The sequence below is a fragment of the Lontra canadensis genome, unplaced genomic scaffold, assembly GCF_010015895.1.
Source record: "Lontra canadensis isolate GAN:19392208 unplaced genomic scaffold, GSC_riverotter_1.0 scaffold156, whole genome shotgun sequence".
Lineage (NCBI taxonomy): Eukaryota > Metazoa > Chordata > Mammalia > Carnivora > Mustelidae > Lontra > Lontra canadensis.
Genome location: NW_022631150.1, coordinates 1,006,960 through 1,079,048, shown reverse-complemented (window position 1 = coordinate 1,079,048; position 72,089 = coordinate 1,006,960). Strand labels below are relative to the sequence as shown.

Sequence of the window (72,089 nt, the reverse complement as noted above, 5' to 3'; positions counted from 1 at the left end):
CTAAATCTGTCTTTACTCAAGCGTTGCTATGAGTTCAAATACATTTGATTTATAAAAGCTTTCTGAAGTTCACTAGAGCTTTTTCTTTTTATTAGAAAATCTTCTCTACAAATGGCATCTCCATGAGTAAATATCATTAAAGGAACAAACATTAGAAAGAATAGAATGTTGCCTCCTTTATAATACTGTATTCCTTTTTTTGGAAAAAGATTGGATTAAGAAATTAAGGAATAAGATTTTATCTATTTATTTGTCAGAGAGACACAGCGAGAGAGGGAACACAAGCAGGGGGAGTGGGAGAGGGAGAAGCAGGCTTCCCACGGAGCAGGGAGCCTGATAAGGACCTCGATCCCAGGACCCTGGGATCATGACCTGAGTGGAAGGCAGATGTTTAACAGCTGAGCCACCCAGGCACCCGAGACTGTACTCCAGTTTAGATCTCAATACCAAGATTCTCTGAAGCTTCAAAGTTATCTGCAGAATTCCAGATGAAAATGTTTCCCTGTCGTTAATATTTGGGGCGTAGCTATAGAAGACAATTCTCTTGTATCCGTCTATCCCATTACTTTGGGAAAGCTCCTTTCCCTAGTTTAATCATGAAGTCTCCACGGTAACAGCCAACATTTATGTTATCCCGTATCCTTAGCCATGGTGACTTTTCAGGAGAGTCCTTGAACCAGCTGAAGGTACATAGAATCCCACGGCACTGACAATAGCACTTGCTCCTGGGAAAGCCTCGTGGAACAGACATTTTTGATTCTTTGTATCTAAGAGCTCTCATTTGTGACTGTCTCCAGCTAGTGGAGATGCTTGGCTTTCCCGTATCACCTGCAAGCAAGTTCAGGGAGGCAGAAGCATCTGGAATTGATGCTTCTCCGGATGACACTGAGTCAGTGACCGGCTGTTGCGACAGTTTGAAAGTGCCGCAAACTTATCATGTGTCTGGACAAACTCCGAACACCCTTTGTGCCCCAGAGCTTCCCGCTGGATCAGGCTGAAACTGAAGCTGTTTCTTGTGCCTTTCTCATCTCGCTTCCTCCACCCCAGTTCCTGTTCTCCAGAGGGCACTTTCATTACAAATGACTTGGACACAGTCTCTTCGCAGGCGCGGCTCCTAGAAAACGGGACCCGTGCGCGCACACAGACTCCTCCTGGGTCAGTGCATGGCTTTCCCGGAGATTTTCATGCGTGGAGCTGGGAAGTAGAAATCCGGCCAGGAAGAGTCTGCGTTGCTGTGGGCTGGAGAAAACGCAGCTGACCCACAGAAAGCCGCTGAGACAACCCGAAGTGGTGCCTTCCTGCCTCCAGCTGTCCCCGGGGGCATCTCAGGATCCCCCCCATTCCTCCGTTAGGTGTGGTCGAGATAAAAATGTGGGTTCCGATCGTTAAATTCAGTCCTGTCATTTGCATCCAAAAAATTTCCAACTAATATTGCAGCCATCAGAGCGCTCTCAAATGCTGAAGACCTCTCCATGGAAAACGGCACAGTGGCCCAAAGCTTTGTACGTGATCTAGAGGTTCACATTCATGGGTTCTTGATGGTCCAGCCCCAGTGTGGCTAACACTGCATGGACACATCTAGTTTTATGGGATCACATGCTCACAGGTTGTCTCTTACTCCTCCTGGCAAGAGCGCTTGTGTTGCTGGGTAATCTCTGGGTAATTCTGGAGAAAATCAGTAACCAGGATCTTTCTTTTGGATTTTTTTCTACCAGGTAAACACAGTTACCTATATAGAAATCACAACTGATCGAGTCAATAAATAAGGAAGTTAAAAAAAAAGTTTATGTGTCAAGCAGAGTACATATTCAAAGCTGTGCAAATGTCCACATGAATAGAAAGTTCATGAAAACAAGGGGACAGTACAGAGAGATGGTATCATTGAACTATGATCTTACTTTGAGAAATACTTGGGTGACTGCAATATTTCCTTGATTGGGGAAAAATGTTTATACTGTTGCAAGATCGATAGAATCATGCCTTTGTTTCCACAACCCAGCTACTTGATTTTTGTATTTTTAGTCAGTTCTCTTCTGACTGTGTGTCCAAATGGAAAAGAAAAAAAAAAAAAACAACTGTTTCTCACAGGACAGCTGGGAGAGCTCCTGTCTTCTTGCTGCCCTGTGCCCCACCTACACACAGTATATAACCTCAGAAAGATTAAGTGACCTCATACCACCAGGTCCATATATACGGGCCCACATTTATTGTTTCCGTCCTAGACCTGTACTCTGATGGCTCACTTTTCTCTGAGTCCTCTGACACCTGCCTCTGCCATCAAGGTACCCCTGCATGTGTATACCTTGGGCCAGCGTGAAGCAGGGCCTGCTGGGAGGCACTGCTGGAACATTGCCTTCCCTTCCCTTTATCTCACAGCAAACTCTCGAGAATTTCCTGGGACTGTTTTACACTGTTCTTGGTCCCCAGTAAGCAGGCAGGGAGGCAGGAAAGGGTGCCAGGAGGGGACAAAGGAGATCTCCCGACTGGCAGAATCTTCACTCCAAGATGGCGGTAGGCTCCACAGTTGTAGCCGGATGTACCTTTAGGGAGTTTTTTGGGGCCTGGGAAGTTTTACCTCCCTCTGACTGTGTTATCCTCTGCTTTATGAAAAGCTGTCTTTATAAAATGTGAACATATTTATATATCCCTTGAATTTATGAAAGAGAGAAAGGAAGAAAGAAAGAAGCCCCTACTTTTAATAATGGTATTTGTCAGCATCTTTCTATTAATCATATCATCTTCTCATTTTGACAGGCACATGTTAAACTTGAATGCTGCTTCCATCTCTGTGCCTTAACTGAAACTTGATTTTGCCTGAAGACAGTTTTCCTTCTAGCCAGTTCTCAAGAAGAGACTGCTCACATCCCCCCAGCTTCTCTAAAACGTCACACCTTCAATCTGCATGTTCTCATTTAGCTGCAGAACTCGTTACCACAGTCAGTGCACTTTCAAACAATGCCCATTGCTTAGCTCACAGTCATGTGGCCAGCACTTCCAAGAGGGCCTGACTGCGTTCTCTACATAGGGCCTGGCAGGCTGAAGTCAATGTGGTGGCTGGACTCAGCTTTGATCTGGAGGGTCTGGAGAAGAATCTGCTTCCAAGCTCACCTCAGCTCTGGGCAGAATCCACATATCCTTATCATTGGTTAGGATGGAGGTCCTCATTTCCTTGCTGGCTGTCAGATGGGGACAATTCTCACCTTCTAGAAGCTTCTCTCTGGTCCTTCTGTGAGGCTCCTCCATGGCTTCAAAGCCAACAATGGGTCTGAATCCCCCTCACATCTTGAATCTCTCTCCTTCCCTCTTCTGCTACATTCTGGAGAAATTTCTCTGCTTTTATATTTATTTATTTACTTGCTTACTTATTTCAAGTAGGCTTTTTGTCCAGCCTGGAGCTCCACGTGGGGCTTGAACTCATGACCCTGAGATTAAGACCCACGCTGAGATCAAGAGTTGGACTCTTAACTGATGGAGCCCCCAGACGCCCCATCTGCTCTTACATAAAGGGTTTACCTACTGGGTCAAGTCCACGGTTGAATATTTATTAAGACTGATTTGAGGGACACCTGGGTGGCTCCGTCAGTTAGGCGTCTGCCTTTGGCTCAGGTCCTAATCCTGGAGTTCCAGGATGGAGTCCCACATTGGGCTCCCTGCTCAGTGGGAGTCTGCTTCTCCCTCTGCTTCTCACACTGCTCGTGCTCCCTCTCTCTCTCACAAATAAATAAATAAAATCTTTTATAAAAAAAAAAAAAAGGACTGGTTTGGGACTTCAGTTACATCCTTTCCTGGCAGCACCTAGATTAGCGATTAATGAATAACCAGCACACAGGAATCTTGGGTGTGGGGGAGGGGCATCTTTAGAGTTCTGCCCACCAGGACTATCAGCTTGGAAGCCCTTTAGACCTCTTTGGGGGTCGTGGATTAATGAAGAAGCCTCCACGTTCCAGCGCTGGTAAGAGTATTTTCTCCTGGGACAATGCAGCTGTCAGAGATGTTTGCTGCTTACTCTTCGGATTTTGTCTGCTGAGCTACTTCATCATGGTCTTCTGTGGCTGGAGCCGGGATCGTGGGGGATTCCTCCTGCTTTTTTTGAGAGGCTAAAAAATTATTTTAAAAGTATGTCTTAAAATATATATGAAATCTAGCTATGTTGTAATGGGAGGCCATTTTAGAGCACATACTCCCCTAGAATAATGAATTCAGTGTCCACTGACTCCTGTGATGTGTGTGTGTCTTTACCAACAACACATGATGGTCACCAAGCAATCCGGATGGACGCCAACCAGGAATGTCCAGTGCAGCTCAATAGCAGCCTGTAATATCTAGGAGGTACTTCATAACGCGCTAAGAGAGACCCAAAGATGAATACAAAATAAGATGTAACCAAAAACAATCTTGTGAGGAAGGCGAGCTACATATATAGCGTAGCATGGAGAAATGTATAGGTGTCAAAAGAGAGATAAAAATAAAATGCTTTGTGAGATCAGAGGAGAGAAATCTGATTTCCCGCTAAGGAATCTAGAAGATTCCAGGGAATACAGCTCATGAGGGGAGGCTGTAGAGACCAAATATTCCGAACTTTTCACAGTTCTACCTAGAGGGAAGCCATTTATCAAGATCCTATTGGAGAGCCCTCTACACACGCCTGTTAATGAGCTCAGAAACTGTAGGAGATGCTTTCCTATCAAATGTAGGAGTACCTGTTCTGAGCTAGATTTAATTGTGATTATTTAAGGATAAACCATAACACCAAGATATCAATATCATGACATTAAGAGACTCACCAAGAGATTATCTATTGCTATTTTATTCTCCACCCAAAATAAAGTTGTAAAATATTCAGGTATCATTGCATTTGTTTTCTGGAGCTCACAGGATATCTTTGTTTCTGGCCTCTCTCCTTTTTTTTTTCCTTTAAGATTTTATTTACTTGAGAGAGAGAGAGCAAGCACAAACAGGAGGAGGGGCAGAAGGAGAGGGAGAGGCAGGCTCCCCGCTGAGCAGGGAGCCTGGTGCCCGTCTTGATCCCAAAACCCTGAGATCACGACCTGAGCCAAAGGCACAGACTTAACTGACTGAGCCACCCAGATGCCCACCTCTCACCTTTTGATGGCCCATCCGGAAGCAGAAGATTTGGCCCACAAATGCACATTGGCCTTAAAAGGGAAGATGTGTGGACCCTTTCAGCAGCCTCTTCCAGAGTGAAAGTGACCCAGGGACTGATCGTTTCAAACATGGCTATAGTGATTCTGCTCCCTTTGTGATGTGACATTGTAATGTGACATTGTAGGTCTTCCCATCAAGAAGTGGGGTCTATTCCCCTTCCCTTGACTCTGAGGTTGAGCTTGTAACCTGCTTTAACTAACAGAATGCAAAAGGGGTGACATCATGCCTGTTCTGAGCGTGGGTCTCCAGAGACAGTGCCCACCTGCCAGCTCCTTGGAACTCTGCTGAGCCACCATGTGAACAAGCCCAGCACCCTGTGGGGCCAAATCTAGAAGCAGATTTCAGAAATCCAGACTGGATTTCAGGTGCTCGAGGAAACCCAGCTGAGATGAGTAGAAGTGTAGGTTCACAAATAACCAGTGGCTGTTATTTTAAGACATTAAGTTTCGTGTTGCTTTGTTGTGCTATCCTATCCCCATTTCTCTTCTGAGGCAGGTTAGAAGGGCAAGTCCCTCTCTGATGTTTAGTAGCAACATCAAACAGTGATCCAGGAAAAGGATTTCTCACAGGAATTTTGCAAGCGTGACATATTTAATTTGTTTCAATAATGTGCAAATTATCTTCCTGTGGTGGCTACATACAGATTTTGTGTAATTTACTTAAGAAGTACTCTCAAAGGTCACAGTATTTTATTTCCATCTTTTTTTCCCAAGACTGAAAAGACAAAACAAAACAAAACAAAACCCAAACCGTTAAACATATGATGAGTTTCAGGTGCTTCAGAAGAAAATGGTGAATTGGATTGAGGGTCTCCTGGACCTCCAACCTTTTCTCTTTTTAAGATTTATTTATTTATTTGAAAGAGAGAGAGAGAGAGAGAGCAGGGGGAGGATTCAGAGGGAGTGGGAGAGAGCAAATGCTCAAGCAGACTCCCCATTGATCACAGAGCCCACTGCAGGGCTCAATCCCAGGACCCCAGGGCCATGATCTGAGCTGAAATCAAGAGTCAGCCACCCACCTGACTGAGCCACCCAGGCACCCCTGACCTCCAACCTTTCAAAATGCTACAGCTGTGCTGTTCACATAGCACCGGCCAACTTTGGAGGGGCTGGTCTGAAACATCAGAATAACATGTTCTTTTTAATTCTTACAGTTGATTTATTCTTGTAAGTAACATTTATAAGGGACCTTATCTTTTATGGAGAAATTAATTCATTTGAACTAGAACTTGAAGATGTGCTAATCCTTATCACTAGCAACACCACAACCAGCCCATTTTATACTTGAGAAAACTAAGGCTCAGAGAGATTAATAACGTGACCTAATGGAAGGTGGGGTATGTTCCTATTATCAACTGAAACCAAAAGCTATGCTTTTATCCATGTGTTAATAAATGATTAGTGGTTTGGAATTTGCTAGTAAGTTACATGTAAGGTGTTCAAAAAGTTAACCTCATTTTTTCTTGTGCGATATCAATGTCTTTAATTTGGAAAATATTAAGGAAATAATTAACTCTCAATAAGTCATTTAGTTTTTTAAAATCTCTATGGTCTTACTTGCATGCTCATCTTTCAAGGGTTTATAATCTGCTACTAACCTCACCGCTGATACTAGTATATACTTTCCACCCAAACATTTTATTTGTGAATATTTAAACATCCATAAAAGTTGAGAGAATTTTAAGGTAATACCCATACACTCACTGCTTGGATTCTATAATTAATACCTTATATTAATTATATTATATTAATTATAAAATTATACTTTATAACACTTGCTCTATAATATCCACCTACCATTCCTATCCAACCACCCATCAATCCCTCTGTATTCACTTTTAGCCAGACAGTTTGGTAGCCCAGAGAAAAACACTGTTGAGAATATTGTGTTGTGAGCAAATTTTGTCACTTCACATTGGCACCAGGGTCTGCAGACAAAACCACTGATGATCTGAAAGTCAACTTCAAAGGAAGGATGCCAATAAAAGCGCCAACTGCAATCAGTTTCAAAATGACTCACATAGTCTGAATGGAGGCAATGGTCGCCTGCTGATAGGAAGGGTTGGCAAGAATGCAACTCCTGCCTGCTGGGCCAGAGAATGTTCCTTTACTGCAGCTCTAATTCTGAGTCATATTTTGGGCTGGTCTTTTTCTCTTTCTCTCTTCTTTCTTTCTTTCTTTCTCTCTTCTTTCTTTCTTTCTTTCTTTCTTTCTTTCTTTCTTTCTTTCTTCTATCCTTCTTTCTTCTTTCTTCCTCTTTCCTCCTCAAACTTCCCACTCAAGAGTGATATAAACAAGAATAGAAGACATGGAAAGGAATCATGGAATCATGGAATGTAGAAGGCACAGGAGACCAGAGCACCCTGTGACTCTGCCCAAGGGCCCAGATGTCCAAGATAAAAGGTAAAGCCCCTTGAGCAGAGAAAACTAAAAAACATGTACAGTGATGGAGAGAAGAGACAAGGCAACTCCAGAAGAGTGATATACCAAGGTACTAGGAGGAAGAGCAGTCAATAGGTTTTTGGGGGGCTGGAACAAGAGGGCCAGGAAATACTCTTCTATTGTGTTAAAACCATAATGTCCACATAGCCCAATAACTGATTTTCTGTCCCGGGAGCATGCTTCTTCATGCCTTATTCCACTTACATGATACAAGTATTGAACCAAAGGAAAATTCCAGTATTGCAAATGGATTCAAAATTTATGGCATTGGGAACCCCACAAATTCCAACGTATGCTACTAGCTTTTTATAAATTGAGTGGGGGAAATTCTATGGCTGCTTGATTGGCTGCTGGGAGTTTCTCCAGTAAGTAAAACCCCAGTGACTCTTCCTCTCATTGCTAAAACCACAACCACTCTGTTTGGGGATGAGCAGATGTTTACACACTGTTTCCACCTACCCAGAAAGCACTCAGAGGGGAACACTTAGAGGAATGGACGAGGGAATTTTGGAGGAATTTAGGCAACTCTCTTGCTGAACGAAGAGTAAGGAAAAATTCTACTCCACCTAAGTCTATTATTGGTGTAGTACATTATTGTTTTTTGTTTTTTTTTAAAGAAAACTCCACCCCCACATGGGGGTCGAACTCACAACCTGAGATTAAGAGTTGCCTGCTCCACTGACTGAGCCAGCAGGATGCCCCGAAGTAGTACATTATACATGGATTTCCTTATGGACAAGATTATTTGGATTTGGGCTTGAAAAATGAGAGTTTCTGATAATAGTCTGTAGAAAAGGATTAAAAAGTGACGTCCAGGATGAAAATCACCATGTCATCCTAACTCATTCTGGAGATAAAATAAGGCTATAACCATTGCAAGAGAGGTGGACAGGAGTTGGAGGGAACACATGTCATGGGAAGCACTGCAGAACCAATGTGGTCCGAGGAGAACAGCAACTGAACCATGGGAATGGAAGACGGCTTGGAGGCACTGGACCTTCACAACTAATGTGATATCTCAGACAGCCATCTTGCTCTCCACAAGGCCTGGGTCTGAATGTTTCATTGGTCTTTGCAGTCTCGAGCAGCTCAGATAACTGAACATGGAGACCTTCTCTCATTCTAAGATGTCCCGGCATTCCAAAAGCCATATGTATGTGAGAGAACCAAAGGAACGAGCTACATCATCTTCAATCACACCTCCATGTCTTTCCTCCTGCTAAGAATTAGGAGCTTAGCTATATTCGAGGCGATGTAATTTTTAGTTGATGAAATAAGCCTATGTTTATATGGTTGCTAAGGACTAAATTGGGTCCCCTCAAATTTCCTATATTGAAGTCCTAACGCTCACTGGACTGTATTTGGAGATAGGGGTTTTAGGAGATAATTAAGGTTAAATGAGGTGGTAAGGATGGGGTCCTAATTTGATGGGATTGGCAGCCTTATTAGAAGAGGAAGAAGAGGATGAGTCAGTCTCTTGCTCTCCTCACATGTGCACACCACACAAAGACCATGTAAGGACACAGTGTGAAGGTGGCCATTTACAAGCTATGAAGAGAATGTTCATCAGAACCTGACCATGGTAGCACCCTGATCTCAGGCCTCTAGTCTCCAGATTGTGAGAAAATAAATTTCTGGTAAGCCAGCCGGTTTGTGGTATTTTGTTATGGCAGCCCAAGCTGACTAATAGGGGTGGTAATAAGACCAAAGCAGGATCACAGTTCTGACTTCTGGTCAAACACATGTTTTGCTCTTCTTTTTATCTATCGACGAGCTTTCTTTCATTCCCATTCTCTCCCTCCCTCCCTCCTTCTCTCTCCCTCTCTCTCTATGTATTTTCCCAAAATTCTGTCCTTAGATTCCAGCTGACCTAGTGATGATAAAACATAGCAACCTAGGATTTAAAAGGGGCTTCTCAGAGGGCCAGGAACCATTAGGTCAGGGGAGTTCTATGTGCTGCAATAGTATTCCATCTTTTCCTTTTGTAATATTTATATTCACCCTTGAAGGTTTTTTCTTTTCTTTTCCTTTCTTCTTTTCCTTTCCTTTCCTTTCCTTTCCTTTTCTTTTTTGAGGTATTTTTTTCACCTATTTCACCCATCCCCGCTCCTACCTCCCTCTGGTAACTATCAGTTTGTTCTCCATAGTTAAGTGTTTGCTTTTCTGTTTGTCTTGTCTTTTCTTTGTTCCTTTTTTTTTTAATTCCACATATGAATGAAATCATATGGTATTTGTCTTTCTCTGACTTATTTTGCCAATAGTGAGATTTCCTTCTTTTCATGACAGGGTAATGTTCCCTTGTATATACACACCACATCTTTAGCCATTCATCAGTCCATGGAAGCTTGAGTTGCTTCCATAATTTGGCTATTGAAATTAATGCTGCAGTAAACATAGGGCGGCATATATCTTTTTGAGTTAGTGTTTTTGTATTTTTTTGGTCAGCCCTGCAATTTTGTGTTTTTCCCTAGAGTATAAATTCTGTGGGGACAGGCTGTTTGTCTTGTTCACTGCCATATCCCTAGTGTCTAGCATCAAAGAAGTCGCTAGCTTTTTCCTTCTGCCACAGTTCTCTCATTTCTGTTCAACAAACATTCATGAAAGCCTCACTCTGAGTGAGGCACTGAGCCCACGGAAGATACTAATAGAACAGTGGTTCTCACAGTGACAATGAGCCAGCATTGTCAACATCACCTGGGACCTTGTTAGAAATGCAAATTCTTGGGCCCTACCCCAGGCCTACAGAATCAGAAACTCTGGGGGTGGGTCCCTCAGTCTGTGATTTCACAAAGCCCTTCAGGTGATGGAGGCAGCCTTAGTTTTGCAGGTTATCCCTTTCATTCATGACAATTGTCCACGTTCTTCTATCTAGGTGAAAGGTGTCCATAACACCCAGAACCTAGGTATTGCCAGAAGCTCTTCATAGCTCAGTGGTACTCAAGCCTGACGGCTCCTTAGAATCACCTGGGGTTCGTCCACCATCCCAGATGGGTCTGCTTCAACTGGCTGTGTGTGTGGCCTAGACATTAGTGTTTTAAAAGCTCTCCAGGTGATTTGAATATGTAGCCAAAGTTGAGAACCACTAAAGCAGTTGGAAGTCTACAAAGGGCATGGGGAATTGAAACCGAGCACACTGAAAGAGCCTGAAGTATTAGGGTTGAGTCACATGAAGTTGTAGGTCAAAATCTGTCAGATGTTGGCTGTTGTATATGGTTTAACCTGCTCGATGTTCTCTGCTCCCAAACAAAAGCAGTCACGGCAAGCAGCCAGCAAAAGGGCCCAGGAAATGGAGAAATCAGAAAGTCAGTCTAACTGAAGCAGAATCCACTATCTTCACTACTCATAATAGAACTGCTATTGTGATCTTTTTTTTTCCCTTAAGATTTATTTATTATTTTGGGGCACCTGGGTGGCTCAGATGGTTGGGCATCTGCCTTCGGCTCGGGTCATGCTCCCATGGTCCTGGGATAGAGCCCCGCATCTGGCTCCCTGCTCGGGCGGGGAGTCTGCTTCTCCCTCTCTCTCCCCATTGTCCCCCCTGCTAGTGCTCTCTCGATCTGTCAGATAAATAAATAAAATCTTTAAAAAAAAAAGATTTATTTATTATTTTAGAGAGAGAGAATGAGTGAGGGGGTGGGAGGCGGCAGGAGAGGGACAGGGAGAATCTCAAGCAGACTCTCAGCTGAGCCTGGAGCCAAATATGGGGCTCAACCTCACAGCCATGAGATCATGACCTGAGTTGAAATCAAGAGCTAGACACTTAGTTGACTGAGCTGCCCAGGTGCCCTTTTACTGTGATTTCCCATTACTTTTCCTCAAGGACTAGGGTCATAAACTTTTCCCATAAAGGACCCGATAATAAATAGTTTAGACTTTGAAGACCATGTGGTCTCTCTTGCAACTCCTCAGCTCAGCTACTGTAGTGGAAAACCAGCCACAGACAATGTGTTAATGAAAGGGTGTGGCTGTGTTCCAATAAAGTGTATTTCCTAAAACAGGCAGTAGGCCAGATTTGGCCATGGGTCATAATTTGTATAACTCTTGTTCTATGATAATGGATTTTTTAGACAAGTGCTAGAGTAGATTTAAGATTTTTGCATGATGAAACAGCTGGTTAGCTGATTCTAGTAAAGTTATACAAATTAGCTGTAAAACACACATACACAGAGCTTCCATATATCAAGTAGATTTTCGGTGACACAACAGAGTATTGTTGAGTTCTTTGGAATAGAAAGACTCCCATTTAAGCAGCAATTTTGAGGCTTGGGAATGGAGATGGGAGGAACCCCAAAGTATAGAAACTCCTTTTCTCTTTTTATACAATGTTGATAAGTAAATGTTATCATATTGTTTGCTAAAGCTACCATATCAAAGTGCCAAAGAGTGGTGTCTTAACCACCAGCAATTTATTTTCTTATAATTCTGGAGTCTGGAAGCCTGAGATCCAGGTGTTGGCAAGGTTGATTTCTTCAAAGACCTTTCTTCTTGATCTGTAGGTGGCTGTCTTCTTCTGTGTTTTCACATGGTCATTCTGTGTGTGTCTGTATCCTAATCTCTTCTTATGAGGACATAGATTATATATATGACCTCCTTTTACTTTAATTAGCCCTACTTAAAGGTCCTTATTCTATATACAGTCACATGGTGAAGTGCCGAGGGTTAGAACTTCAACTTGGGAATACAGGGGGAGGCATATTTCAGCCAGCAGTTATCAACTGCATTACTCTCATGCACAATATACCTGTCAAATAAATCCTCTAAAACCACTGTAATTTCTCCCGTGCAGCATCTTAACAACTTCGCTTACTCAGAGATGGCTAGAGCGGGAAGGGGTCTGTAGCTGAGCTATTCATGTTTGTTTTATAGCTAAGCAAACACAGACCCAGAGTGATGAAGGGTTTGATCATTTTTACGGGTAGGTCATGAGACCATGCAGGGATGCTAACTCACATTTTTTCATGGATTTTCCAAATATGTAGTAAGCACCTTTTACACGTCGGGCATTGGGTTAGACGCTGAAGATAAAAGGGGATTCCCACCCTGCAGTGGTTTAGACGTGCTTTAACCCATGAGCCACAGTTTAGCATGTGGCTCGGATATGCTTGCGAAAAGTGAACAAAATTGGTGGGGGCTGAACACCTGTGGATTTCATTACTAAAAATTCATAACTAAGAAGTTAGGGAATTTTTTTTTTAAATAAGCTCTATGCCCAACATGGGGTTTGAACTCACCATCCACGAGATCCAGAGTCACATGCTCCCCTGACTGAGGCAGCCAGGTACCCCTAAAAAGTTAGGGAGTCTTGCAGAGATTTCTGCTTCTAAGTTCTAAGCTCCTCTTTTATTTTATGGGGCACCAAGTATAAGGCCCTATGGGCTTCATAACAATTTTCAAAATAAGAAAAATCAGGCTATGTTAAAGACTTACCTGATGTCAGAGAGGATAAAATGTGAAAATGGACATTTAGTCTTAAAGAAATATGGCTAGTAAAACAGCAAATCTGAAACAGACCATTTTCTTAGTACTTTTGAGGGGTAATGAAGACAATATTGCTCTGTCAGTAATTTGAAAATTATATATATATCAGATTTATAGAATTTTGGAATTCTGCATTGCATCAAAAGTACTCAATATTTGTAGAATAAATAAATAATTTAGATTCTTGGCCAAAAATCTCTTACCTGTTGTTTTCTATTTTCTTTGACTCATATATCTGTGTTCCTTACTGCCCCATTCATTGTCATTTGGTGGAATTTCCTGATGGAGTGGCATTAATTTTTGCCTTCCATTCACTATGTCTAATCAGTATACAGGTTTCTAATGTCTTCTCATTTTGGCAGACTTGCAGTTGGGGAGGGAAATGTATTTGCTATGATCCAAGTCCAGCCATGTGAATGCTGAGTACCACCCCACTGCTTCAGGCTGTCCACTGGGTCACTGCTGGCACTGACTTGGAAACCAACCACGAAAGGGAAGGCAGGGAGCCTGTCCATTATTAGGTATTTGGGATCACTACGTTATAGGCAGATGGATCTGCATTCTTTAGAAAAGTGAGTGAATGAAAACAAATCCTAGCTCTGTCTCTAACATCTGCCCCTGAACACAGGCTAATTTGTTAACTTGTGAGTTCATTTCAGGGGATACTTCCCAGCATGAAAATCTCATAATTCTATCCTCTGTATTCCAGTGTCTTTGGGCTACTGTCACTTTCTTTGAATTATCTTTGTCTTTGATCTGACAACCTTTGTGTGCTTTGTAACTATATACAGGATTAAATACTTCCTCCATTTAATATAGAAAACCCAAAGAATAGAGGTGTAAAGTGACTTGAACAAGCATTCGGCAAGTTGATTAGAGACTGGTTTAGAACAAGGGACTTTTGGATGGAAATGCTGTTTTTGTATTTTGTTTATGACCTGAACTTCTTGAGCTATAAATTCCCTTTTGATAGATCATGTGCAATAAAGCCAAATTATTAAAGAGATTCGGACATACTATAAAATTATCCTTCACCACATATTGTAAAAAATCAAACAAAAGATTGGTCTGATAGCCACGTTTACCCTTAATGACCAATATCTGTAATATGATGATTCTCTGGATTTAAGAAACCCTATTTTTAGTTGTGGGCTTAATATTTTTCTAATGTTCTATAGATCAATGTACATTTTAATGAAGAATTGTACGCTCCACAGGAATTGAAATCTATGGGGACTGTAAAAAGGAAAGCCCACGAGGTTTGTGAGAATCAACGGTTTTTCCTAAGGCAGCTTTTCTAGTGTGGTCCCCTCAGATCACCTGCATTAGCATCACCTGGAAGCTTGTGAAAACATTCCTAGGTCAACACCTGACTTATGAATTGGAATCCCTGACAGTGAGGCCAAAAATCTTCATTTTAAACAAGTTCCTTGTATATTTCTGATGCCCAAAAAAGTCTGAAAATCACTGGACTATGTAAATGTATTCTAGATTAAAGAGTAAAATAAAATAAATGTAAAAGTAAGCTGTCTTGGGGCGCCTGGGTGGCTCAGTGGGTTTAAGCCTTTGCCTTCGGCTCAGGTCATGATCTCAGGGTCCTGGGATGGAGCCCCACATCTGTCGGGCTCTCTGCTCAGCAGGGAGCCTGCTTCCCCCTCTCTGCCTTCTCTCTGCCTACTTGTGATCTCTGCCTGTCAAATAAATAAAATCTTAAAAAAAAAAAAAAAGTAAGCTGTCTTTAACAAACATAGTCAGGATTCTTTAATGGGCAAGAATTCTACCATATTTTTAAAAATTCAATGGAAGATTTGGCTTTTGAAAATGACAAGGAAAGCTTTAGATAAATTATTGGTTATTGGTTGAAAATATACTGCTCTTAAAGGTGAAAAGTGTTTCATGCAAATAAATCTTCCTATATTAATTACTTTATATACTATAAAATGTAAAAATAGCCTTTATGAACTTCAGAGCAAAAAGTATCTTTCAATAAGATTTTTCTGGGATTAAAGCACATTCCTTTGAAATTAAGACACAGTAGGAAATGTACTGTGTAAAACCCAATTAACTAAGTATAAAATTCAGTTCCTGTGGTCATTTGGCTCTGCTAACCTGAGCTTTCATTTTATGCTATCTGTAAAAAAGGGATTTGAACAGAATTATTTATGTAAGCCAGATATAAATCATTTTATTCCCCTGCCTAACGCAGGTGAATTCAACATTCAGTGACTCCCCATATCTCTAAGGACACAGTTCAAACTCTTTGAGGGTGGCTATAGGTTTTTCGTGCTGGCCTCATGTCTTTCCTGGGCCCCTAGGTTTCCCTTTCATTTCCCCTCATTCTGACCACTCAGGCATCACCATTCTTCTTCCCTCTGCCAGGACCTCTCCCCTCCTCTCCCTTCTTCCCTAGCATATCACAGCTCTTAACACACAATGGTTCACTACTACTAATATCCTTACTGACTGTGGAGAAGTGTGGCATGTTTAAGGTGGTATATTCTCGAGGTAGAGTGCTCAGGTGCCTCTGAGAAGTAGGGTGTAAGGAAGATTGCAAGGTAAAGGGAGAAACCAAGGATGACACTTAAATTTTTGGCTTGAGAAATGAAGGAAGGAGGCCTAATTGCTACAAGTGAGACTGATTACAAATGAGAAGAATAGAAACATTGAGTGATTATGAGCTTCCTTTCATTCATGGTAAATTTAAAACATTTATGTGGGGAAGATGTTAACATGGAAGAGCGTATAGAAGTCTGAAGTTCTGGAAGGGGGGTCAGGGCTAAAGATAGAGATGATACTTAAAGAAGGAGCAGTAATAAAGTCCCTTGGGAGGGATGATGGAGAGGAAGGAAGAAAGAGCCACTTGGAGGCCAAGAGGTGGAGAGTATCAAACTGTGTTAAAAAGAAACGACAGGTCCAAAATGGAGCCACTTATGTTAAGTCCCACCAAGACTTAATAGTTAACCTCATTGCAGTGTCCACCTGCCCCCAGAGTAGAATTTTAAACCACTCAGTCTGGCATTTCTCGATCAGCACCAGTGAGGTCATCTGTATCATGTGCATGAGGAGACCTCCCGCCCGTCCCCCTAAAGGAAGATGACCTTGTCTGAAACAATTTTTGGTGATAACTTCCTTGTCCTGGCACCACTCAGTCCCCGCCCATTTCTGCCTAGAAAAGCTTCCTATTTGGCATAATTCCTGGGAGCTCCCTTCTATTTGTTTGAAAAAAGTCAATTAGTACTTTAAATGTACTCAGTTGAGTATTTGGTCTTTATCTGGGGAAACCTGGGAGGAAGCAGGGAAACCAGGAGAATGGTGCCCTAAAGCCTAGAGGAGAAAGTGGTTCAAGAAAGAGGGAGCATCAGTTCCGTTGAAGCTGCCAGTAGCCCAAGTAACATGAGGCCTGTAAGCGAGAGCAGGATTTGGCAACATGGAGGCCGTCGGTGACATTGACAAGGGCAAGCCTGGTGGAGTGGGGGCAATGAAAGTTCATGCAATGTGGACTGCTGGAGAAGGCAACATGAGGAAGTGGTGGCCGTGACTATAGCAGATCCCGTAAGTACTTTTGCTGAGAAGGGCAGATAAATGGGCCTGTATGATGATGATATTACTGCTGGGAGATGTAGACCATATTAATATGATAAGAATGATTCAGGAGAGAGGAAGACTTTATGATATAGGAGAAAGATTCTATCTGCAGGATGAGGCCCTGGAGGGTATAAGGATACAAGCTTGCAGAGGCCCAAGAGAAGGGCTGGCCCCAAATTGCCACTGGGAGTGCTTGTCCACTTTAAGAGGAAATGCAAAAAGCTTTGCCATGTGGGTCGGTCTACAGATGGTTTGGGCGTGGGGAAGTGGATGCTTCTATTTTCTCACTGATGTCCTGAGCGAGGACAAAGAATATACTAGAGAAAATACTCAAGTGGAATTGCCTCTGAGTGCCCTTTTGCAGTATGTCATCATGAATTTGAAGTAAGACAAGTCATTATATTTGGGTGTTTTTTTCCAGGAAATTTCAGAGGTTTCCCTCCTCCCGAGGTCCCCTCCAACTCCGATCCTGCCCTAGCTCGGCTTTATCTGTTGGTCTGGCTAGATGCCAGTTCTGTGGGAAAGCTGTGCTGCTCCTCTAAGTGTAAATCTGGTGCTCTCTTGTCTCTCTTACTGCACATATGACTCTACCGTAATTATCCACTGACTGATATCTCTCCCTCCGGAATGTAAGCTCCCATCCAGCAGGGGTTTTCAGCTCTAATGTTCTGAGCTCTAACCTCAACTTCAAATGCAACACTTAGCACTACAATAGGTGCTCATTGAATAAACACGGTCCCATAAGGCAAATATCAACCTCTCCAATTTCCATATTAATATCAAGAATGTTTGCACTGTCAATTAAAAAGATTTATTGCCTATTCATTACCAAAACACTAAGTTTCCTTAAGATTTATAGTTTAGCTTCATCTTACTGTAGTTCCCAAAGTTACTATATATAATTATATACAGGGTAATTTTATATTTAAAAAGGGGTTTGCACTTTATTTTTTATTATTTTTTTAAAGATTTCATTTTTAAGTAATCCCTACACCCAACATAGGGCTTGAACTCAACCCCAAGATCAAGAATCTCATGCTCTACCGACTGAGCCAGCCAGGTGCTCCTAAAAAGAGGTTTGCATTTTAGCTGACTTCCTTTTCACTCTGCTTTCTAAAAATGGCAACTAAAGGGAAAAAAATGTATAATAGTGAAGGTTAGAGAAGAAAAGCAAGCAACAAGCTTGTAAGTATTTTAAGTGCGGTGTAAGAGACCTGTACGTCATATTTTATCTACCCGTTTTCTTTTTCAGATTAGAAACCAACAAGCTTGAGGGCAAATATGCCTCATTTTTCGCACAAACATTTGTACAAGAAGGGGAAACATATATTAAAGAATGAGATCTTAGAATGGTTAGGAAAATTTTGAGAGGATATCATTTAGACTTAAAGTCAGTTGCCATACAAAGGATAGGTTCAACACAATCAGGGACATGGGTCTCAGTGGTATTCACTTCTCCATTGTTGGTAATAGACATTTTTTTTTTCTTTCTCTGATTGATCAAAAGTCATACGGCCACTTACCGGATCAGTAGGCACTACAACATTTTACAGAGATGCAAGAATTAATTTAGTTTGTCACATCATCTTCAAAATATCCAACGACCTTGAGATAGACCTTATGTCCAATATAAGTAAATATACTATAAATAGAGCGAAGCTTGGACAGATTCAGTAAAACTTATATAAAGGCATAGAGCTGGTAAAGGGAAGAGTCTGAATTCAATTCAGACCTGTTGTTTGAGCTCTAAGAGCGACAAAACAGGGGCAGCCTCTTATGATGTCTAAAGTCCCTTCCAGTTCTAACATTTTGTAATTTCTAAAGAAACAAAGAAATTTTCTCCCTGCACTTCTTTCTCGTCTTGAATTATTAATCCCATGATCAGCTGGGAGACAAATCAGAATCTTCTCGACATCTCTCCTGTTTTCCCAGTGTGCACATGTGGACTAAAGCTTTATGCACAGGAACTCAAAAGGACAACGTTTCCTTGGTGTAGTAAGACAGCCATTTCCATTTTACTGCCTAAAGCTCTGCTATAGAGAGGAGGATGGTTAAAAACAAAAGACCAGGACAAATTAAATATCTTAGAGTTGCTTAGGAAATGGGTGTTATATTAGGTCACATACTTGTTGGAAAAGTAAATATTTATTTTGATTCTGTATAATGCTGAATTCACTCTTGCCATTAATTTATTCCAAGAGTTATAATCTGACCTCTATGTTTAACTCTGGAATCAACAAGGCACGTCAGTCAGATGAACATTTGGCACATGACATGGCGTGCGTTACTTACATGGAAAGCATATGTAATAGTGACCATTTGTCTAGTGGGATACATCACAAGATTTCATTGTGGGAATGAATTCATTGCAGAGATGAAGAAAAAGGTCTCAGAAAGGCCCGTGACTTGTCTAAGTTTGGACTGCTAGTAAGGGGCAGAGTCAGCACCTAGAATATGCTCTGAGAGTTCATGAATATAACACTGTCTTTGGGATGACGCATTATTACCTCTCAGAAAGGCAACTGCAGAATACTAAACACTTTTTATTCTTTCCTTATTTCCCTAGACAGTCCTAAAGACTCATGATTGGGGTCATAAATCCTTGGCTCTCGGACCACCACGTGCATCACACCAAGTGAGAATGCCAAGTTGGAGCTGGACAACAGTGACGAGAGCAAATTGTAATGAAGTTGTGGGAAAGGTCTATGGTAGCACAGGAGAAAGAACAGGGAGCCGAGAGATGGAGAGCAGTGGAGACCCATCTGCAATACTGGGCGGTGAACTTCATGTGTGACTTAGCTGGGATGCCCTATTCTTGTCCCAACAGATAAAAGTCCTCTGGCTCTGCCCTCGAAGGCTGACTGGCCTTACATCTAGGGGCTCCCTTGCCCTCTAGCTTTTGGTTGCTTCTGCGAATGAGGGCCCCTGACAGAGATGGGAAGGATGGAAGTAAAGTCAGGCATTACCCTTGTCTGTCTCCCTGTGAGGTCCCCAAAGGTCACGGCTCCTCTCTAGGGCTCCTGCTTTCTATGACTCTCCCTCTCTGGGCACCAACCTTGTGGTCCTCCTCTCCCTGCCCACATCTGTGGTATCAGTACACGTTATCCCAGCTCAAATGCTGCTGGAACCCTAACACATTCTGCAGGATTCCTCCCAGCTGTCCCTCTGCTTATAATTATGTTGTCAACTACTGTACTTGGTTTCCTTGTCCTTCTTTCTCTAAAGTAAGGATTCTTGGCTTCTTCACATGAAGTTCAGGTGGTGCACAAATTATTCACACCAGAAAATGTTTTGAATTCACTCCATTTTCTTAAAAGCATGACTATTGTCCACAATCACAAGAGACATGCCAAAAGTAAGTAAAATAAGGACACAGCTTTATTTTTCTACAAGGCAGTAAGTACACTGTCATCTCCAAGTTCAGTGACAGACATCTGGCACCAAATATTCTTAAGGCAGCCACTGGCTTTCATCCCTAGTTTCCTGACTAGTTTCCGAGCCCATATGCTCAGAAACCATAGGGGACGCCAATCAAACATATAACTCCTGAATTAAAGAACAGTGAGGGCAAACTCATAACAAAACACAGGACATCAACAACACAGATCTCCCAAAAAAAGAAGTGCAATGCATGCTCTTAGAAACCATCAATAACAAAGAAAAAAACCCAAAAAACAAAAAACAAAACAAAACAAAACAAAAACAAAAAACCAAACCAGTAACAACAACAAATGCAAAATCTCCCAAACAAGTTTTCCAATGTATTACAATGGGGGGGGGAGGTATATATATATATATATATATATATATATATATATATATATATATAAAATAAAAAAGTTTGAAATACTAGTGCATAGTCAATTACCTAACACCAAGTTTCTTTTCTTTCCATCCAAAGCTCTACTGCCCCTCTGATACTAGCAGCATGTCTACAGGCTAAAACCATAGCAGCAAAACACATTTTTTCATTTGGCATTTACAAAATTAAATTACTGAATAAAAATATAATTTTTTATAAAACTATTTCATACAGTAATAATTTTTAAAGCAAGCTAACAAAAAAACTCATAAAATGGTTTAGTACAATAAATGTACCTCCAATGTTATTAACCATAAATGAGCATTTACAATCTTGATTAAAGATCCCATGGTATTAAGCCAACATTTACAGTAATGCATTGTGTTTAGTGATTGAGAAAAGTGATATATTGGAATACCTTTTTTGTGTGTGTGCGTAAAATTTCAAAAACCTCATCACAGGAAAAAAAAATACTGGTCCATTGGTCCTCTAAAAAACAGATAAATCACTTTATGTTTTAAAAAAATCTGCATTAAGATATTAAACTGACTACAATTCATTACCTAAAAATTTAGGTAAGACTGTTATTTATTTATTTATTTTTAAAAAATCCTTTTTGTGGGGTGAAATCCCAGAAGATTTCATCCACCTAAATGCACTTGGTGCTGCTCTCAACTGTTGTACCACAACAAAAATAGGCTCTTCTCCCATTCATGAAAAGTCTCATGTAAAGGAATGACATATCCCAAGTCAACTTGAAGTGTTCTGAAAACCATAATGCTTGTCTAGAAACATCTCACATGACCAGAGTCCGGGTTGAGAAGGCGTTCACATACTTCCGAGCCTGACCAGAAGCCGTCACCTGATCTTCCGTCTTTCCACAGGAGGCAGCTTCCCAGGCACCACCACAAGGCTAATGGGGGGAAAGAGGCCAATGGCAAGGTTAGACAGGAGACCCATACTTCAGCCCCAGAGGATTCCCAGTCCCAGCAAGGCCAGCTAATGGAATTCTGACCCTCAGACAGCAAGAGGGGATACCAGGGAGCCTTTGTCAGATAAAATCTGACTTACGGGACTCCAGTGTTCTGAAGGGATATTAATGATCAGAAATCATTTATTGCTAAGAGAGAGGAAACCCCACTTCAGACAAGATCATAAGCTACAGTTGCTTCTTGGCCCTTGAGCGCCTTTTGTCAATTAGGGTGATTTTTGCAAAGTTGGAGACAGGAATGGGCCTAATCCTCCCAGATACCTAAGATGTCTCTCTGGGCATTTACTCATTATGCAAACTGGTGAGGGCTTCAGTTCTCTGAGATAAAAAGCTCCCACAGGTCCTGGAATCGACTCACTACTAAACATAGTATGTATTTTGTATTATCAGTGAAATATCAATTAATTTAGAAATCTCTGTTCACCAGGCTAGACACGCTGAAAGATTTACTAGGCAGCATCAACATCCAGGTCTGGTGTTCAACACATCACAGATCTCACTGACCAGCACAAGCACCCTGAGGGGGAGGTTCTTTCTCTCTTCAAACTGGCAGGAAATGGAGACTCAGAGAGTGGACATAACCTGCCCAAAGCCGCTCCGAGAGTGAGGAGCGGAGTGGCTTTGGGCCCAGGTTTGTTTCCTGCACAGTCTGAGACCTTGCCTTCCCTCCATATTGCTTCCAACTGAAATACATACTGTTTTGCTCTACTTTGTTCCTGAAAGGATTTATGATGCTCACAAAATAAATATAAGATAACAGGGATTAAACAGTAGCCGAGGCAGGGTCATGGGGAAATATGGAAAAAATAAATAACACGACGATGGGGTGATATTTGTACATAAAACGTTTGTCATGAAATACAGTATGCCAGCTAGGTGTCAGCCTCAAGCCTGTGCCTGAGCTCTCTAGCCATCACCGCAAAGGGGGACCCAGAAACACAAGCAGATTTGGGGTCTGTGGCTCAAAACTAAACCAGTGGTTTCGGAAAAGCCCAACTCTTCCCACTATGGACACCCAAGAGGGATTTTTCCATGGGACAAAAGAAGCAGCCAAAAAAACGCCTCTGCTTTTTAGAGCCTCCAAGGTCCTGTAGAGGACAAAGTGAATGCATGGGAACCAGGTGGGGTAAGAGGCACCATGTGAGGTTTGTGGGGCCAGGTGAAGGGGGGATGGTGCACTGAGACACTGCCAGGGAAAGGACAAGATGGGCAGGAGAGAAAAAAGGAACGTACCCTGGGTAGAGAAATAGCTCAAAAGAACCAGGAAGCTGCAGTTTGTACACTGCTTATGGGAGGGACTGCAAGAGAGGAAGATCAGACAGATTTGGTGACAACATTTAGCAAGGGTCACCATGAGCCAGCCATGCTTCCAAGCGTTTTCCGTCTTTCATCTCACGCACGTCATCCTCACACAGGTTGCCAGAGGCACAGGGGCGGATCGGTGGCCCTGTTTTGCAGACCGGCCAACGGTATAGGAAGAAAGAATGTGGGCAACATCCCCAAGGTTAACCAGCTAAGAAGTAGTGAAGCTGGGCTGAGTCTAGGCCCTTGAGAGTGTAGGACGCCCCTGCCATTAGCGTCCTTAACAGTGGAAAATTGCGGGTTCAGTCCAGTGAGGTCTTGGACTGCAGGAAGAAGTGTTTAGATGGTGGGGTGGAGGGCAGAGTGAAGGTCAAAATCATCAGGCTTTGTAGCAAAGAGGAAACATTCTGAATGAACGTGGCATTTGTACAGTGATGGGGTTTCCTAGCCTCGTGGCTGGAACAAAGTGTCAGTGACAGAAGGCTTACGGTGCCATGTTTCTAACTTGGGAGCTTGCACAGGACACAAAACTGGTTTCCTGGCTTCTGCCCCACCTGCCACTCAGTCTCACCACTAATGCAAAGGGCATCGTCCAAGTTTACACACGTTTGCTCTGAAGGCTCAGAAGCTCAGCACCTACCCTGAAATACTATATAGCGAGATAGATTATCATAATATTTTCCTGGAGTTCTGTATCACAAGGATGACAAGTGTTTGTTTGGAGCTGACTTCTGCCTTGGGTCACATTTAATCTTTTCCTAAACAAAATCACCAGAGTAGTTACAGTATTCCTTTGAAATAGTTCTGAATAAATGATGGTTCTCCAGGTTCAAATAAGCAGATTAAATACACATGTTTCTCTGGTGTGTATCTGTCCATACAAATTCCATATTTCAATTAAGTCAGCTGTTTACATGTTGTTGCTAAATTGTTCAGTGCCATGCTGAAACACCAAATTGAGGCATGAAGCCCAATTAAGAAAAGTTGATGTTACTGTTTCAGTGACTGAGTTAGCATCGCTTGTCATTGCCATTGTGTGACCTGTCACTACTCCAGACCGAAGAGGGAAATATGGCGGACGTCTACATGAAGGATTGCGCAATGCTCAGAACCAAGGGCATGGGTCTTAAAAACAAGTGAGTGAAGAGGCTACAGAAGGAAATACCTTCATATGCCAATATCTTCTATGTAAATCCCAAATCACATAAGACACACACAAAACCCCAAAATACCTATTTTGAGAGAATCCATACAAACAGATGGAGGGGAAGGGGGAATAAAGGTGAGGTTGGAGAGAAAAGTGAGAAACAGGGACAAATGTTTCTATTTTTCTCTGGTGAAGAATTTTTCTACTTAATACTACTCAGCCATCCGAAAAAAAAAAAAATCTTGCCATTTCAAACGATGTGGATGGAACAGGAGGGTATTATACTAAGCAAAATGAGTCAATCAGAGAAAGATAATTATCATAAGATCTCACTCATAGGTGGAATTTAAAAAACAAAACAGAGGATTGTCTGGGAAGAGAGGAAAAAATAAAAGATGAAAGCAGAGAGGGAAACAAACCCTAAAATCCTCTTAATCATAGGAAATAAACTGAGGGTTGCTGGAGGGCAGGGGTCTGTCAGAGATGGGGTAACTGGGTGATGAACATTAAAGAGGACACGTGATGGGTAGTATACAAGACTGAATAATCATTGACCTCCATCTCTGAAATTAATAATCCATTATATGTTAATTAATTGAATTTAAATTAAAAAAAATTTTTAAAGAATTTTTCTTAGCTGTGCTTCAGTAAATATAGACTTAATTTTTCTAAACATGTAAATTATGTATCTTCTTGAAATTTGACTGTGTTCTTATTGGCTCCCCTACATGGCTCACCACTTTATCCATGTTTGGCTCTTTCTCCAGGATTAGATATTTAAAACAAAATCAATAATAAAAAGGTACCCTATATTTTTAATTAGTGTTTTAAGGAAATTTTTCAGTCAGCTTTTCCTAAGTCAAAACAGAATTTTCCAAGAAACAAATCGAATTCCAGAAAATGGAGCATCTCAAGGGCGTATAAGCCCTGTAGCTCAAAGCCCGGGGAGGGCAAGATGGTTGGAACACATGACTTTCCTGGTGCAGACAAACACCAGGACCCAGTAGCCACTGTGTGTAGAAAAGCCAATGGGCACCATGAGCGGGCATCTCCTTTTCTGTGGGTGTGAGTACTTCTTACAACAATGAATGAAAAAACTGGTTAGAGCAGACACAGACCGACAGGGTGAGAGTTACGGAAGAGCAGAGGGACCGGTACTCAGGTAAGAGAAGAGGTGCTCAGGTCCAACAGCTGAAATTACAGTGGCCTCCTCTTTTGCTTCGTCTCTCTCCTTACCTCATCCTTCCCTCTCCCTACCTTGAAGCCCTGTGGCCCTTGGCCAACTTTTCAAGCAAACAGAAGAGTTTTGACAAAGGGGGATTAAATGTCTTCATGCTAGAAGAATATTTTTTACTGCTGTCATATATACCTTTGTGCCTCCTTTATTCCGTCTTGAATTTTAGCTTCCTTTACACTAAAGGATTGATTAGAATTATGGATTTCTGCACAAGAATTCTCGTGTTAATGCAGACCTGTCATTCAATGCTAATTCATTTCAACATTAATAATCCTACTACACATCCTCCTCCTCCTGCCTGAGAGTCACCTTGTTTATCCTGTGATGGGCCTTTAATTGTCCTCGGGGCAGAAGTGAACTGTAAACAGACTGTCAAAGCTTTAACTGGGATATCCTGCTAAGGCACTTGAAATAAATACTTGGATCCTTTGTGGAAAACAGAAGAAATAAAATGAGATAAGACCATGTCCACAGGTGGTTTTCTGTCAGAATTAGATTGTCTTCTTGTTTTCCTTTAGAATATAGGTTTTTTCATCATGTTGAACATTATTATATTCACACTGCAACTTCACACAATAGCTGATGTTTAAAAACCTTGGCAAGCTACTTGCTTTCCAATTCAGAGCCCTAATAAAAAATTTGCACCAGTCATAAAAAAATGATTTTGTAAAACCAAAGCAACTCATGAGGCAGTACTGTTTTTTCTTTCATCTTGTTTTTAAATAATAAACAGGTGTCCTAACAAGTAAGAACAAGAATTATCCGATTATTCTATTTAACCCATCTGAAGAAAAGACTTGCTCTGGACTAAAATTCTAAAAGTCAAAAATTCCTTCCCCAAAGGGCATCATTTAAAGATGTATCGATTATAAATTACATTATTTACATAATGTAAAAATCTTGAAAACTGTTGAATCTTGAAAGTCAGGGATGGACCAGAGATGAAATGTCACTAAGGTAAGGTCAGTGGTCAACTTCTCCCACACATGAACGCCTCCCAGTGTCTGCACAAAACAGTGAAATGACCCCAACTTCAGGGTTTTTAACTTCTCATAGAAAAAAAGCCTTAAAAGTTAGGGAATTAAAAATCCAGGCAGTGATTGGAAGTTGCCCCATCCACCTGTGCCTCCACTGCCCACCCAAACCCAAGTTAACTGTTGCTAATGTAACTATAATTTTTCCCAGTTTGGAGTTTTTCCTGCATGTCTTAGGGGTATCGTTCCATCTTACATGTTTATAGACTTTGCAAACATTTATAGGCTAGGGTGTCACATATTAGTTCAGACTATTAAGATTAAGACAAGTGACAAATTTCTCCAAAGCAATTCTATCTTTGCTGGCCCGAGGAAGAGTTAGCATCATAGTGTTTACTAAGGTGAACAAAAACAAACAAACAAACAAATCCATGTCTTGTAATGACTGGGGCAGAGCATTCTGAATTTGAGCTTGATATCCTTTTCCCTCCTTATTCAGCCTTTTCTAGTTCAACCCAAAAGCTGTATAATGGCCAACTTGCTTAATTTAAAACCTATATAGAAAGCAGGTCACTGAAGTACTACCAACGACTATGTGAATACTTGCTGGGGCAAGTGGAAAAAAGTGACCCAAAGGAGAACCAAATGAGTACAGAGGTATCCAAAGGAGCAGGTCAACAACACCACAGTACATTAAGAAATACCCAGAAAGACCTATGTCGTGTGTAGACAGATTGTTTTCCATGTCTGTTGACATGCCAACACAAGAAGCAGAAAAATAGAGAAAACCAATTAAACAGTTGTTTCATCTCCATCATACCAAAGGTAGCTCTGACTACTTTTATTTCAGGAATCAGTTGAGTCAGCTCTCTCTTTGGGTGACCCACTGACATAGTTCTCTGCAAGAGTGGAACTAGGAATGAGAAAGAATGTGCTAGAGGAAATAGTACACCACAGGGCAAGAAGCCCTGGCCATAGGGAGGCCTCCTTGCCTCTTTCTGACAGAGACTGTGTACAGCCTTTGCCTAATAATAGATAACACCAATGTCCATGGGCAGTTGTGCTGTCATTTTGAAAGCAAAGTTATCTCCATTTCATCGTCCTACCAACCTTGTATGATGAGTGGAGGACATACTATAGTCCTCAAGTTATAGACAAGAGCATTTTGGTCTGAAGAGGTTAATGAATTAGGATCACATAATCAGAAAATGGTGGAGTCTAGACCAGACCCCAGGTTCCTGTTGTCTGCATGCTAGTTTATCGTGCTCTTCAGCAATGCCGATCATACAAAAAGGATTTGCCCTGTTTTTAAAAAAAATTCATTAACAATTCATATAAAGATAGGAGCAATCAAAAATACATGGAACTGAAAAAGTGAGTCTCATCTACTTGCAATAATATTTTAAGATTCCTCAATGCTGTGTAAATGTGTTTAAATAATAATGGCCCGAGAAAGTCACTTAAACTAAATTCACTGTTTTACAAAAGTAAGGCCATGACAAGCCAAGTCAGGAAATTAAAATTTAAAGCTGTCATTCTGTGGTTAGAAAAAAAGCGGAAAGTGAGTGAGTAAAACAGCATATGAACATATCTTTTACACTTGGGTTTTAAATAGGAATAAAGGGAAATTATAATTTAAGAGAAAAATACAGAAGTTCAGAAGGCTTATAACTTAAGTACAGTTTCAGATCTGCCAATGAAAATGTCTACCTCAAGAAATGTTTATTAGCATAATATATTTATTTCAAAATGTAAAGCTAATTAAAAGCATTTTGAAGAAAACAGGTAGCTCTTTTCTCCTTGTTGATGAGGGAGCTTTGCGTTCATGCGTGTGTGTCCCAAACTGCAAGCTTTCTAAGCCAAATTTTATTTCCCCAAATTAGATAGTTTTATAACCTTCTAGACTCCATCCTCTACCCCCATACAATGAGGGAAAAACATGGTATAATTGTCTAACATGAAGATCTCACATATTCTGGGCTACAGGAAAGAGACACAAATATCAAAAATGTCTCAGAACATTTTTATTATGAGTCCCTGTTCACTGGTACAATGTAAAATTAAAGTACCTTTAAAAAGAAAAAAAATTCAACAATTATAATATTGTGCAGCTGCCACAAATTCCTTTTGGAAGAAGGCTGAGCATAAATAACTTTAAAAACAAAAAGAACATTATTTGTGCCTAATGGATAATATAGCCTCTATGTAAGCATTATAGTTTATGGATCGTAACTCGGAGTTCTGAGTTGTTAAAATTCATTGCTTCTCAATGACAACCCACATAACACATGGACATACTTAGCACCCTGATTTTGGTCTCTATACACCTTTTTCCACTGAAAGGATCAGAGCTCTTGGGGGGAATGGTTAATTCCAGGAAGAGAGCAAAAAAATATGACTATTAAGTTATAGCAGTATAAATTAAATGAAATAAAAAATTCTATTCCTCAGTGGCATTAGCCACATTTCAAGTGCTCTAGCCACATAAGACTAGTGGTTATCATACTGGACAACAGCATATTGGGCATTTCCATCACTGTAGGAGTTCTACTGGACAACATTGGTCTAGAGATTAAAAGAGATTAAAAGACTTAACAACAAAATGCACTGTGTGAAACTGTTTCATTTCTGATTAGAAAAATAAAAAGAGTCTTTTTTGGATTAATGGGGGAAATTTAAATACAGCCTCAGAATTAGAATATTAAGGAATTATCATAAATAACAATGTGTGATGACGGTATTAGGTCATATGAAAAAACATTTTTAGAGATACATCTGGAAGTACATAAATGAATAAATGTTGTACTGTCTGGAATTTTAACACATGATAAAAAATAGATGCAGTAAATATGGCAAAATGTTAATAATTGTCAAATATAAATCAATATTTTCTATAATTCTATGTATGTTTGAAACTTGACATAATAAAATGTCTAACTCACAGCTTCTTGCATTTCTAGTTTTAGAATATCAAATGTAACTTATACAAAATTATGTATAAACATGTGCATTTCTATGTACATTAGAAGCTAGAACCACAAAGGTCCAGTATTTTGGCCTCAAAAATAGTAATTGCTCTGCCTAAAGTGTTATTGCCATAATTAAGCCAGGGATGATTAAAACTGAAATGAGAGAACATAGAATTACTGTAGTCTTCAATAAACTGTTCTTGTGTCTAAGTTACCTAGACTACTGGGTGGATAGACAATCAATTGCCCTATATAAGTGGCAGATATTTTATATTTTAAAAGTACCAAATTTTCAACTTTTTTAGGAATCATATCTAGTTGTTTTAATTAAAAACACTACAATAAAAATATCAAGACTATTTGGCTAAAATCCCATTCAATATGTGATTTATTTTAAGTACAAAAGCTTTAGGTTATATAAAGTACTCTTAAGCTGAAAAGCCAGAGCATGTAAGAAATGCATTTGTTCAGTAATGCTATTCCCGAGCAATCTGCCTAATTAAGTCAAATTGAATTATCAATGGACATATATGATAAAGTATTATGTCCTAAACAAACAAAATTACCAAATTGCATAAGAACCTATGCAAATATTGTTGAATTGGGACTACACGAAATAGAAACAATATATGCTTAAATATTGAGATTCATTTGATGAATTTCCCAATATTATCACAGAAGTTTAAAACATTTTAGAAATCGCCTATTTCTATGGTATCAGAAGCTGGAGCTCCAAGACACAAAACAATGGAAATTCTTGGTGTGTACTATTCATTCATTTAATGAGTATTTCTTAAAATGAATTAGTTATCTATTACAGCAGGTTATTAAGATATATTAAGCAATATGAATCAGTAAACCATACAGTGCAGATAGAAACACTGACTCTAAAATTAACTTCCAGATCTCAATTATTTCATTTAGCGGAATTGACAAATACTGCCTTCACTACATGATCTATATGAATGGCTTAATCCCATTATACAGATATTAGAATCTGTAGAGTGCCAAATATGACTCCTTTATATGGCAGAAAATATAGATTAATGAAACAGGGCTCTACTTAATTTTGAGTCTCAAAGATAACTACTATTTCCATTAAATAATATATAACTACATTAACGATAAAGTTCCATACTGATCATTTTTTAAAAAATACAATAGCATATAAGATTAAAAAATATGACAACTTACTTTTTTATAATACTGACAACTTGCCAATTTTATATAACATATCTTTTATATCAGTTCCATGTTCAGCCCTAATGGTTTTGGCCAAACACTATTCAGTTAGGCCCAAGAGCTTTTAGGATTCAATTTTAGTAAAGTAACCTGGGGTTTTCAACTTACCCAATGATAGTTACTCACATCATCATAACTGTCCTCAAATATACTTACATGTTCACTCTCTGAAATTCAGAATGCCTTTTTTCTGTACTACTGTAAATATAGGTTGAATCCCAGACTAGGTTATAAAATATATATAAGATTTACTCTAGCTTACTGTACTAACAACAATGGTCAAATTCTAGGCTCTGGAAACCTAGGGCCAAGTATTTTGGAAGGAAGATGGAAATAAAAACAAAGAATGTATTGCCTTTCTGGAGCCAGGATCAGTCTAGGTAAAATTTTGAAAGAGCTGACCTTCGCCTTGACATTCTTCTAACCTGCTTTCTGGGCCCCCTTCGGCCTCAATGGAGTTTGTTCTCTTCTTCCTGTCCCAGTTCTTGGTGACACACAGGCCTGACTGACTCAGGAACACTCCAGAAGCCCCCCACACCCTGGCTTTCCCTCTTCTATGTCCTATATTCCAGTCAACCGTCAGTCTCTCACCAAAGCAGCTGGATCAGATAGAGGCCACAGGAAAACAATCTGATTACGAAGCAAAATGTGCCTACAGCCCTTCTAGCTGTATTGTATTACTTAAAAAATAATATCAAATATCACCAATCCTTGAAAAGGGGAAGTTTTAAGATTCTCACAATTTGGGGGGAGAAAACCTACCACAATGATGGGGAAACCCTTAAGAGGGAAAAAAAAAAAAAAAAGACAAGTTCTCAAAGCACACCAACCTATTCTGGTGCCATTAACTCACAGTACAAATAGCACTTTCCACTTCTGACTCTAGGTTTTCTATACACCTTAGGGTTTGTGAAGTTTCCCTCAGGGTAGATCAGAGGGATGGAGGGGAGGGCTCTGCAGGTGGCTGGATGCTGGGCTACTTAATGTTGGGAACTGCTTTAAATACTTTAGGGGAGTAAATTTGCATTATTTTTTACATTTGGCTCAGGATTAATTTGGCATTTGCTGTATTTCATCAACATACACCTACTTCAGGGTTATAAGGGAAATCTCTTTTGATATTAAAACCCAGGAGCACGGCTTAGCCACATAACACTGGCAGCTAACTTTCTTATTCTGGTAGTCAAATAGATGGTAATCATTTTCCAACTAGTTAATATCAAACTTAATTTTAAACCCAAATAGTGCCTGAGTTTTGATGGCTTACTAATTAAGCATAAAAGGAAAAAATTTTGAAATAAAAAAAGAACTATACCCATAAACTTTTTATGACATGTTTAAGAGCAGAAGAGGAAGATATTGACACGTGTAAGCACTGATCTTGCCCTCAGTTACAGTAAGAAATGTTTCACTTCATCACGCTTTGAAAACCTGTTCTAATAAAAGCTTGTGCTGTGTCTTGTGTGAGTGGCAATAAGGAATGTTAGATTTTTAGACATCAAGAGTTAAAAAGCATCACTCCTCTATAACTAACGTCTTAAAATAACCCCCCCCGCCAAAACCCTCCAGATGACAGTGTTTTGGTGAATGGCTTTTAAGACACCAGTGTTGGAAAAGTAATTACCTGCAAGGGACTCGCCAGGGACCTGTTTTTAGGTACTGTAAATGCTTTGAGAACATTGTCTTCATCTTCTGATACTGGCGTCATTAAAACGGAACTTGTGAGAATATTCTAAAGGGAAAGAACAATTTGGAATTTAAATGAGCCTGGAAAATATGAGAGCTGACACAATTTTGACACTCTAGAGAGGAGATTCTATGAAGTGATACACATGAGCAGGAACAAGTGCAGGAACCTGCCAGAAATTATCTTCTTGCTGAGATTAGAGAAGACCTTAGCTATGCCCCAACACTAATCCCACTGTGGCAAACACTTCTAAAACAAAAAGCTTTGGGGTCTGACACAGTTCTAGGCAGGAGGTGGGCACTCAAAAAAAAATTAAAAATCTGCTAAAGGAATTGGTAAATCCATGCTTTTAAATTAAAACGAAAGACTGGGGCACTTGGGGGGCTCAGTTGTTTAAGCAACTCCCTTCAACTCAGATCATGATCCTGGAGTCCCAGAATCAAGTCCCATATCGGGCTCCCTGCTCCGTGGGGAGTCTGCTCTCCCTCTGACCTCTCCACTCTCACACTCGCTCTCTCTCTCTCTCAAATTGAAAAAAAAAAAAAAGTGAAAGACTGGGACACCTGGGTGGCTCAGTTTGTTAAGCAACTGACTCTTGATTTCAGCTCAAGTCATGATCTCAGGGTTGTGAGATCAAGCCCTGATTTGGGCTCTGAAATCATTGGGGAGTCTGCTTGGGATTCTCTCTGCCTCTCCCTCTGCCCCTCCTCCTGCTCTTGCTCTTCTAAAATAAAGAAATAAATATTTTCTAAAAATAAAAATGAAAGATTTACTTAGCGCTAGTTAGAGAACTCTTTATTTTGTATATTGGTACCAAAATATTTTAGAGCTACAAATTAATGGCAACGTAGTATAATGGTTAAAGGCATGGAATTTAGAACAAGACTTTCTGAGTTCTAATCCCGAACCACCACTTATTGGCTATAAAATCTTAAGCAAGTCTCCTTGTGCCTGTTTCCCAGTTGGTATAATGGCAAAGATGATGTTACCAACTCTGCAAGGCTGTTGTGAGGCTTCAATGAGGTGATGCATCTGAAGCTCTTAGAATGGCACTTACCCCTTAGTACATACTGAATAAAGATTAACAATTGTTATTAGCTCTGATTCTCCATAAAGGACAACCATTTGCAAACTCCAAACTTTAAAGATGGTGGTAACTGAGGGCTAAAAAGAAAGGAGCCATCAAGCCATGACAGGAAACGGAGGAAACAAAGTACATATCACTAAATGAAAGAAGCCTGTCTGAAAAGGCTACACAATGTATGATTTTAATGATACAAAATCTTGGGAAAAGCAAAACTATAGAGACAGTCAAAAGATCAGCAGTTGCCAGGGGTTCGCAGGGGCAGGGGTTGTTGGTGGAGGGACGAATAGGTAGAGAATTTCTAGGACAGTGAAACTACTGTGTATCGATCCTATTCTAATCATGGATACGTGTCATAGATTTGCCCAAACCCATCGAATTATAGCACCAACAGTGAACCCTAAGATAAACCCTAATACAGACTTTGGGGGAGGAAGGGCCAATGATGTTGGTTCATCAGTAGTAATAAAGGTACCACTCTAGTGGGGGATGTCGGCAATGGGGAGGGCTATGCAGGTACGGGGGCAGGGGTGTGAGGAAAATCTTGGTAGCTTCACAGCTTTGCTGTGAACCCAAAACCGCTCTAAAAAATAAAGTTTATTTTAAAAAAATGGTGGCAAGCAAAGTCATGCAGGATTAAGAACAATAAAGGGCGTCTGCTATAGACACGGACTGACCTCATGCTAGATGCTACCTAAAACCAAACAGGAGGCAATGCAACAAGGAGGAAAAAAAAAAAAAACTACCTTAGAAGACAAACGCTTGAAAAGAAAATGTAAAATTAATGTTCTGCTTTCATGGAAATATGTATTTTGGTGCAGAAGATTTTTTAAGTGGCAGGGACTCTCAAATCATAAGAATACAAGTAATGAAAAAATCTGCATGGAAAAGAATCCATTTCCAATACATATACAAAAATTTCTATATTCAACATTAATAATCATGAGAAAATAGTCATACAACAGAGAACATTTAGAAATAGGATGCATTAAATAGTGCTAAAACCACAGGAGCCTCATGAACCACGCAGAGAATTCTGTGGGGCACCAACATCTGCTAAATGGGCAAGTACTTACTGGCACGTCTGTCACAGGCGATGTCTGTGTGAACAGCTGGGTGTTCAGGCTCTCCCCTTCCCAGTGGTTGGAGCAGAAGAAGTTTCCTGCTTTATCCGTTGGGGATTCCACCTAAAAGCAAACAGGAAGTGCTTCATTGTTTCTAGAACTTCCCACAGAACGCTGACACTTGAGAGTAAATTTCTATAAAATGAGTAATATCTGAGGATCTATATCTGAGGATTTAATATATATCATGTTGACTGTAGTCGGTAGCTATATAATTGAAATGGGCTAAGAGAGCAGAACTTAAACGTTCTCACAAAAAAAATCTAACAAAAGGTCAACATGTGAGGTGTTGGATGTGCCCATTAACTCAGTGAGGGAGAATCCTTCCACAATGTATGTGTATATCATATCATCCTGTTGTACACTTTAAATCTCTTATAATTTTGTCAATCTTATCTCAATGAGTCAATCTCTGGTCAGTCTCTCGAACATTTATCCTTATATGAAAAAAAATTCCAGAGGCACTATATCCACCTGTTGGAAATGCTTCTTGCCACCCAAGACAAAATTTTTTCTTTTTTAAAAAGGTTTTATTTATTCATTTGAGAGAGAGAGAGAGAGTACAAGCAGGGGGAGAGGGAGAGAGAGAGGGAGATGCAGACTCCCTGCTGAGCTGGGAGCCTAACTCAGGGCTTGATCCTGGGACCTGGAGACTATGACCTGAGCTGAAGGCAGATGCTTAACGATCTGAGCCACCCAGCTCCCCCCATACTAAAACTTTGATCCTTGCGAGTTAGTGTCTTTTTCTTTTATACTAGACACTATTAGATACTATTATTTTAATTTAAATTTCAACTCTCCATGACATCTGAAAATTAAAATTCATTTGTATTAATTATCTATGTGTTTGTGTATCAGTGATAAAAATGTACAGAAAAGAAGTGCCTGCATGGCTCAGTTGACTGAGCATCATCCCTTGATCTCAAGGTCGTGAGTTCAAGCCCTGCTTTGGGCCCCATGCTAGGCATGAAGCCCTTAAAAAACAAACTGACAAAGTCCAGTAAAACGTCTTCCTCTCTTTTTTTTATCCTCCGTAACACATTTTCTGTTCAAACTCGAAGTAGATAGAGGTGGCTTGGCCTCCCAGATGAGAGGTCCCATGCCTACTACAGTCTGGCAGTACCTCTTAGCTGCATCTTGTAGGAAAATCTTGTACAAAAAGTGCTGTTGATCCCCAGTCCTGACGCCAGACATATAAGGCTGCCACAAGGAGCAGAGGCAGCAGGATTCCCATCTTACTCCCTCCAAAGGATCTCACACTTACCTCTTGTTTGATCTTTTTCAGCAAAGGGGGTCCATTTTCTTGAAACTCGGCAACAATGCCAGGTTCATCCGATTCCTGCTTGATCACATCCTGTAGGTCTTCTACTAGGTGAGATGGTGTCTGAGGCTGAAAGGAAGAGTGGGTATGTGTGCATCAGAGGACAATTTCTGTCTGTACTAATCAACTGGCTAACCTTGGGAACTTGGCCCGGACTTACTAGCATCTTCAGAGGACCATATTTAATTTCTTGAGCTGCCAGGGCGTGTTTGAATGGTGTAGGAGTTCTTGGAGAGCTTTCTAGGATTGACCTTTTGATAGCTGGAGTTCTAAAACTTTAAAAAGAAAACAAGTGTTGGTTAAGTTATAGAAGAACATTTGTCCTTTCCATCACTCTACCTATTAAATGCAGTATTTTTGTACTGAATAAACTCTGTTATTGATATACAACTGGGTATGTGAATTAATCATATATGTGTTGTTAAGAAAAAGATTTTATATATATATATACACATATATATACATATATATGTGTATATATATATATATATATATATATCTCACATATTACCAAATAGTTCAAATTATGATACTCTTAAGAGGATTAAACTATTTTTCATCTTTCTTTCATCATTCTGGAGACACAGTGATCCTAGGTTTTCATAATGACTAAAAACTTTATAAAGATCTGTTGTCATTTACAAATCAATTTGATCTATTCATTAACACAGGCCCACAACAGAAAACATACGTTAACCTTTTAAAATGTACTTATTGTAAGTGGAAATTGTAAGATAACATTTTTTAAAGGTTTCTTATAATTCATATTGATGTTCTCTGCCATTTCTTTGAATTGGGGAAGGGTTTTTTTTAAATATAAACATTGCTTAATCACTCCTTGGCTTCTGATCATATGATATTGCTGGGGATTTTAGAAGTCCTATCTATAGATAAATTTCAAAAAGGAAACATAAGATTAAAGAATATGAACTAAGTAAAGAACCATACCATTGTTATTCTGAATTTTATAATCAGAGAGGAAAGGAGGTTGAAAATCTTGTCCTCAGTGAAGAAGAAAAAGCCTTACTTAGCAAATGGAACAACTGAATGGAAAAGTTATATAAGTATGATCTCACCTCTGCATGTGGTCCTACACAGTCCTTCTGAATAGGACTTTTTTCTTTTTTTAAAGATTTTATTTATTTATTTGACAGAGGGAGAGAGATCACAAGTAGGCAGAGAGGCAGGCAGAGAGAGAGAGAGGAGGAAGCAGGCTCCCTGCTGAGCAGAGAGCCCGATAGGGGGCTCGATCCAAAGACCCTGGGATCATGACCCAAGCCGAAGGCAGAGGCTTTAACCCACTGAGCCACCCAGGCATCCCCGAATAGGACATTCTGAAGTGAGTTACAAAACATAATCTAATTTACCTATTGACTAGGTAACCCCCAGGTAGTTGTAATGTGCCTAGGACAGATATAGTCAACGTGGGAATATCCATGATTAGATACATACATATGGGTCAGATATTTGGAGGCTATATTCCATTAATTAAATAAAAGTAAATAATTTTATTCTTGAACCAAGCACTTACATAGTATTTTCCTTTTGAGTTTTCACAGTCTGGTCTCTATGACATGGTGTTGTAACAGTCAATTTGTGACCATTGAGAGGTGTGGATGTTAAAGAAGGCATTTCCAAGTCTAAGTTTTCATGGTTACCAGAAGTGTTTAAGAACTAAATGTGGGAAGAAAGAAAAAAAATTACGTAAGCAGTGATTCTTTATTCAGCCCGACTTAAATATCACACCATGATAACAAGCAAGTATGTTTTACTGACCCATTATGTAAAATAATAACGATATTAATAAGCACATAGTGTTGGACAGGGTATCGTTTTATTTCAGTTGGAGTGCAATTTGGAGTGTAATTTCCAAGCAATAAAACCTAGGGTCATGACTGAAAAACTTGCAAAATCCTATGAAAATATTCTTAATAAATACTATTTGTCATTAAAGAGAATGAGCTGCATACTTTATTAAGATTATAAGCCTTAAAGTGATTTTTTGGAAAGTAATTATTGTTTTTCTTTCATTCTGTTTTTTTTTTCTCTTTAATGACCTACGAATTATTATGATGGAAGTTTTGCATTATATGGAAAATTCTTGAATAATAATATATGTTTCTCAGAATGCCATTGTTCTGGGGCAATCATAGGTGTTCCTCAAAAAGTTCTAAGGTAAAATAAGTTTGGGAAACAAACATATCATAATCTCCTCCTGGATATTCACAAAGTGCATCAGTGTCTTTAAAAACTCTGAGAGGTCCTGTAGTAAAGAAACCAATTTTAACTGTGACATAGTGTTTCCCAAGCTTATATTCTTATATATTTAGATTTTTTCTGGAACATCTACTAAAGCCTTGCAGAACTAATATTCTCCAGAACACAATTTGGAAGATACAAACAAATAACAGATAATTTGGGGGGTGGGTGCTTCATTTGCTCATACTTAAAGCTCTCCTTAAAATAAACTCAACAGACATACTTGGGAAAATGTGTTAAAGTGCCAAATTATCTAATAACTTCAATCAGTTTAGCAATTAAGGACTACAAGTCTCTGATAAGAATTATAATTTCCATGCCTTGAAAAAACTCTATGCAATGAGAATATTCATGGCAAAAACCATGTTGATAAAATAGTATGGCATAACCTAAAAAAGCCTATGTTGAGAAATTAAAATTAAAACATAAGTTGTTTTCCTTAAGCATTTGTTCCTTATGCTTTCCCAAAACTTTCCCACTGAAGTATGGATCAGAACCTCTCAAGCTTCTGGTTGCAACCCAAATGATCTCCAAACCCAGCTTGGGTCCCTCCCACCTCCCTGGGTCAGTGAATCACAAAATAATAAGTGAACAAACAGGCAGAAAATCTGCTAAAGTTTTTAAGGAGGGGGAAGGGATGGGAGAAAAGGAAGGGATAGAAATGTTAAACTCTAATGTTGGAGGAAATAAAAGCACATCCCATGCAACTAACAGTGTTTCAAATCACCCAAAAGAAAGAGAGCATTATGACAAAATCAGCAGTCAGCGTACAGACGCTCCAGCTATGGGAGGCAGTATGACGTGGCAACAGCCAGAGTCAATGATGGAACAGAATCAGTGAGGGCAATAGTAATTAGTCATTTGTTCCAAAGGATTAGTTTCCAGATTATTAAGGCTTGAGTGGCTGTTGAAAATTAGTAAAAGCCGTGCAGAAACCATGCTCTACCTGTGAAGGGGAGAAGGGTAGGCTTTTGACAGGGGAACGCTGGGGAGTTGAGCTGCTGACGTCAGCAAATACGAAGGAGCTAGAGCCTCCAGTGGCCAAGGAGCTAGCCTGGCCCCGCTTTTTTCGTAGGATGACCAGTGGAAGTGTGCTGTGCCTCGAAGGAGGTGAGGGCTTGAGCGGGTCAAGGGAACCCTTGTTCAACTTGAGTCTGTGCGCCCTCGTGCTAGGCTCTCCTGCAGGGCTAGTCACTCTGCCCTCTCTTTGCTGAAGCTGTAGGGCTTTGCCTGCATGCTGTTGGCTAGGTGAAAACTCTGGTTCTTCACAGAATTCAAAACTGCTGAGATCACACCGTGATGAAGAATCCTGAAACAATGTGGGAGGTGCAGAACTTTGAGACGGTGTGTGCCTGCTTCGTGCCACCACCTGAAACAGCACTGAGGAAGAGATGCTGACAGCGGACAAAACACCTGGCCCTCTTGAGAAATGGCTTCAGGATTCATGATTGTTCTGGGACGCTGCACGGCGGGTCTCCCATGGTGTCCGCAGGCTAGTCCCTGCGGACATGCCATAGGGAACCCCCCCAAACTCTCTCACTTCATGCAATCCAAAGCAAAAAGGAAACCTGTTCTAGATGGCGCATTTTGGCAAGGGTGGATTGTGGATATGATGGATATGGATAAGTGGACATGCCATAAGTATGTTTTTTAGTGAAAAAGGAAATGAACTGAGTGTCTACATTTTGGGTGCTGCACTCACATGTATTTCACTAAAGATAGTCTGTCTTAGTGAACCAGCTGGGACTGGGAATCAATAATCAATGTTTTGTGGTGAGAGCCATGTACCACCAGTGAACTCCTTCCTGCTTCAGATACATAGAAAGGCTGCTTTTAAGTTCTGAGTAAACACAATTCTTAATGTGCTATCCAAAAGCAAAGCACAATTCTGGAGAAACACAAAGAAGTAACAAAGTAAAATAAGTTACAAATAACTCAAACTTCATTTCATAAGCCAGGATCTACTTATAGGTCATTAACTTTACGATTGTAAAAAAATATGAGTTTTGAAGGAAATGCATGAAAAGCTACCTTTTATCTGGGTAGTCTATGAGTTCAGATCTCTGAAAAACCATAGATGCAAAGGCCGAAATCATACTTCTACATTAATATATGCTAATAACATGATCTTTGCAACAGAAAGTGGCAATCACCTGCAAAATGGGTTTCCTAATCCATCTGCAAAAACATAAACTTGTCTTAACAGTTCTACTTACAGAATCTATAAATTGAAGTGTTTCTGCAAATTCTAAGAGGTTCTTGACGTTATCCAGGATGGTCCCTTGGTGAACGATCATGCACCTTGCTGGGGAGGCACTTTCTTCAGGTAGGGAGCCGGGGTCCGCAGGCAGAGATGGAGTGGAGTGGTGTTCTTCCAAACAGGAAACAGGTGCACTGTCCCCATGAGGTCTGGTGTGGTCAGCGATGGTGGTGCTGTGCCACCCGGGATAGCTGCATGTGTGGTTCTGGGTCTAAGGCGGGGTTGGGGGGGGGGCAAAGAAAGAGCGGGGAGAAGAAAGGGAGAAGGAACTTAGCAATGAAGTTGCACAAGGTATCAGATGCTGTTGGAGGAAAGATAAAAGTAGTTGCATCACCCAAAACTTGCGCCTATGAAACAGTTGTCAAGATGTTTCCTTTTATCGATGCAAGACCCTGCTTTTTAATAGCGTTAAGGTCTGTCGCCTCCATGAGCACCCTCACTGTCATCATTTTGCTAAAACTGTAAACAGAGGGACTGTGTCACAAAGTACAAGTCTCACACAGGCCACCTTCAAGATCTACTTTAACATAACTTCCAAAAGGGCACATATAGTAGCTGCGAACTAAGAATTGTCCTGCTAACCTACAAAAAGGCCAGGAGACTCAAGAGTTAGAGTTCCTTTTATCTGCATAACTCTTGTTGCTTCTCTCCCTTCTGAATGTTACCAATTGCACTGAGGCCCTGAAGGGCTGCCAGATCAACGTGGTTAGGAAAGCAGAAGAGCACACTAACAGAAGTCGCCTTTCAGCATGACCACGCAACAAGAGACATTGCAAAACGCGAACTAAAGTTAAAAAGTGGTTGAACTAACATATGCACATAATCGTCTTACTATTTAACCCCAAAGGAATCCACTCCTATGAATTCCTGCTGGGTATCACATCTCTTTTATTCTCTTTGTTGTTTAACTACATAGGTTACAAAGTACATGTCACATTCTCATTTCACAGCCCACCCACCAAAAAAATCAGTAGTGGCCCACACAGCTCTCATGCGTGCAAAAAAGAGAGCAGTCCTGTTATTTATGGAGCGCTTATCCATATCTTCTTCCCATGGATATATGGAACAGGCATCAGATCATATGTGAAATGATAAAGTAAGAAAATCTAGGTTAAGAAAAATGATAGAAAAAGAAAAATGTCAAATGAATAGATACCAGAGATAGAGCTTTGTAAAAAATGGCAGATTTTCATTCATTTATATCTGTTAGTTAGTCTTTAAATGGATAACAGTCCTGAAAAAACAAGAGAATCGATGGTGGCCCCGACAAGTGGACTTTGCCACACAAAAGGGCCACCTTCAATTTGGTCAACATACATTGGGATCCCAACTGCATTTTAGCACAAGCAACTTCTCTTCAAACCTATCAATGGATCTATAGTCGTGGTTAATGTAGTAGTTAGAAGAGAAGGGAAAAGAGACAGAGGGCACGGGGGTGACGCTGCTGTCTGTCCCCCATTGAAGCACATGGTTCTGTTCTTACCGGTAGCGCCTGCTGTCCTTTGAGCTCATTCTCAGTTGACATGAGGAGCAATTCTAATTCCTTTATTCGCTTTTCTTTCTCAGGGTCTTCATCATTATAGTGTCTCTGAAATTAAAAGTTAAGAGAGAATAAAATTCAAGGGCCTGACTGGAAGCTGTAGATACAGTGGTTGTGGCCCACAGTCGTGAGGGACCATTGGGCTCTGTGAGCCTCAGCGTGAGACCAACGCCAGCTGAATCCAGCCACTGTACAAAGCTTTGGGAAGGTTCTTCCAGATGTAAGGGAGCGATGCGAGATCTGAGTCTCGAGTGGGCACTTGCTGATGTGCTGGTTCAGCTGAACAATGTCAGAGAACCAGAGAATTCTTGAGCAGGTTTCCTCTAGAAGTGAAGATTGGTAGCTTGCTGGCCAGAACTCCACCCCCCTCTCCACTATGCCCTCTTTTTTTCTCTCTCTCTTTCACTTCAGTTGGTCAAGTGAAAATAAGTGTTTAGATGAAAGAAATAAAGCACGTCTTTAAAAGTTTGTTTTGAACAGCCCATGAGTTTCTTGAGGAAAAGGTCTTCAAATGATCTTACCTGAATGGCTGCAGCCGCTGGCTGAGGGACGTTGACTATATTTACATGTAACGCTACAGGATACGGGACATGACTGGAGACCTAGATCAAAAAGGCAGACAAACAAAGGCTGAGTCATTCATGATCACATAGGCATTAGGGGACTTGGCTTCCTGAGGTTTTGCTCTAGGACTGAGGAAAAACAAAACAAAACAAAACTCTACTGATAAAATTCAGGCACAGAGGAAAAAAAGGAAAAAAAAAACAACCCTCTAATTTGAAAATTTAGTCAAGCCTTTAAAAATGGCTAAATAAGTAGTTGAAGGAACATAAAGAGATTTAAAGTTCTCATTGATCTTGATGAGTATTCCTTACTTAGAGTAAAGCACAATGAAACACAATGAAAACATAACCTAAAAATTATTCATGAATGTATGAAAGAAGTCATAATGGGAAAAAACTGATGGCTCTAGCTGTTTATAATAGAAATATTTTTCTTGGAATAATTATGAGTTTTAGTAAAGAGCACAGAACTGCCTATGATAGTTCATTCATCTGAGACTTTTCTGGTAAGTCTGTAGTCAAATGTATGGAATAGAGAAGAGTGAAAACTCTTTAGGAATATATTTTGAATATAATTTGCATATGAGCTCCATATTCTTGGCTAAGTTTCACCATCTGTTACTGTTAGTTGTAAGATTAATTTTAAGATTAATTACTATTAGTTGTAAAATTAATTTTGATCTTATTATCTTCTTTCTCCTTATTTTTCTTTTCCCAACCATTATGGAAATTTCCTTCCCTGAATAGAAATACCTGGCAATTAGGAAGGAATCACACTGATCCAAAGGAGAATGAAAGGAGAAATCAGAAAATGGTGTCACAAACCTGCTCCTGACTCAGAGTAAGAAGGTAAACATGCTGGGAAGGAATAAATTAAGACATTTCTGCTAGATCACTACCAGAATCAAACTTACAGAATCAAACTTGCTGAATTTTAGTGTCGAACAATCTCCTCTTTAATATGACATGCACTTTTCATTTTGGAAGAGGGAAATACATTTTCATTTCCCCCCTCTGCTTCAGCAAGAGCTTGTTAAGTAAATTTACATGCAAAAGCTAATTTGATCTGAAACATTTAAGTTAAAATCCAACAACCTGGACTCCTCCAGTCTTGCCCTGTGAGCTGGGTGACTCTTTGTGGATCACTGAACACCCTGGCTTCAGGGGATGTGCCCCCAGATAATAACATCTCCCCACATCTACCTCAAAGGCTGTAGGTGGGGATCGAAGGGGGTCATGTTTGTGGAAGTTCTCTGAAAAGTATAAAAGTGTGAGGTATTCCTTCTACCTGGAGCTAAAATCACTGATCATCCCTCTCAGGAAACTAAATTCTCAGAAATGGCTTACATTTTGTGCTTCAGAAATGTGGTAATAGGAATAGTCATTGTTCACCGAGGGCTGGCCAGCCGGTGGGAGATGAGCTGATGGTGGAGGATGAGCAAAACCCATCAGATGGCTGTTCTTCTGGAAACTGGGGGCCACTGTTGGTGGGCTGGCTTTAGAAGACTCCTGCAGATAACCTTCCTGCTCGACCTTCCGACGCATTGTAGAATTCCAGTGGTTCTTGATAGCATTATCAGTTCTGCACAGAAATAGATCACATAAGGATTTAAAAAAAAAAAAAATTTCAATTCAGATTAGAGTTAATTGACAGAAAACTGTTTCAAACAGAGACCTTTTCTTCTGGTCTTTTGGGGTTGCTGCTGTTTTAACTGTTTCAGTCTTCTGGACCTCTGAAAAGTCATGCTTCCCCTATTACCTAATTGAAAATCCACAGATTTATCTCATTATCCCGTATGGAACATAAGTGGACCTCTAGAAATCTTTAAACTCTTTAACCACTTTGTTTCCTTGATAAAAGAATATTTTAAGTACAACCACCCTTCGTGTTTATTCTGACTGTTCATGGTACGAGGCAATAACACACAACTTAGAGATACAGCTGTTATAGAAAATTTCTCCTTTGAGTGTGGCTTAGCAGGGCCTACCCACCACAACGGGCACACAGTAAAGTTTGGTGAATGATAACGATGTCGCCATCACTGTCTGCTTTTTATCTCAGAGAGCACTAGGCCGAAATTTTGAGTAAAAAAAGGAAAAAAGAAAAAAAAGAAACTCCCACCTTTTGCAGTCCACCTCAAACTGTTCCCTAACCAGAGGTGAGAATGGAAAATGGGATCCAGAAGGGAAAGATGCTAAGTCCCAATGTATTTTCCAACTGCAAAGCATTTTTACTAAAGTCTTTCAATTCTCAGGAAAACAGTTTCTCAATTCAAAAAAGACAAAAACAAAAACAAAAACCGTTTTAAGCCTCCCTTTTACTCTCTTGAAGGGGGTGGAGAAATGTATGCTAAAGAAAGAGGAAGTTCAATTGCCCCTTAAATTTTTACAAGAATCAACAGCATATCCTCTCAGGCCAAATGGGACAAAAGCCCTCCTTTCTTCAGCCTCTTGGATTTTCTAAGCTGATCCTGAACCCTCCATGAGGGAGGAACAGCTCTGGAAGGTCACACAAGAATACTACCTAAACCATCAGAGCCATGGCCTTCTTTGAAAGGACCCTTTCTCCAATCCTGAAGCTCAAGGATAAAATCTATTAAATTTTTTCTATCTTACATTATTTACATTAGATTTATAATGAAAGGTATCTTCCAAATTAAAGAAAATGTGTTTATAAAGTGTTCCAGTGGGGTAAGTGGAACAAAAATGAGCTTCTATAGATATCCCTCATAATGAGGTCATTTTTGTGCCTTGTCCATTTAAAGAATGCATAACACTGGCATTATTTAAAAACCTGGAAGCAGTATGATAATTCTAGAAATGCTCTGCTTCTTCAAAGGAAGAAAAATGAAGCCATGTGGTATAATGAAACGAACGCTAATAACAGGAAAATGACAGCTGAGCTCCTTCTGGTCACTTCACCAGCTGCACGAACTCAGACCAGAGACAAGATGTCGATTCTCAGTTTCCTTCTATGTGTTTAGAGGTTTTATAGTTTACAGAATGCTTTGACATCCATTTTATTTGATACGAACATTGGCCCTGTGGAGGAGGCTATTATTCATTTTGCCAGTGGGGCGATCGAAGCTGAGGAAGGTTCAGTGACTTGGCCCAGAGCGCACTGCTGGGTGGATTCTGGAAGTACTTGACCAGAGAAACGCTAAGAGCTCCTCCAATTTAAAAACCTATGGATCTGGCATATCTCATGAAACATGATCATTGGAATGTAATTCACTCACCATACATTTAAAACAAAATGTTCAATACCCACTCCCTCATTCTTCCCAATCAATATATTTTTTGACATATTATTACCGTCCAGGCAGTAGCTTTGCGATTTCTGCCCATCTGTTCCCCAGTCTCTTGTGTGCCTGGTAAATAATTCTGTCTTCCTCTTCTGTCCAGGAGGTTTTCTTAACTTCTGGATTCAAGTGGTTATGCCACCTCTCCCTACATTGTTTTCCAATTCTCCCCTTTAAGTGCTTGGCAATAACAGACCAACGTTTCGGACCGTATTTCTGTACAAGCTCTATCACCTTCAGATAAACACACAAAAATAACCTATGTTTTAATGTTATGTATTGACTCAGTGTAATCATTCTTCAGTGTTACAAGATCTTTAGAAAATGTCTAAGAATCTGCTTTCATTCATTGGAAATATGGGAATAGAGTCCTCAGCTTCCTGACATTTTACCTGTTTCCTCAAGTTGGGAAACATTCAATAAAGATGTCTGGGGAATAGTCAGAATTGTGATTCACACACCAATGAGGGAAGAACTTACTCTCTGATCTTCTTCTTTGGTCCAAGGACCCTTGATGAGTTCAGGATTTAGAACTTTCTGCCATCGGTGCTGGCACTGCACATCTGTTCGATTCTAGACAAATAAAGTATGTGCTGTCATATAGGTATGATGTGATAAGCACATGAAGGCTTTTTCATGGTATGAGTCATACATAGACAATACACACATTCAGGAACATTTTAGGGCATGTTTGGAAAGCCTACCGATCGCTCATTACTTATAGCTAATGAACATACAAAGAATATATCAAAATTGTATCTAAAATTAGAAGCTCTGCCTCCTTTGTGAAACAGTCCTGCCACATGAACTGAAGAACCATCATTTTGTACAGATGTCAGTTTAACTTACCTTATCCTCAGCCTGTAGAAGTACCTCTGTGGACTAAGACTAAGACTTGTTAGTGATTTCACGTGACAGTCAGGTTTTCATGGAAACCCACTCCAAATAACTAAAGTTTGCTTCCCATTCAAACTAAGAGATGTGCTTCAATTTAGGGCCTCGAGTCTTAATATTACAGCACAAAGATAAATAGAGGCTCTGTATTATAAGAGAGGGTGATCTTATAAGGAAAAAAAAAAGACAAATATATAATCAACTAATAGAAGGCAGAATTTGATTCACAGGTAAGAAGAAACCAAAGCAAAAGGATATTGGACTGAGAAGAGAAGCTTCTCCTTAAGAGGAGAAATTATGTTTCCTAAGGAAGAGTCTGGAAAAGCTTTTGATAGGGACTTGGAAGGATGGCTGCAACATTCTAGGAGGAGACATCACCAGAGACAAAAGCCCAAAGGAGGGAAAGCAGAAATGAATTCAGTGAAACTTGCTCACATAGAGGAAGTAGGAAACAGAACCCAAGCTGTATGTCGGGGCCACGTGGAAGGTCACGGGACCTGTGTGGAAGGGGCCCGGGTGCCAGGTCGAGGCACCCGGGCTCCTTAATTTGTGAGATTCTATGTCACTGCTGTGGATTTTGAAAAGTTCAGGGAAAGCTGCATTCGAGGAAGCTCGAATGAGCTAACAATGTTTGGGATGGATGGAAGAGTGGAAGGCTACAGGTAGGGAAGCCAGTTAGAAAGCCCCTGTAATTGTCCAGAGAAGAGGGAAGGGGGCCAAACCTGTGGAACAGCAAGAAGGCTGGAAAGAAGGGGCTGACCGACAAAGGAATTCCAGATTCCACAGTCACTGCCTGGAAGTAGGAGGTGAGAAGTGGGATAAGTCAAAAAGGATAAACCAAAATTTTCAGCCAGGGTACCAAAAATATGGCTATCTAAATAAATAGGAAATTTAAAGAAGCTAACTAGAAAATATCAGGAATTTTGTCATCCTACCATAAGAATGCTAATTTATATTATTCTAATAAATAAAAAGATAAAACAAGAGGCAAAGTTTTAAAAAAAATTTTACGATCTCTCTAGAAACCCCAGTTATATGCATTACAATAGAAACTATAAACTATAAGTTATGGATGAGGCCGTTCTCCTCCTACTTCTTATATATGAGCAAATGTGTAATATCTTAATGTCTTTTCCCAGGACATAAATGTTGGGAGAAGATTTCCTTTTACAGAAAGAAAAAAATTACAGACTTACCGGGAGATAATTGGCAATAACTTTCCAGTCATCTGTCCCATTCTGTTCCACCAGCTTCTTTAGCTTTTCATCCTAAGACATTTAAAGTTAATCTAGGATATCACTCATTTACAGTATAACTTCATTCAATTAAGAGTAAAAGGGAACCAAACCAATAATCCAATCCAGAAAAAAACCCTCAAAAATATCCAAATACAACAGATATTAATGTAATATACTGGTTAGAGCATAGATTTATTTAGAGTCTGACACACCAGAGTTTGAAACCTGACTCAGCTATTGAATAGTTAGACGAGCTTGGGTATATCATTTTATTTTTCTGGGCCTTAATATCATCTTCTATGCAGTGGGAATGCTGATGTCAATGTGGGTTTTGGGAGATTACATGAAATAGCGATGGAAGACATTTAGTGTAATGCCTGGCTCACTGAATGTTTAGTATATGAAAACTATTAAAAGTTCGCTTGATGGGAAAAAAAATGAACTCCAATGTTAGAGTCAACAGACATTTAATCATGACAGTAAACAGCATCTTGAGTAAGAAATAGTTCAAGTTTTATTTTAACATTTAGCTAGTTCAACCTCTTTCATGCAAAAAATGGAAGATAACTTTTTAGATTAAATTTGAAGTCACGGATAATATAAGAAAATAATTTTATTTTTGCATCAATATAGTCACAATTTAAACGAGGCCAAACTTATCAGAACACCGAAGATACTAAACCTCAGGAAGAAATCTTTCAGGTCTCAAGTGTCTTTCTAAACCATCCCTTCAAGTGAAAAAAAAACTGCCACATTTCTGCAAAGATAACTTTCACACACAGCATGGGTCCTTGTAGGACACAGACACAGGAATTAGGAAACCAGTGTTAACAACAAAACTTCTGTACCTCCCAGGATCTTCTAAGATCACTCCATAGATAAACTTAAGCATTTCCTATGGACCTCACTGCCAATCCCACTTGCCTATCAACAGGGGTTCTGGTTTAAGTGAAGTAGGGTGGAATGAAACTGAAGAAGAGTCAATATCATTTATTCTAACATAAAATCCTCTAAAATCAGTTGCAATTGATTTGGAAAACTTTAAAGAAATCAATTTTCCCCATACGTGAATAATTTTTGCCCCTTAAGTATTAGTTCCTTAAGTACAAAGATCAAGCTTTTGCTAAGCTAGCAGAAAAAGGAAGGTGGGAAGAAGACATATATCCATCCATCACTGAAAGCTGAACAGACATTCATGTATATGGCTCTGTGAAATAGTACATATCACAACTGTTTAATCAATCCATTATGACAAGATGATTTCTGTGAGTATTTTGTTTCAAACTTGTGTTTTGTTTTGGGAAATAGCAATTCATTCACTTGTACAGAGAACACTTGTTAATATCTTCCTTTGTGTCAAGTGATTCTGGGCTCAGGGAACACAAAAAGGAACAGACACTTAGCCCTGCTCTCAGCAGATCTGTTGTCAGTCTACTGGGAGAGGCATGCATGTTCCAGCACTAATAAGTAAGAATGTGTATCCAGTGCTTGAAGGATACAGCCCACCTGCCGGGGGAATGCAGGGATGGCCTCAAAGAAAAGGCGATGTCTTCACAAGTGATAAAGAAGTAGTAAGAAGCAGTGCAGCAGAAGGACAAGAACAGAATAGGCACAGAGAAAACCACAGATTAAATCTAAAGTGAGAAGGAGGGAACATTCAAAGAACTATGAAGAGTCTGGAAGTGGATGGTAGAGTATACCCGTGGGGAAGTGGTGAGAGGAGAGCATTCTGCACAGGCAGGCTAGGCTAAGACTTCAAAGAGCCTGCTAATGAGTTTGAGCACCTGTCGTTTAGCCGAAACATTTTTTTTTCATAAATTGATACACTTCCATGTTTTGATAACACAATTAGTTACCTCTTCCCTGGTCCACCTAGTTTTCCCCAAGTGGCGCTTTCCAGACTTAGGCAGCAGCCCATCATAGTCATGATCACACATCTCAATGTCTTCATCGTCCTCGTCACTACTGTATATGCTGCAGGAATAAAAAATGGGCAGACATGGACTGAAACCGGAAGACTTAAACTACTGGGTTACAAAATTTACACGAAGACTCAGTCTTTTCAAAGGTTACAGAGATAAAATTTGGAAAACCTGCACGACAAGATTGTTTTCTGCATTCTGTTGCTCTAGCATTGTACACTGGTTCTGCTGGTAGTGGTATCCACAGATACGGCCAAGGACCTTGCACGTGCTTATTGCTCTGCATGTTTGAACCTGCTGAAACTCCTAGGCCAGTGACAAGTTACACATTTCGCAACCTTCCAACCAATGAAGGTTTAAGTTGAAAACTTAATGTTGAGGACAATAAAAGAAACAGGAGTGCTCGAAATCTTTGGCTTACATCACAGCATTGGAATAAAATTTCTCCAAGACAAGCAACTCAATTATGTTACTCCAACGGGGCTGGTGTTTTATTGACAGAGAAAGAATTCAAGAAGCGATACACCCGACAATACAATCATAGTTATCCCTTACAGAATGAGAAGATTAAGACAATGTAAAAGGAGAGGATTTTAAAAACCCAAGGAAGGATAAGGCCATCGAGTGATCAGACTGCTTTGTACACAACATTAATATCCAATAGCTCAAAACTGCAGGCCAGTTGGTCCAACTTGTGGCTGCGATGACAATACTCAGTTTCCTAAGTAACTAAATGAATAATTAGGCCACTTGGTAGTCACACTCTTACTTACCTTTTTTTTTTTTTTTTCCTGACTGAATGGTATTTCACAACTCTTAAGATGCACCTAATTCAAAACTGAGGGATTCCCCCAGGTGGGTTTAAAAAAAATGCATTAGTATTTTGAAGAGAGCCTTTTCTTTTACCTAGTAGACCAAATTCTGAATTCTGATGACTTTTGAAGTAACTCTACACTAAGTGTTTATTAATCATATACTAAATAGATGACAGTAATGTTACAGCCGTGTATAAGATATGCTATCTTAAATTCTATCATATTAATATAAATTCACCTTAACTATCTGAAATTATGCTATCTTAGAAACTTCACTAAAATTTTTCATTGTAATATTGAGAAATCCAGCAAACTGAGTACAGTAAAAAATCATGACAGAAAGCAACATCATAGTGCCAATCATGATTTTCAAAAAGAAAATTTATATTTATATCAGGTTTTGTCTTCCCAAACTAAACTAACAAGCATATATTACTCACCCCTTACAAGTCAAGCAGAAGTATTTCCCAAAAATCCTGAATTTGATGTTCTTATAATTTAAAACTATTATTTTGGGCACAATATGAAGGTCCAGGTTGCATGGTGACAAGTAGCATGTGATCCAAACTTCAAATGCCACCACAAAAGAGATCACTAAGCTGTACTTATAAGCTACAATGATTTTTCATTTAGTGTCTATTCTTCAAACAAGAGTCTCATCCTGTTCCCCACTGTCAACAAGAGGTTCTAAACAACATCCGATTAATAAATAGAATCGATTCCTGTAAATACATCTATACATATACACATATGTATATGTATGTATGTGTATATATATACATATATATGTGTATATATATATATATGTATATTTCTGTAGGTCAGCATCTTTGGAAGGTTCACAGGGAGCTTCTTGGAAAGCCTCCTTATGAAATATCAGGAATACCAAAAAGAGAAGAATAATCTGAAAAAGGAGTCACAGATTCAATTTACTTTAAGGTTTTAGGTTTGGCTGGATCTGGAGATTTTCAGAAGTGAGAAACTACATTTTCCAAACTAGTAATTGGGCACCTTCCTCCTGGAAACAGCTCACCTCACAGAACAAGCAACAAATGCGGCCGCCCATAGGGGGCAGTCAACCTCAGGTGAGAAAGGATAGGCATCAAACAGATCTACAAGTTCTGGAGGCAAAGGTGCAAGTCCTAATTTTGCCTCCACTTCCCTGCATGACTTGGACAAATCACTTCCTCTCTCTCAGGACCTTAGTTCCTCGCCTATACCTAAGGGCTTGGATTTTATTAGTAAGGTACTTTCCAGAGCTAATAAATGATGGTTTCACGTCTTCAAGTCTTTTTCAAATTTCAGCACGGAAGCAGAGATGTGCAAAACCAGAGTCTTGGGGAAAAACGTGGCGTGGGACTTCTGCAGGTCCTGAAGAGACCATAAGGGGAGCAGGGCGAGCCCAGGGCTGCTCCCAGTCTCCTCCCGGGGACATCAACAGGTTTGGCACCCGCACCAACTTTTGAGCTTTGCAGGCGATGCCCTGGCTCCAAGTTGTCCCGGTAGCCTAAAGAGCACGACTAATTTCTACCAAGGACCTGAAATAACTTTTCCTTCATCTGTTCGGCCAAGCTCTCAGACTCAACAGTTAGAGGACTTTCAAAGGTTGATTTCAAGCTTGATGCACTCGACTCCCCACCTGCTAGACCTGGTGTGGTTACAAAAGTACAACTATGAATATTACATTCTGTCAAGGAAACAAACCGTGCAAAGAAACGAAAAAGAAAAGAGGTGTTGGGGGTTGGGAAGAGGGAGGGGAGCGGGAGGAAGTGCCTTGTAGCTGCTACTGTGATTCTAGAAAAGGGGTTCAGACTCATTTCGCTGACCTGGTTAATAATCCCTGTGACGCTCGCCCAGCAAGAAACGGCTTTGAGCCCGCAGCGGGGTTTCTCTTCCCCCTGAGGCAGGTTCAAGGCTCCCGCCCCTCCCGGCCGCCACCCTTCCCCGCTACCTGGGAGCTGCAAGGAAACTGCGCGGCCCCGCCCCACCCGGCCCGCAGAGATCTCCGCGCGCGAAGCCTGCACCGCGCCTCCTCCCAAAACCCCTTCCCAGCTTCCTTCTCCTCCTCCTCCCAGTTTCTCCTCTCAGAAAAAAAAAAAAAGAAAAAAAAAGGGTGCCCTCGGCTGCTCTGCTGTTAAGTCCCAAAGGCGAAGGTGAAACCACTTCAGGGGCAGCACCCCCGTGCCGCGTGGCCCGGCCCAGGGCAGGCGTTGGTTGCCCAGGCCATCCCCCAGGTCGCCTCCCTTTTTCTCGGGCGCTCAGCCCGGCCTAGGCGCTGCTCCCCGCCTGGCCAGGCCCGGCCCGAGGGTGCTGCTGCACTGCCCAAGCCCACACCCACGCTCCTTGCAACTTCCCAGCGCGGCGCGGGCACAAGCGACAGCCGGTTCAAAACCAAATAAGTACATGAAAAACAAACAACCAGAAGGAAAAGAGGTTGGCTTTGCTTTGCCTCCAGAAGCTTATACCAAGAACCTCTGAGCGAGGGTCGGCCCGTCAACCCTTCCTCTGCCGGGACCACCTAAGGCGGCTGGAGCAGGGCGTGGGGAGGAGCCGCAACTCTGCCGCGTCCACGTGCGCGCGCCGCGCTGGGACCTCTTGCCCCAGCGCCACGGGGATTGCGTCCTGGTTGCGCGGCAGCGGCCTTGGGTGCTGCCCGCCTCTGTCCTTTTCCGTTGAGTGGCAACCGCGACGGCCGCTGGGCTTGTCCAGGCATCCGGCGGCTCGCAGGGAACTCCGGCGCGTCCAGTCCGGGAAGGGCAGAGACCAGGGGAAAGCGGGAGTGCCCACGACTGACAGTTCGGACGAATCTTTCCCTCGTCCTCTTCCCTCTTCCCCTCCGTGCGGCCACAACGTGAGGGGATTTCGCCCATCATCCCGGCGAGCCTCCCCAAGTGCAGGGACATGTGCGGCGCGGACGCGTGTTGAGTGCGTGTTAAGTGCTTGCATAAGAAATAAAAGCCTCCCAGAGTACTATGATGAGAGCTTTCAAAACCTGGGCTTAAACCAATTTGCAAATGTAGAGACCCTTTTTCTCCCTAAAATCTTCCTGGCAGCCTCCTGTCAGCTGCCGCTCTTCTTCGCCTCGGTAAGGAATGAATGAAATTTAAGGGAACTACCTGCAGCTACTAAACAATCCGGCATTTTCCCTATATCTGCCATATGTTCTGCGCTTCCAAGTCCAAACATATCGCAGAGCATCCACCAATTACGCTGCGACTCCCTCGCCGACGCCCGCGGCATCAAGCCGGGGGGGACCTAGTGGGCTTCCCGGGGCTGGCGGGCGCCTCTCAGCCCCGGCTGGAAGGTGCTGCTTTTTTGCCCCCTAGGGAGAAACGTCTCCCCGTGCAACTTGCAAAATGAACCCCAGGGCATGCTTCCTGACGTCCTGCTATATTTCCCGCATAGGCTCTTCCATTCATCAGTTCCACTCGCGGCTTCTGCTGCAGAGGCAGAGGCTCTAGGTCCTCGCAGGATCTGACAGCCCCGCAGAAGATCCGGGAATGCATGCCCACCTGCTCCCCGAGCGCCTGGTACCCCGCGCGCCCCCGCCCGCGGCCGCCCGTCCAGGCTCCCCGTTACCTGTGTCGGGGTCTCCGGGCCATGGCGCGGCGGGCGCGGGGCTCAGCTGGGAGCCGCGGAAACCGCACGGGGCTACCGCCTCCCGCTGCCCGCCGCCTGCCGGCGTCCCTCCCCCGCTGCGCAGCGGCGTTCCGCACCGCCTGGGCGAAGTTTCTCGGGAGAAAGAAGAGGAGGAGGAGGAGGAGGTCGAGGAGGAGGAGGAGGTCGCGGAGGAGGAGGAGAAGGAGGAGGAGGAAACAGGTTGATATTAAAATGTAAACTCTGTAAACAGAGATGCCATCAAACAAAGAGCTTTGGACACTCCCCCTCCCGCCAAATCTGGCGCCCCTGCAGTGCGCACGCGCCCTGCCCGCCGCCTCCGCGGTCGCCTTGGCTGCCGCCCGCCGGCCCCGCCGCCGCTCCCCTTCGCCTCTCGCGCCGCCGGGCTGCGCCCCGCGCGCCGCGAGCCCCGAACAGCGCGCGGGCGGGGAGCCCGGGGCCGGGGAGGGGCGGCCGGGGGCCGCAGCGGCGCCTTTTCTTGCGCAAATCCCGCTCCCGAGCAGCGGCCGCGCGGGCTCGCGCTACGTCCCGCTGCGGCCGCGTCCCCTTCTCTGCGGCCGCGCCACCGTCGCCCGGCTCGGCGTGCCCCAGGCACCAGCGCCCCGAGCTCGCCGGGCTCTGACTCACTGTCCTGGGGGCGGCAAGGGCCGGAGGGGTGGGGGGAAGTACTGCACTGGGGACTGGATTTTAGGCAGGGTGTAAGATTCAGCTCTCTGGAGATGAAGTGGAGGGTGGGGAAGAGTAGTAAGGGACGGGAGCCTGTGTTTTCACTGGGCTGTTTTTTTGTTTTTTAAATCTCTCCAATTGAACTTGTTAGTGACAAAGGACACTTAAATGCAAGTGGGGCTGCAGTTCTCACCGCTCCTTATGGGGCATCCGGGAGGAGCTTTCACTCTGCGAGATCCTGGAGCCAACACAGCCCACGCGCCGCCGCCGTTTGGTCACTAGCACTTGACTCTCACCCGGGCACACGCCCGGCCCCACCCACCCTGCCCGGCCCGGGCGGCGCCCACCGCACACCTCTGCCCCCGCACCACCCCTACAGCGCGCGCCCTGGATCGCACACCTGCAAAATCCACGGGGTTCCAAACTGAACTAAGGAAACCCCACGTGTGCTGGCAGGGTTTTGAAAGTTAAGAGGTTTGTGATCCGGAGGTCGGTATCCAGGCTTAGCGTAGTTTGGGGACTCTGTTTTACGAGATAAAAATCATCGAAGACTTTTTGTGTTCATTTAACTAGGGACTCTTGAAGAAATAAAGGGAGAAGATAAGTGCTGAATTTATAAGGATTGATGATTGGGGGATTTTAGGGGAGTTTTAGTTTTACTTCCGTTTATAGACTTGTACCATTGGGGATTTTTTTTTTTCATTCTCTGTACACACTTAATTTATTTTTCCTTTAATCTTATAAGTTGAGACTTCTGCTGACTGGGTTTGTGGGTGTCCCATGTGCTCCGGCAGTTTAAACTTAGCTCAGAAAGCATTTTTCTTACTAAAAAAGCATTTTCTTACAGAAATGAGTCATAATTTTATTAAATGGTGAAGCATGCTAGGTTTCAAGACTTTATCTGGTGTTTTAAACTTTGTTTCTTAAAAATTGTAATATAGTTTAAGTCCTTATCAAAAAATGTTAGTTGCTAGCAAGGTTTTAACATTACTTTCTTCCTGAGGAAAAAACAACCCTGAAACAAAAATTATTGTAAGGTATTTCAGTTTGCAATTCTGAGAGATAAATCACTTGCAAGTCAATATATTTTTAAAGCCAATATTTATTTGTAGATTCTATAATAAGGTTTCTCCACATCAAAAATAAAATAAATAATAATAAAGAACAAACATGTAGAAATTACTCCAAAAGGAATTACATTCCGTCTTTGGGATTACTTTATGAATCTAACTGGTGATTCCCAAACTGAACCTCTCTGGCACAGAGTATAAGAACCCTTCCGAAAATGAATTCATCTTCTCAAGATAATTAGGAGGCTCTATGATTCTTAAACTCCTTTTAGGTAGAAAGATATCAAAATCAGTTTTATTCCCTTTATTCACTTTGTAAATCATTTTATGTGTTTTGGGGATTTATTTTATTTTCATTCCCCAGGCAGACATTTTGGAATATAGTTTTGTATTTTTCCTTGTATGTGTAACATAAGCATAATCCAATAAAGAGTATATGTGCCATGATTCTTACTAGGTTAATGTGGGATATATTGCCACCTGATAACCATATGGCAGGATAGAATCAAATGGAGTTACCATAAATTCTTGTATAGATGAAAATATGTTTTCAAAGCTGTTACAGAATGTTTATTACAACTATACATTTTCCCTTCCACTTATAACTATTACAACTGTATTTTTAGATGAAAACTTTATATAGTTCATCACTCTTCTTTTTTTTTTTTTTTTTTTAAAGATCTGCCTCATCAGTTATTTTAGCTGGGGCTGGGTTGGGAAAGGGCTAAATTCACATACAGACTTTTATTTGCATTGCATCAGACAGAGGTCAGCAACTTTTCTGTAAAGGGCCAGATAGTAAATGCTTTAGACTTTGTGGGCTATATTGTGTGTTCTTTTTTTTCCTCCTCCTCCTTTTTTTTTTAAATAATTTTTTGAAAATGTAAGAAAACGTGTTTAGCTCGAGGGCCGTATCCAGCCTACAGGCCAGAGTCTACCAACACTAGAACAGTGGTCTTCAGTCTTCAGTGTGTGTCACAAACACTGAGTGTTCCTGTGGAAAGTATACAGTCCCAGGCAGTGCCCCTAGAGACCATGATTAAGTAGGTCTGAGGTAGGGCCTAGGAATCTGCATTTTAAATAAGTACCCAAGTGGTTTTCATGGACGTGGTTTCTAGACAACACATTGACAATCTCATTATGAGAGAGACAACAAGAGGGTTCAATACACTTTCACCTTTGCGAATTGTTGCTCACCACCTTCCCCCCACCACCTCATTCTCTTGCACCTCTCCTTCACTAAAGATTCAGTCTCTCCAATCCAAAATAATTAAATTCTGTGAGAAGGTTGACACCAGTGACCACAGGACTATGGCAGCCGACTCTTTCTTCCTGTACTGCTAAACTTCAGCCTCAGATTAGAATTTGAAAGGAACCACTCATCACTCGCTGATGATCGTTAGGATTCTCCTCCGTGAGAAAGCAAGCATTTAAAGCATTTTGTTTTATTGCTAACCATCAGAGAATGGCTGAGAGGAAGAGACATGCCTAAAAGGTACAAATGTCATCTTTTTTTTGCTTCTGACTGTTGAAAATCCCAAGCATGGGGTGGACCTTTAGTATCTGTGGTCAGTGTCCCAAAGACAAGAGAGGCTTGTCAGTGTTGGGAACAGACCGGCCCCCTGGGGCTCCCTGTCTCTACAATCCACCTCTCCTCACCTTTTCAACACATTTTAGTTCAGATCATTCTTTAAAGGGAAATAATCACAGTAAACACCAAATGGTTACTCCGCATGATTCTTTTTTTTTTTTTTTAAGATTTTATTTATTTCTTTGACAGAGACAGATCACAAGTAGGCAGAGAGGAAAGCAGAGAGAGGAGGAAGCAGGCTCCCTGCTGAGCAGAGAGCCCGATGTGGGACTCGATCCCAGGACCCTGAGATCATGACCTGAGCTGAAGGCAGAGGCTTTAACCCACTGAGCCACCCAGGCGCCCTCTTCTTTTTTTTTTTTTTTTTTTAAATGGGACAGCTACTTTTTTTTTTTTTAAGATTTTTATTTATTTATTTGACAGACAGATCACAGGTAGGCAGAGAGGCAGGCGGAGAGAGAGAGAGAGGAGGAAGCAGGCTCCCCACTGAGCAGAGAGCCCGATGAGGGGCTCGATCCCGGGACCCTGGGATCATGACCTGAGCCGAAGGCAGAGGCCCTAACCCACTGAGCCACCCAGGCGCCCCACTCCGCATGATTCTTGATCATTTCAGTTAATGAACGACTGCTGTAGCATATAGAATTGAATCCGTATGTTTGAGATAAACCTCATGTCAGCTCACAGCAAGCTTTTTAGTAATAACAGTGGGGGAACTGCCACTTTAGTGCAATATATTTCATAGAGCCTCTATATTAGATACTGACCAAATACATTTTTATCTTTAAATGATTTCTCTGTTTGGCACCTCATTTGGGATTTCCACCCACCAGATTATATGTTTCTTGGACAAACAACCTGCCTGTTTTCATCACCATTTGAACTGAGTCTTGGTTAAAAGCAATGAGTTTTTCCATGATAAGGGAAGGGTATTTCAGAGGATGAGAAAACCGTGAGCAGAAGCACAGGGTCAGGACCTACAAGGCAGATTCCAAGCCCAGGGACCAAGGAGCTGTCTAGATTGACTGCGGCAAGGAGAGCTTTGAAGGCCGGATTAGAGGATTAGAGTGTGGTGTATTGAATGCAAGAGCTACATTTTCAGGACCGTGCATTTGGAAGATTGATTTAACAGTATGGTCAGACAGACCATAGTCAGAAGAAGAAGATGAAGGGGGAAGAGTTCAGTTAATTGGTCTGGACTAGGACAGTGACCCTAACTGCAATGAAAAGGAGGGGGTAGATCAGAAGAACACTGGCTGGGCAGAACCTTCAAGACTTAGCAACTGATTGGCTGGCTATTGGAGGCACCATTCATAGAAATAGGGAAGTCAAGAGGGGAAGAGAAGTGTGCGCTGGAGATTCAAAGAAGAAAGTGAGTTTAGATTTCAGTGTGTTAAGTTTGTGGTTTCTTATGGAAGTGATCCAGGTACAGTTCTTCAGCAGGTGGCAGAGAATGTGAGACCCTTGCCTGCTGGAGAGGCCAGGCAAAATTTTGTGAGCCAGTTGTTAGACACAGACATGATTAAAAATTAAATGTTACAAAACTACAATTAAATATATTGTATGCCAAAAGGTAATACATATTTAAAAGTCATAATCTCCTCCTTCTTTTTAATACATTTTATTAGTATGTCCGCTCTTGGGGTAATTTCCCCAATACATGTGCATGACGGAAATACTATGTAATGTGCGCTAATGTGCATATCTTCCCAATTTTGTGTTCAGTCAAGTCATGCGGGTAGCTGGGGTTGGCTATGGTTGGAGTATTTATACCACAAAAAGTGAACAAAAGCTACAAATAAGGGCTCCCCAGCCTCCAGAAAACCTGTTGTTAAACATTTACCAAGGCAACGCTGGAGAAATAGTCTATTTAAGAGCTACCTGCATGAAGGCAATAGTTGCCCTATATTGTGGATTTGCTAATACGCATGTTATAGAGTTGGTCAAGGGAAAGCCTTTGGAGAATATTTAAGAAGTTGAAAAAGTGAGGTTGAGACTGAGTGTAGGGGCCAGGTGAAGAGACCTGTTGGAGAAGAAACAAAGTTTTCTAGACATGCATACATAAATGTCTTTGTCTTTTCTTCTTTTGATAGAATTCTATATTTTGTCAACTGATTTTGAAAAGTTTTACTTTGAGAAAAAGTATTTATTGGGCAGTTCAAACATATTTGACAGTGACTCCTAATAGCAAACCCATTTTACCTCCCATCTCAACACACACACACACACACACACACACACACCCTCACTTAGAGCTAAAAAAAGTTTTGTAAAACAATAGTACCTCATACTACCAACCATGCAGTCTATTCTATTCTATTTTTTCTTTAAATTTATTTACTTGGCTGAGAGAGAGAGAGAGAGAGAGCCCAAGTAGGCAGAGTGGCAGGCAGAGGGAGAGGGAGAAGCAGGCTCCCTGCTGAGCAGGGAACCTGATGTGGGGCTCGATCCCAGGGCCCCGGGCCCACAATTCCAGGACACTGGGACTACGACCAGAGCTGAAGGCAGACACTTAACTGACTGAGCCACCCAGGAGCCCTTATTGTATTCTATTCTGTTCTATTCTATCCCATCCCATCCATCCGATTCTATTCCATCCTATTTTAAATACATCTTGTTAATGAAACCTGCCTTGTTTTTGTGCCCTGGTTATGGGTACTGAACCATAGTTTGAAAAATGCTGCTGAGGGGTACCTGGGTGGCTCAGTGGGTTAAAGCCTCTGTCTTCGGCTCAGGTCATGGTCTCAGGGTCCTGGGATCGAGCCCCACAGGAGGCTCTCTGCTCAGCAGGGAGCCTGCTTCCCTCTCTCTCTCTGCCTGCCTCTCTGCCTACTTGTGATCTCTATCTGTCAAATAAATAAATAAAATCTTAAAAAAAAAAAAAGAAAAGAAAAAGAAAAATGCTGCTGAGAGGTTGAAGGCCTTACCTCTTTCTGCTTTAGGAAATCTGCTTTAGGGAATTGCTCATCTTTTCCCAAGTGATAGTCCTATCTTTCCAAAGCTTTGAAGAATCGTCCTGAAAACCAGGGGTGCCTGGGTGACTCAGTTGGTTAAGTGTCTGCCTTCGGCTCAAGTTGTGATCCCAGGGTCCTGGATACAAGCTCCTTGGGGAACATGCTTCTCCCTCTCTCTCTCTGCCTGCCCCTCCCCCTGCTTCTGTGCTCCTGCACCTGAGCACTCTCTGTCTGTCAATTACTGTTTTAAACAAAGTCCTGAAAACCTGTTTACAGAAGTCATTTTTCTCTCATGTCTTCTCACAACTGTTCTAGCCAATTCCTCCTCCTCTCTCCACGCTCCCCCCACATATGTTATAAAAGTAAAATAGCAGATTTCAAAGTCAGTGGACAAAATATCAAGTTTTATTAATAGAGATTTTAACAACAACAACAACAGTCACACCTACAGGCTTACTGGAGTAACTAAGTTACAAGATACCCAAGCCCAGTTCTCTGAAAGTACAGGCAGGATACAACTCCTCTGAGCCCCATATTCCAGACTTTCAAAATGTGGAGATTATAGTAGAGAGCTTTAAAGGTGCTTCCAGCCCTTAATTCTCTGTTTCTCCCTAAAATACCTGGGCAGCCCATTTTACCTATATCTACTGGACAGTGTTTCTGCAGTTCCTTTTTATTGGTAAACGCATGGAGAGTATCTACTCAGTGTCCCCCGTGCGAGCACGGGCTTGCAGACATGAGAGGGCCTTTGCTCGAGAATTCTTGCACGTTCGGGGCCTCTTTTTCATGTCATTATCACCACCTCCTTCCAGACAATCATTGCTTCACCCTAAACTAGCACAACACCTCCTCATTAATGTCCTCCCCTCTGAGCTCGTTCTCCCCAACCTATCATCACCTCTCTGCCAACACAAGCTCAGTGTAACCCCTTTTGGCAGTTTAGTCATCTGGTTAAAAATCCTTAACTGGCCCCTAATGTTGGGAAGATCAGATCCGAACTCTTTAACTTGGCATTTTCGGGTTTGAGCTGGCTTTGGCCTCTGTGCCTACACAGCCTTACCCTCAAGGGTGGTGGTATGTAGTAACTGGGATGACTCAGGTACTGACCAATCAAAATGGGCTGTGGCCACAGGCACCCTGGAGAGCTCTACTGGGGGACACGAGCTCAATGTCTTTCTGCTGTACAGCGCATGCTCCCTTCCAACCTTATCTTCTGCCAGGCCGGGTTCATTCTGCTTCCTCCCCAAGAAGCCATCAGCAATCTCAGGGTCTTTACTTACACCATGCCTCCCGCCTGCAATGCCTTCTTTGCTCCTCCTTGCTACTTAAGTGCCCCCCACCTTTCAGGCTCCACTGAAGCCCAAACTGCCTTCTGAAGTTCTCCTAGGCTTCCCCGCTCCACGGTCACTGCTCCCACCTGTGAGTCCTGTTAAAGCCCACCTGGCCTGCCTTTTACTGAGCATCTGACTCTTTCTTTGTTATTTATTTACTTCCTTTATCTATGTCTTTAATTATTATAATGTGCCTTATCTCATCTTTTGTCTTATCAGCTAGAGCAGAGAGACAGTATCTTCTATCTTTCTTTTCTTCTTTCTTTCTTTCTTTTTTTTTTTTTTTAAGATTTTATTTATTTATTTGATAGAGAGATAGAGCTCAAGTTGGCAGGGCGGCAGGCAGAGTGAGAGGGAGAGGGAGAAGCAAACTCCCTGCTGAGCAGGGAGCCCAACGCAGGGCTTGATCCGAGGACTCTGGGATCATGACCTGAGCTGAAGGCAGAAGCTTAACCCACTGAGTCACCCAGCCGCCCCTCTTCTTTCAATATGCTTAGTTCTAGGACTGGGTCTTGCATGCAAATATGCACATAAATGTTTTGTGCAATAACAATTGATGAGGAATTAGAGCTGTTGTGTGTGTGTGTGTGTGTGTGTGTGTGTGTGTGTTTAAAATACACTTAAAAATGCCTTACCTTTGGGTTTTAGAGTTTGCAACAGGCTTTGCCATATATTACCTCACTCAATCCTTATAGCAGTTCTTGTCTTTCTGCCTATGTTTTTTGGTTTTTTTGTTTTCCCTCTAGATATTACTTTTTCCATTTTGGGGTTGGGGTAACTGAAGTTGAGAGAGGTGAAATGATTTACCCAAGACCACACAGATAATAAATTGAAGAGCGTCCTTCCTCTCTCTTCCCCTGCCTTATCCTTATCTGAACCCGTAGTCTAAGGAAGGGAGGGAGGAAGTGAGGAAGGAAGGGAGGAAGGAAGAAAGGAATAGCTTTAGGATAGTTATTACTGTTATTACCATCACATCAAGTGGACTACATAATTTCCAATGTCAACCTATTAGGATAAAGTATATCATTACTCTTCTCTTCCCATTTACATGTATTGCTAGCAATATAAAAAGTTTGTAGAAGTGTAAAACCAATACTACAATGTTGTGTCATCTATGAGGATTACATATTTTGGCTTACTTTTCATTGTTAGTTCTAGGAAATAAATAAAAATAGTTAACTGGCCTATGAAAAAAGCCATTCTCAGAATTGTCTTAATTTGGTTTAAATATTTGTGTTAAGCAAAACATTTTACTTTTCGTAAAGAAAATATCCTTTAGAAAAAATTTGTCCAATTGCTTCTAATCCTTTGGATTAAATTTCTGAAAAACTTCCAAAGTGATAGCTCTTTGGGAATGTGGGGAAGTTCATCTGATCCTGTTTTAGGGTCAGCCTGAGCGAGAGAAGTTTTGTAATGAAGGTAATATTTTGTTGAAAAATATTAGGTACATCAAAGTTCTCCTATAAAAGTTTTAATTTCTTTTTTAGTCAGGATTATATATAATTTCTTTTCTGAAGGCCCTGTTGGTGCTTTTTCTTTCTTTTAAATACCTGAGAATTAAAGATACCTTCATAGAACAACTACATACGCAAACTGCCTTGAGAAAGAAGTTACTTTTAATCTTTAGACTTCTGCACTTTTATTTAACAATTTGATTTATATGGATATATGAAGGAAGTGTTACTAATGTTTCAAATTAAAAAAAAAAACAACCTCATTACAATGTATTTAGGGGTACTTTTAAGTCTGTGAATTTCAGAATGTTCATGATGGTAATGTTGATTCAAATCCCAAAGAGTAAATAGATTCCTTTGAAAACGTAGCATGGGAACAGATTTTCTTCATGCAAAACCCGATACAGTTCCTGTGTGCTGGTCTCTAGTCTTGTGCCATGTGATGGATTTATTGTGTCCTTTTGAAGACCGTCAACAGGTTTTGCATAGAATGACTCATTCAGAAGAACATGCCAAAGTTTTGAAATTAGACCGGCCTGGTTGTTGGTGTCGTCTCGCAGCAAATGGCACAGCCGCCCTTTCAGTGAGTCAAAGCAGGGACTTGGGAGTCACCCTAAATTTTCTCTGCCCCAAGATCCAGTCAAGCACAAATTCCTGCCAAGTGTACGTCTTTAACAGCCAATGATTTCTCTCCCTTTGAATCCCTCCTACCACCACTTCCGCCGAGAAGTTTATCTACCCCCAAAGCTTAGTTAACTTCCTTAAAAGTCATTCTGTTCACAGTTGTCAGGCAGACAAATTTGTAAACAGAGACCTGGACAACCTGATCCTTGGCTTGAAATCCTGCTCGTGGACCAGACTATCAGGGTCATCTAGAAATTGTTTTCAGAGGACACATGCCTCCCTGCCTCTGCCAGTGTCGCCTTCACCCTAAAGCACAACCTGCCGACAGGGGAGGAATCACAGCCTCCTACGACGTTGAAGCCCCAGTCAGAAACCACTGCTTGTGCCACCCCACGTGCCGTGGGGATCTGTGTTCCAATACCTTGCTCATTCTGATCCTCTGCTAGCCCTCTCCCTGCTTCCTTCTTATAGTGACTAATTCCTGCTTGTTATTCCAGCCTCCATTTAGACGCCTTCTGCTCGAGAACATCTTCCACGGAATGCTGCGAATGTCTCAGGGCCTCTAGCAGAGTGCTTATGTGAGGTTTGAACTTGGTTTCATGTCTCTCCCTCGTCCGCTGAACCAGTGGGTCTCACAGTTTAGAAGCCTAAGAACTGCCCTTCAGTGTGCAGACTCCTAAATCACCATCATTCAGAGTCGACTCAAGAGGCCTTGCTGGGATCCAGGAATCTGCGTTTTTAACAGGCAGAATCAGGTGATGCTGATGCTGACGCTGTGGTTTAAGACGAAGGCACCTCAGAGATCAGTTTTGGGTTCAAGTACCTTCTATGTAACAGGTCCTTTTCATTTCACAGACATTCCGTAACTATTTGAGGCACTGAATTCGAGTCAACATAGCTTTTAATTCAGTGGTTATGTCAATTTCAGGACTGGGGGGGGTGGGGCTTTGCTTGCCTCTCTACCAAAAAAATTCCTGCCTTCTCTCTGGCTGTCTCCGAAGTAGGAGCACCTTGAAAGATCTTAGTAATTAAGAAACTGAGACTCAGGCTAGTGAACAATTAAAATTTATCAATAAAATGAAATGTGATATTATCTGTGATTTTCCCTAGCTACATAGATAATTGGGTTTCCTGTGGAACATTGCCACCAAATAAAATTTAATGCCAGCCATGGATCCGCTTTAAAAAATTTTTGTGGCTATGCTTTAAGAAAGTAAACAGAAACTGATATCCTTAATTGTAATAATGTATCTTATTTAACCTAATATTTCCAAAATACTATCATTTCAATGCATAAATCCGTATTAAAAATTATTAAGAAGATATTTTGCATTCTGTTTTGGTACTAAGTCTTTGAAATCTGGTTTGCATATTATATTTACAGCACATCTCAACTCAAATGCTAATTTTCATCAGAAATATTTGTTCTGTTTATAGATTTCATAAAATGTACAACTCAAAAAGTTAATTTACATATCCAGTTGTTTCAAACATACTTAAAAGATTTTTAGTAGCTGAAGCAAAAGTTAGATTTTAAATTTAATATTAAATTAATGAAGAACAACTAAAATTTAAACTGCAGTTTCTTGCTCACACAAGACACAGTTCAATTGCTCAAAGGCTGTTTGTAGCTAATGGCTATGGAGCATGGAATTGTTCAAGGTCAAATACTTATCAATAAGCTATCTTCAAACTATTCACACTTGCTTTCATTGTTTCCTTAAGGGTCAGATTTGCAGAATTTTGAATAATGAAAATAAGAACACTTTTTCTAATAGGTTCCATTTAATTATTCAACATTAGACTTTTACTTAAATACTTAAAATTTTACCTTGAAAGACTGATAGGCTGACTGGGTCAGGGACAGTAGGCAGGTTAGCAGGAGGACAGAAATACATATCTGATTTAGAGTTCGAGACCCTGAGTTTTCCCAACACTCCCAAACAAACTGTACAAGTTAGGACAAAATGCTTAATGTTTAAACCTGCATCTTCATCTATAGAATGGAGATGATACCTATTTTATGCACGACCCTTCAGAATCGAAGTGAGAATCAAGTGGTTAATATATTTCAAAGTATTTCATAAACTTCAGATAACTTATTTTTAGAACACAAATATGGTTCACAACCATTTAACTGAAACACTGCACTAGTAGCTACCATTTATTAGCAATTGCTATATGGCAGGCATTTTGTAGGCTAACTTAATTCCGAAAGCATCCTTGCCAGGTAAGTGATATGATCTCTGTTTGACTGAGAAAGAAACAGAGCAGTTTAGAGTTTAAGTACATGTGCAAATTTACATGACCTTTAAAGTTCAGAGCCAGAATTTTAACCCAGGCATTTTTGATCCCAACACTGTGGGCTTTCCTAGAAACTTTAACTCCACTGCCCTCCCTCCCCTCACCCCCAGTAAGAAAGGTAAGGTCCCTACATTTCTTTTCAATTGGTGGAATAAGATAATCCAATGATGATTTTTGGAAATAATGAGTGAGCTGAGAATATAACTCATTTTGAGAGTGGTTGTGGAATTTTAGGCCTATCCAAGGGTTAGCCCATTGCAGCAAACAGAATGAAGAATAACCCCACAGAGATTTTTGAATAAGGATTTACTCCAGATAATTTCCCAGAGAAGGAATACATGACCTTCTGAGGTTGGTAATTACTGGCATTTCTGGCTTTGAGCCAAGCCTGGAGCCGTAGGAATGAGTTGGCAGTGATTAGACATATGCTCATTAAAGAAAACAACTGGGCTTCAGCAGTACCGCAGTCAGGTTTCATGTAAATCTACATGCTTGTCCTTTATGGAATATATAACATGATGTTCAGAGAAGAAAGGGAATCAACAGTAAACATTCAAACCATCAGAGGTGACCAGCGCTGAAGTTGGCTACTTCCAAAAATCAGAAAGTCCAGGCTCTGATAAGTCACATAGTTTAGACATCCTTTTGAGCCCGTATTTGCTCCCAAAAGGAGGTAAGGCATTTCTTGTAGTGTGGTTTACAAAATTTATGTTGCTTTTGTGTATAGAAATAAATCGTATTTGTCGATTTTTTCTTCTGGGATTGAAAAGATTTTTCAAGTTTCACAGCAAGCAGAGTATCATGTTAGCCACGCTGTGTTCAAATAAACAGAGCATCCTATCACTTCATTGGAGGCCAGCAAACGTTGGGCTTACTCTGTGACGGCTGTGGTAGATGGGGTCACCCTGTCCATCACCTCTTCAGAAAAGAGTCTCCCCATTGCCCTAGCTCCTTCTCCAGGGTGCCAGGCAGGCCAGCCTCCACTGTTCGCCCTCACCTCAGCTGTTTCTCAGGCAGCCAAGAGGGCAGCACAGTGGGAAAGCCTTGAGCACCTCCTTCACTGTCAGCAGGGACAACATCAGCAGCAGGGAGCGGCCACCAGCAAGTCCTTCAGCGTTAGCGACAAAGATGAATGGGACAAGTTTCTGCCCTGACAGAGCTTAGCGAGGGGAGGCCAGCACGCAGTGATTACCATACCATGTGCATTATGTTCCTGAGAGAGAGCTCAGGTTATGCATAATTATAAAACAACCAGAGAAGATGTTGGAGAGGTCTTGCCCTGTACAACCCAGTCTAATGTGTTTCAGTCGACTGGCCTGTCCAGATGCTTTCCCCGTCCACCTGCACATTGTAATCCTGGGGTGCTATCAGACTCCTTTTCCAACTATTGCCTTGAATTAAATAAGCATATTGATCCATTTATAACTAGTACCCTGTAGTGTGGTTTTGTTTTTGACTTGGGGGTTTGGGAAAGAATAGGCCCAGGTGAGACACTGGAGTGGAAAGCCTCATTGAGTAGGAAATAAATCCTAGTGAGCGCAGCCCACTGGGAGGACGTGGGAAGAAACTTAAGAGGTATCCTGGCCCTTTTGGGTTTGCTTAGGTCCTAGTCTGCCTCCAATAAATGTAGTAACCAGAATGTGCACATGATAGCACATTGTAAAATGTTTTAAAAAACATTTTCTTCAGGGACGTCTGGGTGGCATCGTCGGTTGGGCGACCGGCTCTTGGTTTCGACTCCCGTGATGATCTTGGGACCATGAGATCAAGCCTGGTATTGGGCTCTGTGCTCGGTGTGGAGCCTGCTTCAGATCCTCCCTCTCTCCCTCCAGTCCATTCTCTCTGTCTCTCTCTCTTAAATAAATAAAATCTTAAAAAAAAATTAAACAATAAAATAAAATAAATTTAAAAACCATTTTCTTAAACACATATGCTTTTTTTGGATATCATTGACATCTTTAAAATTACATATTGGATTCTTGTTTTCCTCATTGTGAAGTCATGCCGATGCCCCTTGTGAGAGCAACTTACCCAAGTGAGGAGCGTTAATCCACTGATGGTATTAGGACCTCTCTGTGTTGTTCCATATCCTGGGATGAACTCCATGTCCAAGCATGCGATCCCAAAGGCTTATTTACTTTGGCTGACCAAGAGATTAGCTTCTGCAATTACTTGCCAGAAGGAATAAAACTTTGGGTCAATACGAAAAATGCCATTTTCACATTGCTTTTCCATCTCAGTAGAACTCTAAAAGGACCTTGATTTTGGAAGTAACACCAAACAGTTTAACGGAGAGCTTTCCAATGAGATCATAGCTTGGCGGTCACCAGGAGGAAGAGAAGGATTTTTAGGGGACTCTGGTCTCGTCTTTGGGGTTGGCACACTATCCCTCCTGCTGAGCTGTTCTGGTTAGCAAGTTACAACTTTGGGGATGGTGCTCCTAGGGATCCAGGAACCTAGCAAGATCTCGCCTATGTCCTGTTTTCTCTTCACATTCGCCAGCCTTGGCGTTTGGACTGGGGTTGACTTGGAAAGGAAGCTGCCTTTGGAGACATATTTCCCCTTGAGAAAACCGGGGTGATCTGAAGGTAGGTGAACCCGGAGGCAAAGACAGAAAGCTGACAACCCTGAACCAACTAAGAAATCCATGGAGGGTGCTTCTCTTCGGGGTCACATACGACTCTCCAGCATGATTGGAAAGACAACGTTACCTTAGGAGTATGTTGGCAGATAGCTTATCTGTATAAAGTATTTTGAACCTGTATGAAAATTCATTGAAGGAAGGAGGGGTTGGGGAGTGGAACCAGCCGTATGCATAGTATTTGTGTACAATCTAATTTCCTGACCAGTGTTTATATTAAAATACTACCAGTATGCTGTCTTACATATTTTTATCAACCATGACTTTCTTTCATGAAAGGTTTTTGGTGGATTATTTTTCACCTTACTCCAGAGCTCCTAATGGAGAACACTTGCAATCTAGTAAATACTAAACATTCAAAATTTATTTTGGGGTTTCAGACCTGGGTCTGGGGGTAGACTTGAGGGGACACATTAAACTCCATGTAAATTATAATGAATATATTCATTTCATTTTTAAGGGGAGAATTTCCACAGTTATTTGATTCACAAAGTCATTGGCCGACCCTACAAGTGAGCTAATTGATTATGTGTTGTTTTATAGAATGAGTTTAATTCTGTCTCAGGGCATGGATTGGAAAGCAGGCAGAAATCCTCATCCAAATCTAGTTTTTAAATAACTGTTCAGTCCATAAGTGTGAATTTGGTGGAATATAGTCAAGTATGTCATCTGCTACATACACAGATGAGAGACAAGTGGAAATATTATTTTTATAATCATTAAAAATAAAATCATGTACTTTCTTCCAAAACTTAAAAAAAATTCTATTTCAAAGAATTGGGCCTTTTTTTGATTTCCAAAAAAGATGAGCCCTTGTGTAACATTTGAGTATAAGAACCGAGTTAACCTTTTCCTCTCCCCAGAAATAAACATTAAACTGAAGCCAGTCAGAATTCTAGTCATAAGCTCTTATTTTTTGCACTTGAAGAACTGAAAGCTTTCTCTGTTTGTTATTTTCTGAGGGAGGGGGTTTCCTGTGTGTCTTTCTGAAGCTCTGGGGATCCCCTCATCTCTTTAGTCCTAGTTACCTTTTCCTTCACAGCAATCATCCTTTGGGCCACTAAGGGCTACCGTGGTCATTGTTTGCCACCCCCTGGCAGAGCTATCTGCAGTTTTTCATGACTGAATGAGGGTACTAAACGCTAAGGAAAGAGGTTGTTTGGCAGGATCACGAGAACCCAGAAGGGAACAAACGGGGGCTGGTCCAGCATGGGAGGCAGCATGGGGACCCGGGTCTTGGTGGGACCTTGGCTGGCCCTCTTCCAGGAAAAGAGCTCAGGGCTCCGGCACCACCAGCTCCTGCTGCAATTCCAGAAATGACCACTGGGGCATAGAGCCCACCTATCAATTTGCATTCTCCCTGAGTTGGTAATGAAGGAAATCTAAAACCTGTATCAGTTTTTCAAACTATTACAGCTATGAAAGATGCATTTTTCTTTTATGCCTGATATCCTAGACTTTAAACATCACAAGTGGTGTTTTAAATGTATTATGGGTGCAGAGCACATTATTGTAGTTCAATAAAGAATTCTATGTCTCCATTACACAGACTAATCACACCTCCAGACATATTTACCGTAATTTTCCCAGCTGATACAGTTTAATTAATGATATAAGGACATAATTACATGTTTCAGTGATCTTTCACATATTTACAGGAACTGCTGTAACTAGCTTAATTAGAGTAATTATGTAAATAGCTGATAATGCACAACAAATTACAGAAAAAAAGTCTCCTGGAGTCTAGCATGTTCGTTTTCTAAGCAAGCTTAGAAAAGGAAAACATTTACATCTGGGGATTAGAGTTAAGATGACATGGCCTCTCTATTTTGTTGTTCCCAAACCAGGCAGAACATAACTGGTGGAGGTTTAACAGTTAACTTTTCTTCCTTTTGTAGTTCAGTTGCAGACCTCATGTCCGTTGTTGTTCTATGAAATTGCTCATCTGTTCTGCCACTGGCTCGAGTTTCACGATGAGTTTTCTGTCACGTTGGTCGCGTCCTGTGCTCACTGAGGATGGGAAGGGTACTTAGGGAAGAGGTTGACAGATCTCACACATCTTTTTCATTTCCTTTCTTGTCCTTTAACTGATATCTTCTGTTTTCATCCATCACACTCATGCACAAAGACATTTCTCTGGATCAGGATCTCAGAGCTCCGTCTGTAGGGAAACACATCCTTGGAAGGTCTGTCATTGATGTTCTACTGTGCAGTTCTAATTCTGGTTTGCCCAGGGCTCAATTCCTTTGGATGTTGCCTTTCCTACTGAAGTGATCAGTCTTTTAGTCCATGAGAGGAAGCAAGAGCCTGCTTTTAAAGCGAAATAATGCCCCTCCTTAATCAGCTGCTGTGTTTCCACGGATTGACGCCGGGCCCGCCCTCTCCCTGCCTTTGCCTTGGCCTGCTGTGGGACCCATGTCCTGGTCCTTCTTGGGTAAGAAGACGTAAGGAGATTCAACGGAGCCAAAAGAAGTATCAACCTTAAGTTGTGTATTGGGTCAAATTTTACTACAATTTGCTCCAACGAGTGACTCTTACATGCTCTGCCCTTTCACCCTCTGCCTGTTCTCAGCCTTTTACCTGCCGTGCCTCATTCCCACTGTCTCAGCTCAGGAAGCCTCTCCTATGGCCCTGCCAGTCTCCTGAGTGTCCTGTGAACACATTCCAGAACCTATGCGTGTGTTCTTTTTTTCCTTTTCAGTCTCCTTTTCTACTGGATTTTACCCATTTTGGAGGTCCTTCTTGAGTTCACCTTCTGCATGAAGCCCTTCACTATTAGCCTCAATTTCTTTCTCTTCCAGGACACAGTCTATGCATGTAAATCAGTTAATTCTGTACTGTCGTGCACCGCACATCCATCCCTTCTCTCCAGTTGGATGGAAGCCTCTTGAAGGAAGGAAGCTTGTGTCTGATACTTCTTTATGCCCCACTGGGGCCTAATACAGTGTTGGTTACACAGCAGGCATTTAATGAATTCCCATGAATGAGTCAAGTGTAATAATCACGTGTGTTTAATCTGCATGTGGCTGTGCAGGCCGGATATGCACAATGCTAGGGGGCACCATTGAACATCAGCTTTGCCATACTTTTTACTGTCATGTTGGACCCTTTCTTCTCACTGCTGCTTGCTGTAGTCACTGATGTCTCTAGCTTTACCCTTACCAGTTAGGCACACTCTGCCAAATGTGCAATTAGTCAATTCTTTTCCATAGCAAAATCCAGTATCCTCCCTCGAGTAATTCACAGGCTAATCGGAGATGCAGGCATAGAGATAAATCATTGCTAAATCTTACAATGATCAAAGTATGCAGAATAGATAAAGAAGATGTGGCATAGAGATGGAAGATATAAATATATACATGATGGAATACGGTTCAGCCATCAAAAAGAATGAAATTTTGCCATTTGCAGCAACATGGGTAGAGCTGGAGTGTATTATGCTAAGCAAAATAAGTCAGGCAGAGAAAGACAAATACCGTGATTTCACTCATATATA

General features: G+C 41.3%; 1 protein-coding gene across 3 annotated transcripts; it reads right to left on the bottom strand.

The window, feature by feature from the left end:
- Positions 1 to 21,077: 21,077 nt before the first annotated feature.
- MYB (MYB proto-oncogene, transcription factor) lies at positions 21,078 to 54,218 on the bottom strand. 3 transcript variants are annotated; one of them, XM_032844798.1, is made up of 16 exons: positions 53,923 to 54,218; positions 49,463 to 49,580; positions 47,565 to 47,636; positions 45,955 to 46,047; positions 45,488 to 45,708; positions 43,520 to 43,754; positions 42,131 to 42,211; positions 41,553 to 41,657; positions 40,026 to 40,280; positions 38,756 to 39,118; positions 37,082 to 37,224; positions 35,711 to 35,825; positions 35,494 to 35,619; positions 34,182 to 34,292; positions 31,959 to 32,066; positions 21,078 to 21,385 (listed from the first exon to the last, which is right to left on the bottom strand). In XM_032844798.1, exons 1-16 carry the CDS (start codon positions 53,943 to 53,945, stop codon positions 21,269 to 21,271), a joined length of 2,286 nt encoding a protein of 761 aa, XP_032700689.1. In that variant the 5' UTR covers positions 53,946 to 54,218; the 3' UTR covers positions 21,078 to 21,268. The 3 variants fall into 3 exon arrangements, with proteins under 3 accessions (XP_032700689.1, XP_032700690.1, XP_032700688.1); XM_032844799.1 differs by lacking the exon at positions 38,756 to 39,118 and having other exon boundaries at positions 53,923 to 54,215; XM_032844797.1 differs by lacking the exon at positions 31,959 to 32,066 and having other exon boundaries at positions 53,923 to 54,054.
- Between the last annotated feature and the right edge of the window lie 17,871 nt (positions 54,219 to 72,089).

What these genes read in the sequence shown, in the direction of transcription:
- MYB (XM_032844798.1), bottom strand. Translation starts at nt 53,945, where the DNA reads ATGGCCCGGAGACCCCGACACAG. An exon ending in CAGCGGCTGCAGCCATTCAG is followed by an intron (nt 41,658 to 42,130) that starts GTAAGATCATTT and finishes TTTTAATTTCAG; the next exon opens with AGACACTATAATGATGAAGA. An exon ending in ACTCAAAAGGAAAATACTAT is followed by an intron (nt 35,826 to 37,081) that starts GTAAGTGCTTGG and finishes TTCTTTTTAAAG; the next exon opens with TTTTAGAACTCCAGCTATCA.